This window comes from Tasmannia lanceolata, unplaced genomic scaffold, assembly GCF_043159265.1.
Source record: "Tasmannia lanceolata isolate RefF3 unplaced genomic scaffold, GAP_Taslan_0.1 ptg000018l, whole genome shotgun sequence".
In the NCBI taxonomy this organism is placed as follows: Eukaryota; Viridiplantae; Streptophyta; class Magnoliopsida; order Canellales; family Winteraceae; genus Tasmannia; species Tasmannia lanceolata.
The window spans coordinates 63,306,746-63,367,693 of NW_027518695.1; the positions used below are offsets into that span (position 1 = coordinate 63,306,746).

Here is a 60,948-nt window from a genome sequence, read left to right on the forward strand (position 1 = left end):
CTTTTTACGGAAGCTGGGCTTTCTGATGTTTCTACTTCTGAATTCTTCTGGGTTGATATCTTTGAAATGAAGCTGTTTGACTGGATTCTCGAACTTTTTCAGGTACAATCGCAGGGAGCTGACGAGGCCGGGCCTCCTTCACCGAGACAGTTGCATCATTTGGACATATGGATGACGATTGACTCTTTTTAAATAGAAAACTTAGATAAAAGGCACTACTCAAAGGATTGAGGAGCTCTAAAGGAGTGAACATAGAATAACAACGATTGATTAACTACACTGACAGACACAGTAATGCTTCTGACTTAGTTAACGTTTTATTTGGTAAGTCTATCCTTTCAAGGAATATTTTTTTCAATTGGTAAACACTGGACTTTTTCCTTAAAACAGTAATGCCTCAATGATTTAATTACAACTCCTAGGATTGCTTAGCTCCAATGCCCCCAGTTTTGAGGATGTCACTTGAATTTGTTTGAACTTCAATTGATCTTCAGTCCTGATACCGGCTGTAACCTTCTTATAAATTTGCTTGAACTTCAGTTGATCTTCAGTCTTGATACTGGCTGTAGCCTTCTTATAATGATTCTCTTACCGTGACCAAGTCACCTCTTCAGGGTTTTTAACTTGGCGGACCGTGGTAGCCTTAACTTTTGCCTGAACCGTCTTTCTAGGTTTTCGATTCAGCAGGCTATCCCCTTAGCTTTTGCCTAAGCCGCCCTTTCGGGTTTTCAACTTAACAGGGGAATGATCTTAAATTTTGCCTAAACCGCCCTTTCAGGTTTTCAGTCTAGCAGATCTTCAAACTCCATTTTTTTTTATTCATCATCATTTTTTTTTTGTTTCGGGACCTAGATCATTAGTTCTGAACACCGGAAGGACTTTATAGGTAGGATAGGGCTTTTCAAAGAATGGCTTAAGGTTCAACAAAGATTTCGACCGAACCTGTGAATAGGTTGCCTACATATCCCAAGGTAGGAATCAGGTCGTGTATAGTTCAGGGCGAATGCCCCTAGTTTGAAGATAAATTGTTCGAAAGTTTATTGATTTTTCTTTTTTTTTTCTTCTTTCTGGAATAATTGACTTCTCTTCTTTAGGAACTTGTCCCCTTTTTTTTTTCTGAAAGGATTGAATTTCTTTTTTTTTTTTGGATTGATTGAATTGCTTTTCTTTTTTGAATTGACCGAACTCAGTTTAACCGAGCTGCCTACGTACCCCAGTGTAGGGATCAGGTATCGCGTAGTTCGGGGCGAATGCCCCTAGTTTGACGGGTTTTCAAGAAAATTTTATTCAGGCTCGAAGGGTTTGCAAACAGGTATTTGTTTTGACATTGGGTTCTGATTTTGGGATTTATTCGGCCAAAGGAGGCCTTCCGATGTTCAGATTGGGAATCGATCTAGGTTACTAGAGTCCTTCTGGTGCTGATTATTATTATTATTTTTTTTTTCTTTTTTTTTTTTTTTTTTATGGAGTTTGACGGCATTTCCAGGTAAGAGATAATATATCTTCTTCTTTCAAGATTCTAATACGCGCCTTCGACTTTCATAGAGCAAAACTTGTTCTTCGACATCCTCCATCTATGGATTTGTAACTCTTGATATCTGATGATCACTTTTCAATGCTTGCTCTTGAACTTCTTATCTCGAATTTGATGGCTTCATGTTATGAATTTGAGAACCAAGGTCATCGATTGGAAATATGAAAGTTGTTTCCACTCCATGCCCCTTGCATAGCATATGATATTCACTTCATTCTTTCTTGAACCTTCTATCTGGGTCTTTCTCTTGGCATTAATGGTAACGCTTACCGGACCATCTTTTTATCCTCAAAATGGGTTTACCAATTCTTCACACTCTTCAGAGGGTAATGTATTTTCAATCGGCATTTACTGGATCAAGGTTTTAGTGCCAGTGTTTACCACTTCAATTTCATCTTTGAAAGGCTGAGATTGGCGCTCCTCCTCTTGTTCAAGTAATTGCTGTGACTCAAGTGGAGTTTCGTCAATTTTGTCCTCATTTGAGGAGGGAGTCTTACTTTAAGATCAGAAGCATACTTAAGAAACAGACACAAGTGGACTATTGAAACTTGAAATTTTATTTAAAGGAAAGGCTGTTACATCTGACGACCTATCCTGAACATGCTCAGGATTCACAACTCTGAATAAAGAGAAAAGCAAACGATAACTTGCCTGGACTAGGCATTAACCTTGAACTGTAAAACCGGACTCAACAATTGCACTGACCATGATGACTGACTCAACATAAAATAGTAAACGACTAAAACTTTAACTGCCGCAACTGTCTAGCTCCGGAGGCTCGGCGAAAGCTGGCTCATAAGTGGTACTTTCAACTTCTGATTCTTTTCATGGCAACCGGGCCTGTGCTTCTTTGAACCCTCAGTTATCTAAGCATTGCGATCGGCTGGCGGCAGTACTGCATGATTCGGGTAGGCTAATTTTTTTTTCATCAATCAACTTTTGGATCCTGAGTTTTAAGGCAATGCAATTATCAGTAAGGTGGCCAGGGCCTCTATGGTATTCACAATACTGGTCCATTCTCCAATTTGCTGGTAAAGGATTAGGAGGAGCCCTAATGCCGGGTAGGGTAATGTGACCTGAAGCTAACCCTTGCTGCAAAATGACTGATGGTGGAAATGGGAGAGGGGTAAATTCCTTCTTGAGCGCTTGCTTAGGTGTTGCCGTTAACTGATTGTATTTGAATACCATAGGGTTTTGTAACTCCTTGATTTTTTTCGAAGTAAAATTGCCTCTGTTATAAACCCCATGTATTGTGGCCACTTTGATTTCCTGACCTATGGAGACCGGGCTCATCACTGTACATTGCTGGTCGTGATTATCGTGAGACTTTCTCTTCATTTGCTCAAACCACGGTTTGTGGTCATCAGGAAAGGATGAAGCTTCGCCGCTTGACAAAAGATTTTGAGGGTCGAGGAGCCCCATGTCTATAAGGTCTTGAATATCATATTTCAAGCTGAGGCATTTATCAGTTGCATGACCATGACGTAAATGATAATCACAAAATTCTTTCATTTGGAAGGTCCCAGGACTGGGAAGAGGATTAGGAACAGGCTCTGATTCCAATAGTGTTATCATTCTTTCCTTGAGCAACCATTTCAAAGCATCAGGTCGCGAGATCGGCAAGTCAGTGAATTCTCTTTTAGTAGTCTCAGATGGTGGCTCTTGGTTATATTCAAGAATTAAGGGCCCAATAAAATCCTGCTGGTGCTGAGAGATAGAGTTTCTGGTAACAACACCTTGGACTTTGGTATTTTTGTCAGCGAAATGCTTCGAACTTTGGGACTGACAATACCAGGTTTGCATTTGTTGCTTCATCTGATGAACTTCTTCTGTTAGCGCAGCCATTTGTCTAGAGAGATTCACAATTAGTTCTTCCAAACCCATAACCATGGAGAGGCTCGGATTTTTGCCCTTAGAGACAATAGTGGTTGGACCAAATTTCTCAGTAAGTTGAGCTTTGATGAATTGATTTTCTTCCTTCAATTCCTTCATCAGTTGGACGAGCTGGGCCAGGGTTTCTGTGACATGAAAGAGCTGAAAATTTTCCATAGAATCGGCCATCGGTAGGAAAAAGTGGATAGAGAGACTTCCAAAGAAAATGGGGAATTAGCTTCTTCACTGGCCACGAATAGATTCAAACCCAAGAAGCTTTCCTGGATTTTCAGCAGTGAGCAATCCTGACATAGGAACAATAAACACGAGATGCGAGCTTGAAATTCAGGGAATTTCTCCTTTCTATGATTGACATGATAATTATGATACGACTAGATAAGGAACGAGAGGTAAAATGATGGTTCCTCAAAACAAATACACACAGCAATGATGACATGACAGCACGCGGGGAATGCCCCTCGTTCAAGGATTATGAGAGTAAACTCTGAAGGATTCAGCAGAAATATTCTTAAAAAAGGTATCCCCTAGAGGAGGAAGAGACCAAGGGTACAGGCAAGATTGGATCATCAAGATTGCATGATCAAATGATTGAGACACAATTTCCGCCAATGAAGACACAATCGAATCCCACAAGAGACGAATGATAGACACATGATCAAAATGTGAGATTGCATAGGATTACTTTCAACGGGTAGATCAAGAATAACTAATCCTATGAGATCTTTGGAAATGATGGGATTTATATCCTAACCCCAAAGGAAAAGTTTTTAGTCTTCGCACATTTTAACAGTGTTACCTGAAGGCATCAACCCTAATCCTAATCTAGCGGAGTGGAGAGAGGATCTCGACTCATGACTTTGTTTGTGTACCTAGGACCGATCGTAGCCATTGGAAGATGGACTACGGCCTAATCTAGACACAAATGGGTAAGATATCCTAAACTAGGCTCACACATGTGGTGCACATGTGTTCGTATACTGCATGCATGTGTGGGTTAATCTAGGGGTAAGGCCAAGAGTCCCCTTAGCGCGAATCCATGTTCGATATACTGTACCAGTGTCCGGCGTATCAGTACGTGAACAAGAGATCCGTTTACGCACCATAAAGGTACTAGGCTAAGGGTGGAATGCTTCTCTAGCACAGAGGCACCAGGTGATGAAATCCCAGTCAACCATGCTAGATAACACTCCGGGTTCCTAAAATAGGACGTGTGTGCATGTGAAATGCAAGGGTTTAGATGCAAGTGATGTAAGTGTGTGCAATAAGTTCGCGCAATCTATGATGCCTTCAGGTTTTGTTAAATTAAGTTCGAGTAAAATATGATGAGAAAATAAAACGAGACAAACTAATCTAACAAGTATAGAGTTTTTATGAGCCAGTTAAATTAAATTTAAATGAATTATCTTTTGAAATTTTAATGAAGTTAGGTGGTCCCCAGCAGAGTCGCCAGACTGTGGGACATGATCCCGCGAGAGGGGCGGGGCGCGAGCCGCCGCGCTCTCTCTCTTGGTCTCTCGTACCCACGTGATTGGCGTGTGCATTTTAATTATTGATTTGAATTTGTCTTTCCTGTAAACTTGGGATCACTAAGGCAATCCGAATTCCACACGAAAGAGACTGACAGAGTCGCCACCTAGATGTGGGATCTAGGACCCGTAATTAACCAGAAATCTAGACTCGCTACCTGGTTACGAGAATGGAAGGTATGGGGAGTTATCCACCACATGCACCATTCCTGCCCGATAATCGGTCTTCGATTCCAAAAGCTAACTCTTTTAAATTTATTTTAAATGGCTCATTCAACTCTATGTTAATGTGCGAACTAAGTGACATGCATCCTAGAATCTAATTTCAATGTGAATCCTAGATGTGTATCTTGATTTATTGATTTGTCTGGATTCATTATAAGTGAAAGTTCTCCTAGAATTCTAATTTCATGGAAAACCCTAAGTGATTTGATTAAGCATTTACAAGAAAATTAATATACAAAACACCACAATTTGTTGTGGTGCCGACTCGCGGGTGGTATGCCGTCAGACATCCAAGCTGCCTACGTACCCAAGCCTCACTGGGATCAGAGTCGACGTAGTTCGGTGCACCTAAGCTAAGCTACATATGCCTAACTCAACTAGGACACCGACTTAGACGGATTTGACTGTTTCAACAGTTTTAAGAGAAATTATTTAATTCAAGTTGAGGATTTTATTATCTTAGGATTTCATCTAAGATGCTATATGATTCTTATCTGAATGCAAGTTGTCCCTTAGACTAATGCAGGTTTTGCCTACATCCTAGTTTACTAGGCTTGTCCTAGGGAAAGATCGGGTGACTAGTGTAACTAGACCTATGGTACGGTTGCTATTCATAGCAAGCGTCCGTGATGAGGCTGGACTCCTAACTCTAGGACTCCCTAAAACCTAGGACACGGCACGACACCAGTGTTCCTAAATTGGGCTCTAATGGTTCTTAGATTGGAAACCATAATCCAATGGTTCCGAAAGACACAAGATAAATCGATTTAAGTTCTCGAGGTTAATGAGTTTCAGATTTCGAAGATTTTCAGTTTCTAGACATTTAAGGATTACCAATGGTTCTAGGGTTCACCAATTTCGGCCTTGAATGGCATCCAAAGGAGGGAATCGTGCGCTCTTTCCTTGTGCAATTTAATACTTAGGTTATAGCATCTTATTGCCTGGCAGAATCTCAGGATTTCCGTGGACACTAACCTCGGAGCCAACAACATGCTATAACTTAAATATTCAAATTGTCAAAGATCAAGTTGCAATTGGGATACGATTATGGATGCACGGGCCATTTTTCCAGGAAAATCTAAAGATCCTAAAATTTCTGTTTCAATGGATTAAGGAGTGAACATGTGACAGAATTTTAAAGTTCTTTAGGAATTTTTATATGATTTTCAATTAATTTCGAATTTTCCATGGATTTTATCAATTTTAAGCATATGAGCGGTTTTACAAGTGAAATTGTTGCAAATGAATTCGAAATTATTTGAAAATTCTACAGCAGCAAGATGAAAATGTATGTAGCTTACAGGATGAGTTTTGCATATTTTTACATTAAATTCACATTTAATCTTGATTAAACCATTAAATGTCCAGATTGCACAATTAACACATAAACTAGTAGAAATATAACTCTAAATTCTATGAAATTTCTACAGAAATACTATATGAATCAAAATAGCATGCAGTGAGATTTTCATGAATTTTAGAAATTATTTACTACCAATTCCGGATTTTACAATTTCCAGACCAGATTATAAATTAACACTACATCCCATATTAAAACAGATCCAAATCACACGAAAATTTTACAGTAACAAGTAATATGGAAGATAAGACTACTGTAAAAATATTATGAATTTTAATGATGATCTGATGTTAGTAAAAATTCTCCTAAAATCTGATAAGTTTCAAAGAAAATATTAAATAATATACCAAATAAACTCCAAAAATCTTTACAAATTCATGGTAAAATGAATCAGTAACATATTATTTTCCCACGAAATTTCATTAATTTTAGAATCTGTTTGGTATATAATTTAATTTTTCTTCGTCAAAAGATATTTTTTGAAGAGTTTTCCATTTTTAAAACACAATTTGCGGAAAAAATCAGAAAAATTCGGAAAAATACAGAAATATTTTGAGAACAATGCACCTACCTGTGGTGAAGATCTCCGCCCAATCCAAAAAATATAAAAAAATCCTGCCGCCGCCGTTCCGCTCCGCCGTCTTTCGCTTTCTCTGGAGTGTTTAGAGGGAGTGATTGAGAGAGTGAAGAGATAATGGAAGAAGAATATTAGGGAGAGGGATGGAAGAATATATTGAGGAAAGGGATTGGAGGGAGTGATTAGAAGAGATCATGGAAGAGAAAGAGATAATGGAAGATAAATTTCTTTTTTTTTTCCCTCTCCCTTATGGATGGGAAGGGAGATATATATAGGGAGAGAAAGAGAGAGAGAGAGATATGTTGGTGGAGAGCTCATCATGTTGTCCCTCTTAGTGGAGAATCCATCATTATTGTTCTTAGTGGAGGGCCCATCATGTTTCTTAGTGGAGAGTCCATCATTATTGCTCTTAGTGGAGGGCCCATCATGTTTCTTAGTGGAGAGTCCATCATTATTGCTCTTAGTGGAGGGCCCATCATGTTTCTTAGTGGAGAGTCCATCATTATTGCTCTTAGTGGAGGGCCCATCATGTTTCTTAGTGGAGAGTCCATCATTATTGCTCTTAGTGGAGGGCCCATCATGTTTCTTAGTGGAGAGCTACCATCATTGCTCTTCATAAGAGGCCTCACAAGAGGCCCCACTGAGGCCCCACAACGCGGGCCCCACAATGTGGGCCCTCGGTTGATTCGATTTTAAACAAATGTTCAATGCGGGCCCACCAAACGAGTCCAAATTTAATCAAAATGCATCATGCGGCCCCACCAAATGGGTCCAACTTTCTCGATCCAAATTTAATCGAAGCACCCAATGCGGGCCCACCAAACGGGTCCCAATTCTCTCTGGTTTAGATTTTTCTGAATAATCCTTCTCAACATTTAGCGGGAAAATACGAAACACGACGGAAAAGACCAAAAATATTTAGAAATGTAACAAACGGATGCGGGAAAGAAAGACATTGGAAAACCGACGGAAAACAAACCCTAATTTATTTATCGATTAAGGTAGAGCAAAATGGGGTGTCTACAATATCAAACTACTGACATAGCCTCTTTAAATAGATGTAGCTATCGGTTACAAAAAATCACACGTTACTGTCTCTTTTGTCCTACCTACACATGGACTCTAAATAGATAAACATCTTCCCTGTTAACTAGCTACTTGACCTAATCTTTCAACCTAAGATAAAGACAAAAGATAAATTCTAGAATAACAAGACTCCTTGATGAGAACTACTTTCTCAAGACCAACCCAACTCTAGCTCACGTTCTATTTGAGTGGGGCCACTACACTACGTTTGAATTATGTTTACAACATGCCCCCTTAATTCAAACTAGGTGAATGATTGTACTCCCATCATCTGACAAAAAATTTTTAACTTCTCTTCCGGCAAAGCTTTAGTGAAAATATCTGCCACTTGATCTTCAGTGTTGCAATGCTTTAATTCCACTTCTTCTTTGGCTGTAACTTCTCGAATGAAATGGTGACGAATCTCAATGTGCTTCGTCCTCCCTTGATGAACTGGATTCTTCGTCAAGGCAATTGTGGATTTGTTGTCACAAAACATCCACGTAGGTCCGTTTTGTTCTTCCTTCAAATCACGCAAAATTCTTCATAGCCAAATTGCTTGACAAGCTATAGTTGTAGCAGCAATATACTCGGCTTCCATGCTTGAGAGAGCCGTAGTAAGTTGCTTCTTGGATGCCCAAGCTATGACACCCGATCCAAGACTAAAACAACAGCCAGTTGTGCTTTTCCGATCATTAATAAAACCTGCCAATCACTATCAGAAAAACAAATCAATTTATTGTTAGTGACTTTTGGGTACACAATACCAAAATTGATTGTGCCTTGGATGTATCGCATAATTCTGTTTGCTGCCCCAAAATGATGCTTGCTTGGACTGTGCATAAACCTTGAAATAATGCTAACGGCAAACATAAAATCTGGCCTTGTATGAGTTAGGTAAATCAAACCACCAACAATGCTTCTAAAATTCTTCTCATCTGCTTTTTCAACCCCATCTTGTAAAGTAAGTTTCTCATTAGTATTCATAGGTGTTTTTGTAGGTGCACAATTTGGCATCCCAAACTTTTTCAATAAATCCAAAGCATACCTTTTCTGACATATGAAAATCCCATTAGATCCTTGAATGACTTCAATTCCAAGAAAATAATGTAGTAGATCCAAATCTGACATTTCAAAAATTTTTAACATGCTCTCTTCAAATTCCTTAACCATATCAAGAGAACTTCCAGTGTATATCATATCATCCACATATAAACAAACAACTAGGATATCATGGCCATGAATTTGAACATAAAGAGTTAGTTCACTAGCACTCTTTTGAAATGAGCTTTCAAGGAAATAACTGTTAATTTTACTATACCATGCTCGTGGCACTTGTTTAAACCTATAGAGTGCCTTCTTCGATTTGTACACTTTATGCTCCATGCCTTTGATTTCAAAATCTTGAGGTTGTTCCACATACACTTCTTCCTCAAGTTCTCCATTATGAAAGGTTTATTTCACATCAAGCTGAAAAACTTGCCAATTCTTTTGAACTGTTAAAGCCTAAACAGTTCTAATAGTATCCATTCTAGCAACAGGTGTAAATGTTTCAAAATAATCTAGACCTGACTTTTGTGCATAACCCTTTCCAACTAACCGAGGTTTGCGTCTTTGGAGAGAACCATTTGCATTGAACTTTGACTTGCAGATCCACTTAAGTCCAAGTGCTTCTTTGTTTGGAGGCAAATCCACCTATGTCCAAGTGTTGTTCTTAGTAATTGCATCAATCTCTTCCTTCATTGCATCACACAATTCTTTCTTTTTCATTGCATCAACAAATCTAAAAGGTTCTATTGCAGAATAGGCAAACTCACATGAATCATAAATATCAACAAGACTTCTCATTCTCATGGGAGAGGAATCATCAGATGAACTTGGTGACTGATCAGGATTTGGTAAACAAGCATCAAGAGAAGGAGTTTCAGTTGATGTGTTTTCATTTAGAACACATAAGGGGGCTTCCTCATTATTTTTTGAATTCCAAGCTTCTTTTTCATTAAAAATAACATCACGACTTATGATTAATTTTTTGGAAATAGAATCATAAAGTCGGTACCCTTTTGTCTCCACACTATAGCCAATAAAATACACTTTCTACTTTTATCATCTAACTTTTATCTTTTTTCAGATGGAACAAAAGCATAGGCTATAGAACCAAAAATTTTAAAATGACTCACATTGGGTTTTCTTCCACTCCATGCCTCATGGAGTTTTTCCTCGAACTGCTTTTGTAAGAGCGTGATTATATAAGTATACTGTTGTGGCTACAGCTTTAACCCAATAATCATTAGGCAACCCTTTGTCTTTTAGCATGCTCCTTGCTGCCTCAACAAAGGTTCTATTTTTTCGCTCTGCGACTCCATTCTGTTGTGGGGTATAACTCGTCGTCAATTGTCTTTTTATTCCACTTTCTTTATAGAAATTCTGAAATTCTTTGAAAATAAATTCACCACCACGGTCAGTACGAAGAGTAATAATAGAATGACCACTTTGGTTTTCGACAAGTGCCTTGAACTGTTTGAAGATTGAGAAAGCCTCATCTTTTTGTTTCAGTAAATATACCCATGTCATCCTTGTGTAATCATCAACAATTAAGATAAAATATTTATTCCCACTCAAAGATAAAGTTTGCATAGGGCCACAAATATCGGTATGTATAAGCATCAACGGCTTATATGCCCTCCAAGACTTACCACTTGGAAATTGCTCACGGTGGTGTTTTTCCAAAACACAAGCTTCACAGTCTTTTTCATCATATTTCAAAGAAGGAATACCAACAGTTATATTCAATTTTCACAACAAAGACAATCCACCAAAATTCAAATGTCCATATCTCCTATGTCATAACATAGAGTCATCACATGCACTAAAAGCATTGAATACTAGTTTTGAAAACACTACTGAAAACATCTTGTTTTCTGTCATCTTAATAGACAAAACTAGTTTCGTACTTTTCTTATAATAAAGTTTACATTCTCCTTCATCAAAGATAGCACGGTACCCCTTTTTTATCAATTGACCCAAACCTAGCAAATTTTGAGCCAACCCATGAACATACATAACATCTTGAATTTGTTTCTTGCCAACCAGTGTAGAAACCACGATAGGACCAATATCATGGGCATTAACATGATTGTTATCACCCATTCTTACTTGTGGTTTGATAGTTTCATCTATTTCAAGAAAATAATCTTTGTTCCCGGTCATATGGTTACTACAACCACTATCTAAATACCATATTTCACCATTCAATTCAATATTGGCAGTTAGACATGACAAAAATATGTTATCTTCTTTTTCAACTTTGTCATCACTTTTCTCTTCATGATAGTTTGCTTGTTTCCTAGCCTTTTGATGATAATTTTTTTCAATATGAGCATACTTTTTGCAATAAAAATATTTTGGTGAATTTCTATTTTGATTTCCATATCCTTATACAAACAATCCTTATCACTATGATTTGATCTTTTAAAAATAGAACAAAATAAAGAAGCAGATTCATGGTTATCTACACTTTGATTTCTTTGATAACCACTAAATTGGCCTCTACCTCTTCCTTTGCCGCGGAATCCACCACGTCCACGGCCTCTTCCTCCTTGGAAACCTTTATTTGAATCATCAGTTCTTTTCTTCGAATTCACTTTTGATTGAAACACTTGTTCTAGTGGATTTTTTGTAGTCCTATTCAATCTCTACTCATGTGCTTGCAAAGAACCCATTAATTCATTCATAGAATATTTAGTTAAATCATTAGACTCTTCTATGGCAGCAACTACATGATCAAATTTATTTGGAAGACTCCTTAACACTTTTTCAATAATTTTTTGATCATCTAATTTTTCTCCATAAGTTCTAATTTGATTTACAATAGAACTAACTCTAGAGAAAAACACTTGAATTGATTCAGAATTTTTCATATTCAAATTCTCAAAATCACAACGAAGGGTTTGTAACTTAACAGAAATTACCTTCGTAGTACCTTGGTATTCTTCTTGAAGCAAATCCCATGGTTCTTTCGATGTAGTTGCAGCCATGATCCTTGGAAATATTGGTTCATCCATAGCTTGTTGGATGAGGAAAAGAGCTCATGCATCTTTCTTTTTACTCTCCTTCAATTTGTTCTTTTGTGCCGCGGTCAATCTTTTCACTTCTGCAAAATTTTCATACCCATTCTCCACTAATTCCCATAATTCATAAGACATAAATAATGTCTTCATCTTAATAGACCAAAATTGAAAATTTTCACCTTTAAATAAAGGAACGCTTTGCTGAAAATTTGAAGAATTGGTGTTACCTGCCATGTTGTGAACTTACCGAACCCTTGCTGATGTTTTCTTGAATTCGCCTTGGCTTTTCTGCACTTTGAAAATCCCAAGACCTTCCGCTCTGATACCACTTTGTAGGATTTGATTAACAAGAAGTACACATAAAGAAGACGAATAGAAGAGGAATTACTAACAGAAGAGGAAGAACGTCACTTTTTTATTCCATCTTATTCACATATCAAACTACTGACATAGCCTCTTTAAATAGATGTAGCTATCGGTTACAAAAAATCACACGTTACTGTCTCTTTTGTCCTACCTACACATGGACTCTAAATAGATAAACATCTTCCCTGTTAACTAGCTACTTGACCTAATCTTTGAACCTAAGATAAAGATAAATTCTAGAATAACAAGACTCCTTGACGAGAACTACTTTCTCAAGACCAACCCAACTCTAGCTCACGTTCTATATGGGTGGGGCCACTACACTACGTTTGAATTATGTTTCCAACAAAATACCTATCTTGGGAATCATTAAAGATACTTTATGAACTCAAGCTCTTAATTATTGCAAAATCGTTTTTTTTTCATTGAAATATCCTCCCTTGTGCTTTGACTTGCATGCTCATTGAAGAGGATCTCTTTAGGCTAAGGGTGTCAATTTTGGCTTGGGCTCGGAAGCTCGCTCAAGCTCGGATCGAATCCTTAACGAGCCGAGCCGAGCCGGCTCGCCAGGCTCGTTAAGCTTAACGAGCCGAGCCCGATTTAGGCCAGGCTCGGCTCGGCTCGGCTCGGCTCGTTAAGGCTCGTTAAGAATTTAATATATTTAAATATATATATTATATATTAATATATACACTAAAAGGGTTGTCCAGGGAGTGAAAGGGGGAGGGAAAATATGTCACTTCATTTTAGGAACCCCATTTGTTACTTGGACCACCCCCCATAGTGTAAACAAAGTAGTCAAATTACACTATATAGGGCTGTCCAGGGAAGATGAGGGGTGTGAACTTAATATAACCCAAGCTCGGTAAGGCTCGCGAGCCTGGCCGAGCTCGAGCCTGGTTCGAGCCCGAGCCGAACTTTTGAGCTTAATGAACCGAGCCGAGCCTGGCCAAGCTCGGCTCGTTTACACCCCTACTTTAGGCTATCTTTGTGCTATCAATTGAAGAGGAAGAGCGTACTGAAGCAGTGTATAAGCCTTGGATGAAGGCATCTCGATATTTTCTCATAAACGTTGGTGAACGGGGGACACCAATCTAACCCATAAAATTTTTGAAGCTCTCGGTTAAGCTTGGGGAAGGCATTGTTGAAGCTCTCAGTTGAACCTTAAAAGCATCATTGTCAGAGGAGAATGTCTCTATCCTTGGAGATTCACCAATGCCATTGAAGGAATTATGAGAAGATTTGCCAATAGTGAGGCCTATCGCTTGGTTAGGTGAAAAATGATATTAAGGTCATGTCAGGCAACCATGAAATTTTTTTTCAAGATAAACTAGCTTCTACAAGTGTTGGGAGAAGGGTTGAGAGGGTGGGAGAAGGAGAAACTTGAGAGGGCATTAATGAGTATAGGGTGAGAAGTGGCTAAAAAACAAGGAAAAAGTCTGTCATATTTTGGGTAGAGATTTTTGTTTCTGGTTTTCCACGCTTTTCTTTACCTATCCTCAATCAGCCCCTCTTGTATCTATCCCTCATGAAAATAAATTCTTGGTAGCCAGACATGCCCTTAACGATGGGTAATTTTAACAAAAATAATTGATTGACTTTTGGTTTTTTCTAAAATATTAAAAAATTTCCAAAGAAAAATGATCTGGGAATCGATGTATAACGGGCAGGGTACCCAACAGACAAAGTGTGCCGCCTGTACAAAACAATTCACCGTTGGTTTCATGTAGTGTCATAAAAGAGGCCTGTTCCCCTAATATTGCCCTTTTTCATATAACCCAATATTTAGGGCGGTGATATTTTTCACCCCCTGCAGCACGCATTTGCTGCCTTATAGCGTGAACAGTGGGCAACTTTAACACTTTCCGACTGTCAAATCAGGTTAATAGGGGGCGAATGCGTACTGCAGGGGGGTGAAAATTTCATCGCCCAATATTTATTCTTCATAGTAGGTAAAATATCTGTACCTCCATATTTTGATGAGGGATTTGCTAGCTTCCATCGCAGAAGCCAGAAGGCATTTCGCGAATGTGCTGTTGCATGTGAGAGCAGCTACACAGGCTCAGTTCTCAACAGATTTTGTCTTTATTCATAGGCGGCTGCTCTCACATGCAACAGCCCATCTGCGAAATGCCTCCTTATACTTCTCAAATTAATTGTTTGTAGTCTCTTACAATTCACAAAAGCCATTAACAACTAAATGAACCAATTTAAAAAACACTTAAAAAGTAACGAGGAACATTATGGAAACAAGACAGGGCCGATGATATCATTTTCCTAGTCAAGATATAGTATACATTCTAGAAGAATGCTAAACTGAAGGGCACCCTTTCAAAACCCAACCGCAAGGGACCCCATTGGATCCACATCACCCAGAGCGCCCTTGCAAAAACCCAACCACAAAGGTGCCCCATTGGATCCACATCACCCACCCGCATTACACTCCATTGGACCCACAACACCCGAATGGATTTATCATTCCTTTAATTTTGTATTTCTTAGTGGCATTATAAATGCAGACGGGTGACGTGGATCTAATGGTGCGGCCTTGCATCTGGGTTTTTGCAAGGGTGACCTTCATTTTAGCATTCCTCACTGTTCTAATAAAGGAAATTCTGTAGAGAAGCTGATTTGAAGCTCCCAAATAACAAAGTAACATCTCATATTGCCCTAACAAACACAACTTTATTCATGCATCCACCTCTTCATGAAAGCATACAAATTACAAGCCCAGCTTTATAAACTAGTTCACAACCCTACAATTCTTTCTTATCTCTCCCTCTTGTCCAGTGAGTACACCTATATTGGCCATTTTCACCATAGAAGTCCCAAAGTCCCTCGAGAATAGATAAGGGAACTTGCTATAGTTATTAACCATGGAGGCAGTATCAGAGTCCCCCATTAGGGCTTGATCAGACTGTAGGACAGTTGAATTGCTAATGAGGTTCTTGAAATAAACATTGTCAAACTTGTTAGGTGTGACAGGGTCGAGAGGAGCAATTGCACTGTTCGATCCATCTCCATTGGGGCATAAACTTTGTAAATTTTGGAGGAGCGATGAATCGAGTGTGGGGTCGGGCTTACTGGAGCCATCAAAGTCGAAGAGCCTCTGCTTGAAGGTGCTGCAGGATGCAAAGCCTATGGTGTGCCCCCCTAGAGCATGTGTAAATGGAAATTATTAATATATATATATCATAACAACCATGTTTTGTTATTTGCGCTAATGCATTTTTAACTCAAAAAAATATCAAATAATTTAAAAATCATGCATTTTTCGAGCTAATGCAAATTAATTCTCCAAATCAAAGGTGAATTTCACAAATAATTGATCAATTTTGCATACTTTTTTTGTAAATATCATGAGAAATTCAAAATTATTGAAGAAGTTATTATTGTGGGAACTTAATTTATGTTCTAATCCAGCAAAACATGCCCTTAACCAACCTTCAACACACACACACACATACACACACCTGAGAGCACAACAATATCCTTGGCATTTAGACCCTTGGAAGTGAACTTCGTTGTAATTTTTTGTAGAGACTCCACAGGCGAGGGAAGCTGTTCATTTGCTGCACTTTCACTTGCTGTTTTGCCATCTCTCCTCCCTAAAGGCAATGCCCAATAAGCCCCTCCTGTCTATGAAACACAGACCATTATCATTACAAACATTAAATACATACACATCAATGAAAATTATATTTCCACCCCTTTTTGTTTGTCATTTCTCAAAAATGACTGCGGTTCCACTCCCTCTTGGTTGCCTTTTTCTGAATATAAAGGCATTTTAAAGAAAATACAAATAAAAGGCTGAAAAGGAATAAATTGCATGGATTTTGTTAAACCGTGTGCCATGGCTCGTTCCGCAGTCAATCATATTTACTGAGCAGTCGACAGCGGAATTCAAATTTTCATATTCATAATTGTGCAGAAAGAAGGCCCGGGTCTAAGGGTTTTTTTGTTGTTAAAGGGAATAGATTCTCTATTTTTCTACCACATATCCTTCACGTCAAGAAATGAAAAAGTGGTTTCTACAAAATAAGGAATTTATAGGAATTCATTTGTAACAAGACCGAACTTGCACGGAGTTTCCTGCACTGTAGCGTGTTTATAACGCCCCCCCATTGGTTCGTTTAGCGGGTCCCACTTTGCGGGCCCACAAAGTGACCAATGGGAGATGTTATAACATGCTACAGTGCAAGGAGCTCTCTGCGCTGCAGCGCAGAAACACTTTTCTCATATATATATATATATATATATATATATATATATATATATATATAGAGGAATAAGATTGTGCGGTCGACAGCTTAGGTACGGTCGAGGGCCCAAACACATGGGTCCCACATTTTTTGTGCTGATCAAAACCATTCATTTGCAAGGCCCCATCATAAATTTGGTGTGTACAAAAAATTAGGTCCATTGGATCATCCTAACCCCTCCAAAAATGGAGGGCAAAAATGGGCAGATTTGTGGCAAACGGTGTCTGTCCATTTTGACCTCCACAAATGGATGGGTTAGGATGATCTTAAGGAGCTGATTTTTTGTACATACCCCATCTATGTAAGGGCCTTTGAAATGGATGCTTTGGGTCATCCTAACAAAGTGGGCCCGCATGAGTTTGGGGCTTCGACCACACCTAAGCTTGGTGCGGTCGACCGCACAATCATTTTTCTCATATATATATATATATATATATATATATATATATATATATATATATATATAGAGAGAGAGAGAGAGAGAGAGAGAGAGAGAACATTTCCTACACACTTGTGTAGGTAAGTTACCTACACACTACCATAAAATACAGTGGGGGCCCACATTGTTTGGGTGATCCAAACCATTCATTTGAATGATCCTCACATAGATAGGGTGTCCACAAAAAATCAGATCCAGAGGATCATCCTAACCATTCAAACTATAGAGGCAAAAAATGGACTAATTTGTGAAGGTTTATACACGTCCATTTTACCTCCACAAATCGTAGGGTTGGGATGATCCTATGGATCTGTTTTTTTGTGGACACCCTATCTATGTGAGGACCATTCAAATGAATTGTTTGGATCACCCAAACAATGTGGGCCCCCACTGTATTTTAAGGTAGTGAGTAGGAAATATATATAGGGAAATGATATCTGCGCTAAGATGTTTCGATAAACAAGCGCTCCACTTGTTTGTCGTGTAGTATTTAAAGGGATTTCAGAGGATTTTACGGTTCTCAAAAAGCTCTTTATACGCTTTAAATACTACACAACAAACAAGTGGAGTGCTTGTTTATCGAAACACCTTGGCGTAGATATCATTTCCCTATCGAAACACCTTGGCATGTATATATATATATATATATATATATATATATATATATAGAGAGAGAGAGAGAGAGAGAGAAAACGGTTCCTACACATATGTGTAGATAAGTTATCTACACACTAGCTTAAAATACAGTGGGGGCCACATTATTTGGGTGATCCAAACCATTCATTTTTAAGGCCTTCACATAGAAAGGGTGTCCACAAAAAATCAGATCCATAGGATCATCCTAACCATTCGAGCTGTGGAGGCAAAAAATGGACTAATTTGTGAAGGTTTAAAGACATCCATTTTACCTCCACAAATCGTAGGGTTGGGATGATCCTATGGATCTGATTTTTTGTAGACACCCTATCTATGTGAGGGCCTTTAAAATGGATGGCTTGGATCACCCAAACAATGTGGGCCCCCACTGTATTTTAAGCTAGTGTGTAGAGAACTCTCTACACATATGTGTAGGAACCGTTTTCTCATATATATATATATATATATATATATATATATATATATATATAGAGAGAGAGAGAGAGAGAGAGAGAGAGAGAGAACTGTTGGTGTGCCTCCCATTGGTTTGCTTAAGCGGACCCAGCGAGACTCAAACATTTAAACGAATGGGAGGCGTTATAACAACTTAAGCGCACCAAAAAAAATAAAAATAAAATAAATAAATATATATATATATATATATATATATATATATATATAGGGTTGTATTTATCTAGCATGTCCACCAGAAACAGAGTGGGCCAACATTGTTTGGGTGATCCAAACCATTCATTTGATGGTCCCTGACAAAGATAGGGTGTGCCCAAAAAATCATTTCCATAGGATTATGCTAACACTTGGATTTGTGGAGGTTTAAAATGAACAAATTTGTGGAGGTTTAAAACCGTCCATTTCGTGGCTGGCCGTTGCATGAGAGAGCTGCCACCTCATATGAATTAAATAATAAGACAAAATCTGTTGAAAAGGGAGCCTATGTGATTGCTTTCTCATGCAACAGCCGGTGTCTCGTTTTGAGGCCTCCTGCTCGCTCCAGACTTGCTTCAAGGAAAGATTGGATTGGGCATTCCGTGATTTAAGTTGTTGTTGCCTCTATCAATGAAGGAAGGGCATCATACTAGCTCAAGTCAATCAAATCAATCTCTTATCTAGGGGATACTATAAAAACGTAACTCTACTAATGTGCCCGGTTCACTACCATCATTACTAGTAAAGGGGCTTGAAAGCTTACATTTGCAGCTTGGAAGCTGTAGCTTGCTCCGTAATTTGTTGCTTTCGAGCTGTAGTTTGCCCCAGCTCTCTATTTCATACAATAGGTAACAATCTCGGATATATTCATTAAGTTGCTTATGGTTACCTTTCCTATTGCTTGTCTGGAAGTTATGTGGTTGGAGATGCTTGCTCCTGCATCTACTCCTAAGAAGTAAGAAGAGTTAACGAAAGAATATGAAGGAGGCAAGGGCTTTGATATGTAGGTACAACTTCCTCTTCCATGTCAAAAGGGCGTTTTTTAGCATTTATCAAATTTTATTTCCTGATTTCAAGAGGGTGAGGTTTTCTTTAGAGTGATCTAAATGAATCCTTATTCCAAACATGATCAATCTTTTCTTTTTCTCAAATCTAACCTTTGACATTTTCATACGATTTTTCATGTCTAGTGATCACTCTTTGGGTTTGTGGATTAGGACCAAGCCCTTCTCTTTGCAAGCTGTAGTCCGAATATATATATATATATATATATATATATATATATATATATATATATATATATATAGAGAGAGAGAGAGAGAGAGAGAGAGAGAGAGAGAGAGTTCCTGACCAGATGAACAGCCTCTCTTGCTGCTAGAGTTAGTATATCAGCACAGGAGACCGTCGATGGGCACGCTTTCTCCACGTTGGCCTTTATGTCATCAATAACCTCAAAACCTCTAGCCGAATTACGGTTAGGAGATGCATTTTTCTCTCCCTTAAACACGCTTGAATCATCAAGTAGAACAGACCCTTCACATCCCTATACATCCAAAAGAGAACAAAAAATCATCTTACCACTATTTATATTTTCAAAATATTTATTCTCAAGTGATTAAAAAGTTCTTGAATAGTTGCAATATTTGATCACTGGAGTGAAAAAACATCATCTTACCACTATTTATATATTCAAAATATTTATTCCCATGTGATTAAAAAGTTCTTGAATAGTTGCAATATTTGATCAATGGAGTCCTCTAGAGGGTTTGTTAATAGCGTGGTGCAATTACCAAAACCCAAACACTCAAATGAGAGCTATTCTAATTGAACAAATAAAAAAATCAACAAACACTCAAGCTAACCAACCTTGTAGTGATTCAAGCTCTTCAAGTTCTATAATCATAGTTCATTACAAAAGGTCTTAGTACTATTAGTGATACAAAATCAAATTGTTGAAGTATAAATTATTACATAACACCGATTCTAACAACTTAAGCTTTTAGAGTAATTGGTTGTTTCACATGGTATCAGAGCGTTTGCCTCATGGCGCATGTCTAGAGTTCAAACTCCAGCAACTCCTTGATATGAAAAATCCACGGCCAACCTAAAAGTGAGGCCACATGTGCCACTTGTATAGCCAACCCAAAAAGGAGGGGCCACAAGTGGGGGGAATGTTGTAGTATAAATGATTAAAGAACACCAACTCTAATAGCTTAAGCTTTTTGAGTAATTGGTTGTCTCACACAATCAAATTAGAGATACTTTGGAAATGAGACATTAAAGCCACTTTGGAAGGCATTAAATAATATATAAGACTATTTATAACCATTATTTGCATATAAATTTTATAAAAATAATACCATATGCATATAAGATTATATGCAAATAATTTTTTGGGGAATCATAAGAGGCCCTTACGTTTTCAGTTAGCATTCAAATTATGACCTTCCATTGATTCAATCAATCAAAACTCATCTGAGATTCTTGGATTAGAGTATTTACATTGACGAAACAATCATGGAAATGCAATCGGAGGAGAGACGCTGCCATCCGAGTCTCACTCTGGATAGCCGACCAAACGCCGTACCTGACCATCTGCGTCAAATTGGGACAAGTGTTATCATAGAAATAGTAGTCAAGCTGACAGTATACTGAGGAACATAACAATACAAGGAAGAACAAAGGAAGAATGGAGGGTTTGTGTTCCATGGATGAATTCCAAACTGGGTTTTAGTATGAAATTCTTTAGTATACTGAGAAGTAATAATGGATTATTGGGTATTTATAGGACGGAATGAAGGAAGTAGGAGCTTTCATGGTTGAGATTTTCATTTCAATAGTGGGGGTACCACTAGGGCTGTCATTATCAAAATGGAGTTTGGCCCAACTCCATATTGTTCCCATCAGACTAGGATTTTGCTTATAGGTCAAAAAAGTTATATTTGAGTGGAATTGAAAGCTATGGTTCTGTACTTGGACTGTTTGACGGGGGAGAAAGTGAGAAATCTAACTCTTGATAAATGATGGGTGGCCATATAAAAAATAGCCCATTGAATTGTCTGTCAACAGGTGGGGCATGTCTTGGCTGATTTTATCTCCCCATGTGTTGAAAATAGAGTTGCAATGTGACGTTGGCCATTGTTTTTGCCTAAACACCTTTTAAGGAAGTCCTAAAGCAGAAAAAACCAAAGTCGCCATCATTGTTTTAATGGAGAGGCAAATGATCAATGTTGGAAACAGAAAAGTAAATATAGGCTAAAAATGAAATTAAGAAAGAAAATCAAGATAAGATATGAGAAAATTGGGCAAGGGAAGACAATTAAGGCTCTTTTTAAGACTTATTTTCCCACTTACTCATGACTATTCGGAAATGAAGTCCTGAGTATATAATATCTATATATATAGATTTAGCTTGCACCCCAGGTTCAATAGTGGACTAGTATGCCCTTACTTAAAATGCATGAAACCACCAATTATTCCAAAAGCTTAAGCTGTTAGAGTTTATGGTATTTATTCATTTCTACTTAAACACTCCCCCTCGTACACGAGGCACATGTGGCCTCTCTTTTGGGTTGGCCTTACAGGTGGATTTTTAATATCAAGGAGTTGTTGAGTTAAGAACCCAGGACCTGCCGACAATGGCTGATACCATGTGAAACAACCAATTACTCCAAAAGCTTTAGTTGTTAGACTTGGTGTTATTTAATCATATATACTTAGTGTTGTTAGACTTGGTGTTGTGAAACAACCATTGATATACTTAGTGTTGTGAAACAACCAATTACTCCAAAAGCTTTAGTTGTTAGACTTGGTGTTATTTAATCATATATACTTAGTGTTATTTAATCATTTATACTTTTTGCATATCCTTAGTCTCTTGAATCTCCTCCGTTTATTTGGTCTCTGGCTCTACTAAATCAGACTCAAGAAGTGCCTAAGTCCCCATCGACACTGACTAAGCCAATTGAAGCTCTTCTGTTTGCTTGGTCTCTGGCTCCTAAACTTCAAACAACTAGAACAGAAAGAGAATTAAGGCCCCTCTTAAGGCCCTGTTCGTTTTGGATTTTGAGTCCAAGACTAAGGGAAGTGATATTTACGTCCTTTTTGATCACCAGGAACACCCAACGTCAGTGTATCAATGGCAAAAAGGGAGATGATGTACTTTATGTCAAAAAAATCCAATGGCTTTGATTGCAAAGTACACTGGCAAATGGGTGTCCCTGGTGATGAAAGGGGCGTAAATATCATTTCCCAATACTAATTATTATTTTGGGTTCAATAATCTGTTTCAGACTCAAAATCGGTTCTCAAAATCCAAAATGAACTGGGCCTACGAAGAACACATCTCTAAAACTTCTATAGGAATATTTAAGAGACCCTAATTCCTTCTTTTCATAGAAGTGAAGAGGGGAAAAATACTTTTCACCTGAAAAAAATACTCTTAAAAAGAAAAAAAAAAACTATTTATTGGTCTCAAATTTAGGAATATTTGTCTTTCGGGCTCAAAACTAATTATTGGTCTCAAATTTGCATTTAACTTTTAGTTCAATAATCAATTTTGGACTTCCAAAATTGCCTTTAATTTTGACTCCAATAATCAATTTCCGACAAAATATGGATGGGAATGGTTCTCCGAAATTAAAATTGAAGAGACTTAGTGATGGATTAAAAAAAAAAGAAGTTTTATTGGATATTAGAAATAGGAGAGTCCTAACAACTTCACATTTTCGAAGTAACACATTGAACGTAACTATGTTTCAGCCATTATTTTTGGGAAAGTGTGGCTTTCTCATGCAAAGGCAAAAAGGCGAAAAAAATGTGAAGGTGCTTATACTCGCTAGAAATAATATATTAAATTTCAAAAGTTGGAGGCAGACCAACGATTTTTCAAAGATGCCAATAAAATGGCAAAAATACCAGAAGCCAACAGGCATATGTAGGCAATAGTGAACAGTTAAATTGCAATGGAAAAGGAAGGGAAAACCAAATATTATGAATTCAATAAATACATACCACGTTAGAAGAACAGGGTGAAAGGTTGGATTTACTCGAGGTCTCATACCTACATGATAAGTATGTTGATCGAGAGTACCACGAATGTGTAGAGAAAGATGGATTTCACAACACCGGAATATCTGCTCCTCAAATAGTGCAACCGAAGTTTACACTAGCCCAAGATCAACAACCAAAGTAGAAGAACAATACCCAAAAGAGATGTGCTTCAATATATGAAAGAACATAACATACAAGACTAGCACATAAAAGAAAGAAGAAAGCTTCAAGAAGAAAGCTTCAATACATAGAGAAAATATGAGAAAGCTTCAAACACTAGCTTGCACACAAGAGCTTCAATGGAGCTTCAATGGAGGTCTAGGTAGATAGTGGATAATCTCTACCAAAAGGAGTTAATTAGAATAGGCTTAGTTAATGGAAAGTAAAGAGAAAATAGCTTAGATAAGTGGTAGTGGGTATGGGAAAGTGGAGTCTTTAATGCTTAAAGAAGTGGCGAGTTTAGAGTTTCAAGAACGGTTTGAATTTGAAGTAGGTGGGTAGTGGAAAAAGATGGACCAAACATGTGTGGCTCACACATGTGCAAGCTAGGCCAACAGAAGACCAAAATGCCCATGGACACAAAATACATATTTGTCCTCACTACATTTCTCAAAATAAAAATAAAATAAAAGCTACCCAAGAATACACTTTAAAATTTAACACTTCCCCTTAATGTGAATTTTTGGAAACAAGTCCAAGCTTACCCCTAAGTAGCTCAAATGGTCCTTTGGAAAGTAACTTAGTAAAGATATCGGCAATGTTCTCTTTGCTCCTCACTTCCGCTACACCAATTGTACCATCTGGCACCTTTTCACAAATGAAATAATGTTCGATCTCGATATGTTTTGTTCTTACATGAGAAATCGGATTTGTGGCAAGTTTTAGTGCACTTTGATTGTCACCAAAATAGTCGTCGCCTTGTGAATAGGTAAATGAACATCTTCAATCAACCGCCGCAACCAAACACATTCTTGAGACGCAAGAGCGGCAGCCTTATATTTCGCTTTCGTTGTTGAAAGAGACACCGAGTCTTGTTTCTTACTACACCAAGAAACACCCGCCGATCCACACAAAAACACATAACCGGAAGTAGATCTCCGATCATCCAAGTCCCCTCCATAATCGGCATCGGTAAATCCATTTAACATAAAATCAACTCCTCTCTTGTAAAGCAATCCAAAGTCAAGGGTAGAATTCACATACTTCAAAATTCTATTTGCCGCTTCCAAGTGTGGTTTCCGTGGCGCTTGCATATAGCTACTAACAAGCCCAATGGAAAAAGAAATGTCTGGTCTTGTGATAGTCAAGTAGATGAGACTACCCACAAGAGCACGATATGGCCGCGGATCCGGAAGAAGATTGCCTTCTTCTCGCCTTATCTTTATGTTGGAATCAAGAGGAGTAGAGGATCTTTTACTTTGATTCATCCCAAATCTTCCAACTAATTTCTCCGCATAACCTTTTTGAAAAACTAGCACGCAATCCTTCAAGGTCTCCACCTCCAAGCCAAGAATGTGACTTAGCTCTCTCAAGTCCTTCATCTCAAAACGAATAGATAGCTCCTCCTTTAGCTTTGCAACCTCAACATCATTGTTGACGGTAACTATTATGTCGTCGACATAAAGAAGCACGATAAGAAGTAATCCTTTGTCTTTCTTCACAAATAAACTAGAATCGGAGTTAGATGCAAAATAACCATAAAATTGCAAGTATTCGACAATCTTACCATACCATGCCCTTGGAGCTTGCTTCAACCCATAAAGAGCTTTCTTGAGCTTGCAAACATGAATCGGATGATGACTTGAATTGTAACCCAACGGTTGCTTCATGTAGATGTCTTTGTCAATCTCACCATACAAAAATGCATTCTTAACATCAAGTTGAAACAATTTCCAACCATGACAATCGGCCAATGAAATTACAACTCAAACAGAAGTCATTTTAACAACTCGACTAAAGGTCTCATAATCCTCTCCATACTTTTGAGAGAACCCTCTAGCCTCCAACCTTTCTTTGAATCTATCCACACTCCCATCCGCTTTCCACTTCAATTTGTACACCCATTTACATGTAACCGGGTTCACATCATTAGGCTTAGGAACAAGATCCCAAGTCTCATTTTTTAGAAGTGTATTCATTTCTTCATCCATGGCATCCTTCCATTCTCTTATGCCTTTTGCTTCATCAAAGCAAGAAGGCTCATTGTCATCAAATGGACCGGAAAGGAAACAAGAAGAAGTGCTCACCATGTTTTCATCCTGATACCGTGCCGGCTTGACAATCTTTCTTTTTGATCTTCTAAGATGTGATGCACTGCACTCCTCTTCATTAGTTTCTTCATTTTGCTCATCTTCTTGAACATGACGTGCAAGATCACTCCCCCTATCACCTTGCTCCCCCATCAGCAAATAAGAGGAAGACCCAAATTCCATTGGAACTTTAGTGTCACCGACAAGTTCATTGTTGCTTGAGGCTCAAACTCAACAAGGATGTCCTCACCTACCCCCACGCCATTTGTGGAACCACCATCCAAACCATAATAAGAAGAGACTTCATCAAACACAACATCTCTTGAAACAATGGACTTGTGAGTTGTAGGATCCATGCACTTCTAACATTTCTTCCTTTCATCATACCCAATGAAAATACACTTCTTCGCCTTAACATCCAACTTGGTTCTCCTTTTATCCAGCACATGCACATAGCAAATTGAACAAATACCTTGAAATGCTTGACACTAATCTTCACCCCAAACATCAATTCATAAGGAGACTTCATATTAATTGAACTAAGAGGCATCCGATTAATCACATAAGTTAAACATGCCATATGTTCCGCCTATAAGGCCTTGGGTAAGTTCTTTGCATCCAACCAACTTTTACAAGTTTCCACAAGATGCCTAATCTTCCTCTCCGGAACTCCGTTTTGTTTAGGCGTATAGGCACAAGTTAGATCCCTTTGGATACCATGCTCACGACAAAATGCAAAAAATTCATCAAAAGTAAACTCCCCACCATTATTGGTTCTCAACCACTTGATCTTCTTGTGAAGTACACCTTCAACGATCTTCTTGAACTCAACAAACTTAGACAATGCATCGAATTTCTTCCTTATAAAATATACCCAAGTGAATCTAGTAAAATATCAACAAATAACAACATATAGTGGAAGCCGAAAAATGAAGGTGTCATACAAGGTCCCATTACATCACTATGGATAAGCTCCGATGGGGCCTTACACCTTGAAAGAGACTTATCAAATGGAAGACGATGTGCCTTACCATATTGACAACCCTCACACACCTTTCCACTACCAAAGGAATTCAAATTTGGTAGCCCATTTACTAGATTCTTTATCACCATGACCTTCAATTTATCCATGCTGAAATGACCCAATCTAGCATGCCGAATTGAAGCACATTTGTACTCATTTTATCAACATATAAAGTTGAAGCCGATAAAGCAAACAAATCTTTAACTCTCTTACCGGTATAAACAACATCCGCCTTCAAGCTTGAAATATTCCGAAGAAATTTCACCTCCTTATGCCCGAACAAAACATAATTTCCTGCATCAACCGCCGAGAAAAGATTCTTCTTCATGCCAGGAACTTGAAACACACTCTTAAGTGTAATGGGATCCTCATTCGTTCCACCAATGGTGATGACCACTTCTTTCTCTACCGGATGTATGGTGTTGTTCGCCGTGATGATAGCATCACGGCGGACAACATCTACCCGTGATGCTTGGAGAACTTAGATTTGTCGGCGGTTAGATGATGCCCACAACCAGAATCGACGATGCAATTATCCTCAAAATTGATTGATGCCAAAGCACCCACCGTAGTAGTTTCGGCCACGAAACATCTGTCCCGATCTTCTTCATGTTTTGGACCATCAAATTTTTCGGCTACATTACTATCATTCAATTTCACATGACAATTCTTTTGTATATGCCCAAGTTTACAACATCGGTAACACTTGATACCCTTTCGGTTTCCATTACCCATAACGGATGATCCTCCTTCATCTTCACCTTTATTTGGAAAAATTTTCTTCTCTTTGTATTTCTTGAAGGGCTTCTTTTTACTTAATACTAATGCTTTTCCTTCACTCCCGAATAATGAACAGCCCGCCATTTGTCTAGCTAAAGACTCTTGTGAAGCAAGAAGATTTTCAAACTCGACCAAAGATGGTTGCCGATGCCATCCTTGAATCGATGTGACATAAGGGATATACTCACTCTTCAACCCACGAATAATATGCCGCTTCATTCTTGCCTCCGAAATAGGCTCTTCCAGATCCAATAGAGAAATCTCCGAACAAAGATTCTTAATCTTCAAAAGGAATTGAGAAATAGAGAGACTACCTTGTGAAGTATTTGCCAACTCATTCTCCAACATTTGTAGACGAGCCATATTTTTCTTGTTGAGCAATCCATCAAGGGTAATCCAAATCTCACTCGCCAATGATGTGCTCAAACAAGTCAAGCGAAATAGACAGCTTCAAAAGAAATTCGGCCTTAGCATTCTTCATCCTCCACGCCTTCAACACATCGCCATTTTCTTATGTATCTTCCGGAGCTACAACGGCATTTCCACAAACAACCTCTCATAAATCTTCTCCCACAAGATACTCCATACATGTTCTCCATATCTTGTAATTTGATTGATTTAGTAACTCAACGCCGAGTCCACTAACTCTTCCACTCATATCCATCTTCAAAGCACCGATTGAACTTCTTCACCAAGAAAATCTATATAAGCACCAACTACCACCCTTGTGTCTTTGATACCATATAGAGAAAGACTGATTTCATAACACCGGAATATCCGCTCCTCAAATAGTGCAACCGAAGTTTACACTAGCCCAAGATCAACAACCTAAGTAGAAGAAGAACAATACCCAAAAGAGATGTGCTTCAATATATGAAAGAACACAACAAACAAGACAAGCACAAAAAAGAGAGAAGAAAGCTTCAATACATAGAGAAAATATGAGAAAGCTTCAAACACTAGCTTGCACACAAGAGCTTCAATGGAGCTTCAATGGAGGTCTAGGTAGATAGTGGAGAATCTCTACCAAAATGAGTTAATTAGAATAAGCTAAGTCAATGGAAAGTAAAGAGAAAATAGCTTAGGTAAGTGGTAGTGGGTATGAGAACGTGGAGTTTTTAATGCTTAGGTAAGTGGTGGGTTCAGAGTTTCAAGTAGGGTTTGAATTTGAAATAAGTGGGTAGTGGGAAAATATGGACCAAACATGTGTGGCTCACACATGTGCAAACTAGGCGAACAAAAGACCAAAATGCCCATGGACACAAAATACATATTTGTCCTCACTACATTTCTCAAAATAAAAATAAAATAAAAGCTACCCAAAAATACACTTTAAATTTTAATAGAATGGTCACCTGAATGGTCGATATAATGCATTAAAATAACTATTTCTTTTTTGTGAAACAGTTACAATATCACAGTTAATAATATAAGATGAGAAACAGGCTATTACCATGTGATGGTCTTCGAGGACATGAATAAAAATGCCAGCTGGTACTTCCAGAAATACTTTTTGATGTATATCATATATTCTTTCACAACATGGACGGGTGTCAATATCAATGCAATTTTCTTTGAAACTATGAACATCCATTATGTCTCCGTATAGTTATATCAAAATTTCCTCAGGCAACCTGCATTTGATATCAACAACCAACATGGCCTGAATGTATGTGGATACACTAACAGCCTCTCCTAATCTAGCAAAGGGCTCGACAAAAAACATCTTCCAAAACCCCACCATTATCCTTCAAGAGTATTGTTGTTTCCGCAGTGATATGTAGATGCGCATCTGAAAGAGTTTCAGGCATTTGGTTAAGAAATCCATGGAAGGATAGTTAGTTCAGTTTGGGTAAATTTAAAAAAAAAAACTACATCATTTCTAACAGAAGAAACTTCCAATGGATGACCTTGAAGTGGCTCGCTTTAAGGAACAACTTGACCAGAAGAAAACGAAAGACTCTACAACAATTGATAAGAGCTTTTCCACAATCACCATATTCAATATGGTCATTTAGATTACATAGATACTGCTCTTCCCGGTCGCACCTCATCAGATAAAACATGCCTGTATGAAGCAACTGGAATGTAGATGAGGACATACAATTCAGTCAGCTATAACTAATAGTTATAACTATTACTTCTTCTTTTTTTTAAATTGACAATTTTATTGAATGAAGGGCGGGACAAGTTGTCCCTAGCCATGTACAGAAGTGGATTGAATCCGAGTACATTTAAGATTGGGGTTATATTTGAGAACCTCTTACAATCTTTACTAAAAAGTTAACTACATAGATGTGAAAGTTGTAGTGTCCTCCTTTAGCACTCCCGCTTTAGCAAGAACATCCGCCTCTTCATTGGCTGATCTTCTCCTATGCTCAATTCTTGGTCACAGAATCGTCATAAGATCAAGGACTTCTGCTATTGTATTCTGTAGGTGCCAAGGTCCTGGTGAACTGCCCGAAGCCCATCCTACCACGTATGTTGAATCTCCTTCCACAATCAAAGACCCCAAGTTCTTCTCAAAAGGCCATCGTGAACCGAAGAGTAAAGCCTTAATTTCTGCCTCATTCGCATCGCACTGTCCTGCTGGACCTGAGAAGGACATGATGATTATTTGGTTGTTGTCTTTAATTAGGCCTCCAATTCCTCCCTTGGCCGGATTCCCTACCGAGCTTCCATCAAAATTGAATTTGAACCATCCTTCCGGCGGAGCCATCATTTTGGTTTGGGTTTAGTTCGAATAGTTCTTTCCCAAATGATTGCCCACCAATTTCTTATCAAATCACTCGCCCCATACGATATCTTTCTTTTGTTCCTTGTCCACGCAATCAGCTCCATTTTGGTATCCGTAGCCACTCGCCCTATCGATCTTTGCTGATCTTTGAATATTCGCCTATTCCGTTCCTTCCAGATATTCCAGACAATGGCATAAGGGATAGTGTCCCATAGTATTCTGCCGATCTCTCCGAAAGGGCCTCCCCTCCAGTTGATGAGCAGCAAACTGATAGAGTTCGGACAGACCTAGCACATTCTGAAATCTCCAATAGCCCGAGCGCAGATCTGATAAGTGAAACCACAATGCAACATTAGATGATCCAATATTTCCTCGTGCCGATGGCAGAGAACACAAACACTAGCAAGACTAAAATGTCTCTTTTTCAGACGATCGCAAGTACTAATTTTCCTGTGAACAAGTGTCCACCCAAAAGCTACCACACGCAGAGGGGCCAAGGATTTCCAAACACGCCTTTTGTCTGAGCAAATCCCTGAGTTCAAGTCAGCGAAGAAAGATCTGGCTGTGAAAATCCCCCTTGATTCAGGATCCCATACGAGTTGAATCTAAAAAGATTTGCCACTTGATTAATTGGGATACTGTAACCAAATCCAAAAAAGATGGTGGCTTGGGTATTGGAAAAATTTGATTGCGCAACAAATCTCTGCTTGGAAAATGGCTGTGGAGATATGGCAAAGAAAGAAAGGCTCTTTGGCGGTCCGTGGTTGACTCTAAATATGGTATGTTGGAAGAAGATTGGACTATCATGAGTCTATATCCTGGAAAGGGATCGGGTCCATGGCGGTCGATATCTTCGGCTAGTGAAGATTTCAACCAGCGGATCAGATACAAAGTAAGGGAACAAAGTAAGATTCTGGAAAGACTTATAGTGTGGAAATATGCCACTTCGCTGCCATCCCAAAGGAAATCTCTTTGAAGCCTTTTCAATTCTTAAGGCCACCTTTTCTGAAATATTAAACAGCGACATGAAGTATACTGGCATGTTTCTTAAGGCCGCCTTATTTAATGTTATTCTCCCTCCCAAGGACATATAGTTTTTCTTCCAAGATGCCACCTTTCGTTCTATTCTTTCAGTAACAGGATCCCACTGAGATGCCGACGGAATTCCAAACCCCAAAGGTAGTCCTAAATATGACGTCGGAAAGGTCCCTACCTTCCAGCCCACAGATTCCGCCAAACTTTGTACCTGCCTCTGTTCCATATTGATTCCCAGTAACATGCTTTTCGCCAGGTTGATTTTGAGATCCGAAATGGCCTTAGACCACTTATAAACTCCTATGACATTAGGAATAGCCTGAGGTGAGAATTGCAAGAAAATCAGAGTATCATCTGCAAATTGCAGATGGGAAATCGAGTTACCCTGTGGTTCAACTGATAAGCCATGAAAGAGTCCAGATGCCTCCGCTTTTGTTAGCATAAAACTAAGAGCCTCCATCACCATGATAAAAAGATAGGGGGCAAGCGGATCGCCTTGTCGCAACCCCCTAGAGATTTGGAAAAAACCTTCTGCTAAGCCATTAATAAGGATAGAAAAGATGTTATTTGATATTAACAATATCGTCCACATGCGCCATTTATTTTCAAATCCCATTCGATCTTGGATAGCATCAACGGCCTCCCAATCAATGTGGTCATAAGCCTTCTCAATGCAACCTTAAACAATAGACCAGCTTCGCCTCTCCTTCTCATTGAATCAATGATCTCATTTGCAATGAGGATTCCATCCAAAATTTGCCTTGACTCGATGAAAGCTCCTTGGAAATGAGAAATTATATTATCCATACAGGTTTTAACCGTTCGAGCAAGTAGTTTGGAGACAATTTTCAGTATGCTATGGATCAGGCTAGTAGGTCTGAAGTCCTTTGTTCCTAGGATCCCTTCTTTCTTGGGAATTAAGGCTATAAATGTTGCTCGAGCTACTTCACTGATGATTCCTTTCTCCTGAAAGTCGAGAAAGAAAGCCATAATATCCTCCTTCAGAATGGCCCAAAATCTTTGGAAAAAAACCATAGGAAAACTATCCGGCCCCTGTGCTTTGTTGCCTGCCATTGAAAATATCGCCCTTTCCACCTCTGCCTCTGTGAAGTCCCCATCCAAGGAGATCCTTTGCCTAAGATTTATAGTCTTGAAAGGAATTCCTTTAATTTTCGGGCGCCACTGTACAGGTTTAGAATACAGAGACTGCTAAAATTCAACAATCGTCTTCTTGATTAAGCCCATGTCCTCAATCAACGAGTTCCCCTCCTTCAAGCTTGATATAGTATTAATACGCCGTCTTGAACTTGCCATTTTGTGGAAAAATTTTGTGTTTCGATCCCCTTCCTTGAGCCAATTAATCCTTGATTTCTGGCGCCATCTATTCTCTTCCCTTCGTAGGATTTCCTCATATTTTTCTAGAAGTAATAATTTTTCTATTTTCTCCACAGACGACAATGAGCGGTATCCTCTTTACTATCCAGAAGTTCCAAAGCAGTCAACGTTTCCACCTTGACTTGCTTAGTTTCCTCATCAACTAATTTCTGCCATTCTTTGATTTTGACTTTCAGAGCCTTGGTTTTCTTGCAAAGAATATACCCTTTCCAACCCTGAATCGAGATCTCCCCCCACCAATGCCGGATTAGATCCTCTATTCCAGGAATTTCCAGAATATTTAAACTAAAGCGGAAGGGACGGGGACAACCAGAATATTCCGAAATGTTCAGAATGATTGAATTGTGATCAGACAACAATTTTGGATAAGACTTATGAGTGATCAAAGGGAAGCGATCCTCCCATGATGAGGTTAAGAGCACACGATCTAATCGACACATAACCAATCGTTCTTGGTTATTTGTCCAAGTAAAAAGTGACTCCTCCAGGGGTAAGTCGACCAGTTCCGTATTCTGTATAAACTGTGAGAATTTCCTCATACTAGTGGAAATCGTCGTAGGGGAACTCTTTTCCTATGGAAATCGGACTATATTGGATTCCCCTCCAATGATCCATTCTCCCTGATAATCATCACGGATGAAACACAACTCTTTCCATAAATTCTTCCTTTCACGTGCTCGTACTGGTCCATATACGGCCGTAAATAGCCATTGTTCATCCCATTTTACTAAAGCAAAAACAATTGTAATTGAATACTTACCAATCCTAGTTCCCTTGTTCACAAATCTTCCTTCCTTCCATATCACTATAATTCCTCCGGCAGTCCCCACTGACGGCAATGCAACCCATTCCCTATGATTCCGGCCCTATAGTTTGTTAATTAACTGATCTGTAACCCCCATTATCTTCGACTCCATGACGGCCACCAAATCTAGATTTTGCTGATATACAAAATCTTTGACAAGGCGAATCTTTTTATCTTCCCCCAATCCCCTTATATCCCATCCTCATTGGGAATGAGGATCAGACTCCCAATTGGGGAAAGATTTGGTTATTTAGATGACGTAACCGTTCACAGAGAGGGTTTCAATGGATGAACCCTTTCCGCAGCCCAAGAAGAGACTTGAACAAAGGAGTTTAGGGTTTTTTTATTTTTGGATCGTACGCCTTTAATTGGACAGGCGAGGATGACACACCTTTTTGTATCCATTCACGTCGAATTTGTGATCTTTCTTTAAATGCCCCTTTCTTGAAGTCGAACCCACCAGCACTACTTTGAAGGATTCGTAGCGCCCGCGTCACTTTTTCTGCTAACCTTTTTGAGATTTTGCCTTGCCTATGTTTCTCTCCAGTTGTCATCTCATTAGAATACCTGATTGAGGGGGATTTTGAATTTGAAATTTGAAATTTGAAATTAGATAAGGCCACCCCACTGTCAATACCGAGGACCGTGTCCCTGACAGTGGACCTGTCTCTCCCTTTTCCCATCCCAATGCTTGGGCCCGCCTTGACACCTGTCGGTGAGAAAGTAACCATTGGATCGGGAAAATGACCCCTCTGAGAGTCATCTCGGCGAATTTCTAGCGCCACCACCGGGCAAACCGGTGAATCTCCATAGCACCTCTCTGCTGGCCACAATGGTTCTTCCTGAAAATCCACTCCTATCATAAAGAAAGAATCTTCAACTGGAGGCAAAGAAAAGGTGTTTGCAACTTCCATTTTGGAGCTAGAATTTTCGCCGATGCGTATTCCATGCTCTGGCCATCGCTTTGTTCCATTTTTATTTCCAACACCAATCCTGGACATCTCCCCAGAGCTTCTACAGTAGAAATTGCAAACACATGAAGAGGAATACTGCTAAACTTTACCAGACCTCCTCCACACCCTGAAGATAATTCGAGTCCCAATGGTTGAGAGAAGATAGGTGATCCCCACAAGCATCAGTCCCCATTTTTAGGACTTTTTGGGCTAGTTCTGCACTTTCAAAGATAAAAAGAAATTCATTCTTGGCCAAAATACTAGGATTCACTAAAGACGGAATGGCCCAGTGTTGTCTAGCCCAATTACAAAGTTCTCCAACACACCATCCTTCCTCCATCGTTCTGGCTATCAGACATGCTTTCAAGAGGACTCTCATGTCCTCTATTTCCTTACCGGAAATTGTTAACAGAGGTAGTCCACTCTCCATGCTAGTAAAAGTCATCCCCGAGTCCGGGCAGAAGCCCTCTTCCTTTGTTGAATCATCACTAGGTGTAGGAACCGCGAAAGAGGGAATCCGATTGCCATCCCCACACCATCTACATTTTATCCTCCATTTGAAGTTACGATATCTACAATTCTTACATCTCCAATCTTTCCTGGCATTCCTCCCCAGATTTCGGTTCCTAAAATCTTGAACTCGAGATTGACTGTTTTCGCTCCTATTTGCCCTTTTCCCCAGAGCTCCAATGAGCTGTGAATCTTGCGGAAAACCTCCAAAACCTATCTATTTAGTTCCGAGCGGCACCCGATTTTCTCCGGTTGCATTCATTCTTGCGTGGGTCCAGATTATAGTGAGGCTGAATCACCAACCAACTTCAACCTAGAAGCCAAAATCTTTGCCAGATAACTATTACTTATAGCTTTATAAGTAACAGTTATAAAGCTATATAAGAATATCATACATTCACAATGATGAAGTGCGGGGAAACCAACATACCTGATACTTGTTCAAGGTTTCAGACTTAAATTCCAGCATATTTTTTCCAGCACTTGGTTTTTCAACTATGTTGTGTAGTACACTACCGTTTGCACAAAACAATATGCCTGGAATAACTGACACATCATTATTGATACTTTTGACAGTGGGCGAACATGGACTTTCAAGAGATGAGCACAATTTGCCCGGTTTTTCTGCTTAGTATTAGATTCCCATTGGGTAATATGAAAATCCTTTTGAATTTTATACTGTCCATTGCCAACCTCTCCTGATTCAGCCTTTGAGCCTAACTTGAGGGCCCCATTTGATGCATGTGCAATTTTTGGTCTCTTGGACAATAGGTTTTCTGCATAATTTTTGCTATCAATATATTCAAAATGTGCTCCTAATTTTTTCCTCAAATTCAGCCAATTAAATGCCTCCATTTTTTCCCCGAAGTAACAAGGTATAAGGTAAGATTATGGCCTCGGCAAATAAGCTTGACCCATGTGAAATAAAGGGAGCATCTTGAAACTGTAACAGCAAATAAACTATACAATGAACGACAAGGAAACACAAACGTTATACAGCAAACAAATTATACAATGAAGACATATGTAACAAATAAATTATACAATAAAGGCATACGTACGTCAAGTAGAACATACTCTGGTTGGAAGGAAACTTGTGTGTCTGGTTGGAAGGAAACTTGTGTGTTACCATCAGCATGTGAAACATTCCACCTCCACTTCCCTTGATATTGCCACTCCTACCCGTACAAGGAAGATGCAAGAGATCATTAAGACATGTTGCATTGCTCAGATAAAAGTCGACATAAATTGTTAGCTGATTGAGCTCACTCTTGGGGATCATGAGGCTAATGATTCTTCTGCACGAAACTGCCACATTCTTAAACATTCCTAAAGAACCTACTTGTACAGGTAAGCCTTCAACAACAAGTTCATAGTCTTTAACCAGGAAAGCCAACAAGAAGATAAGAAACTTCAATTTTTTAGAGAAACTATCCATAGTCAAAAATACTTTATAACATGTATGTATGCCTAGCAGTGCACCATATGCGCTAATAATAATAAAACAGCTCACTTATCCCAGGATTCAGTCAATAGTACACTGGCATTAAGCATAAGTCAGAAAACACCTAGCACAACACATGGCTAGCACTTATTGGAGAGATACAACTCTGTAACATAAGAAAATCTATGATATATTCAAGATGCATGCATGTGTAGCTCTGTGACCAGGGTATGACTTTAAAGATGTAATATGCCCGTAACAAAGAGTGGCATACAAGGCCTTAGAGTCACAATGACAACCAAAAATGCCCTTGGCCAAACCCAAAAAACAAAGCATCTGAAGTTGTATCTTTCTCCAAGGGATAGGTACATTCCCGAGAGGTGAAGCATGTCTGGTCTTAGGAAAGCACCTTTAACTTGTAGCATTATCAGCATGTGACACAGAACCTTTTATTTGTTGTTTCCTAAGTATCTCTCACCGTCATCACCTCCCCACTCCTTTTTTGATACATATCAGCCAGGAGATGTTATGTTATTTAGTGCAAATGTTTATGCATATCAAAATTAAAATGACTACCCAAATTCGTAACAAAGCAAAATATGGAGCATTAGAACTGGTAAACAACTAATAGTTATCGGCTTGCATCATGATACCATCACGTAAAAAAAAAGGGATAACAGAGAAATACATCAGATGATATTTATGGAAGAAAATAGGAACAGGATCTAGACTAAACCACTGTTTAAAAACTCCCCAAGTCAAGCATTGACCTGCCCAAGTCGACTCAGTTTCTGTCCTTCCTAGTCGATCTAATTCTTCAGACTCACCCAATGTAATGAAAAACCGACTGCATCAATCATCGAATCACCCAAGTTGACTCGGTTTTACCTAGTCGAGTTCGAGCTTTAAACACTAGTGGCATGCCTTTGAGCAAGCAAGACATATCCACAGTGTCTGTTATATCCGTATAAACAACTGACTTTGCAGTCAGCAAACAAAATAGATATAGCTATATCACTAGAGGGAAGCACGTATGCATAAATAATAGGTTCAGCATTAAAAATCACCTCGTAGATGTTGTTGGTGACACCATCCGATAGCAAATCTGGTATCACAACATCAATGCTGCCAGTTGCATCAACCAATTGCAACCTCCCTGAAGATAGATTAATCTGAAAACACAAAGAGAAGTCATAAAGGAGGGATTACATAGGGAAATGATTTCTGCGCTCAAGTGTTTTGATAAACATGCGCTCGTCATGTAGTATTTAAAGGGATGTCGGACGATATTACGGTTCTCAAAAAGCTCTTAAAACACTTTAAATACTACACGACAAACAAGTGAGCGCATGTTTATCAAAACATTGGAGCGCTGAAATCATTTCCCATTACATTATGTTGATGCCTACAATAATTTAAAAGGTCAACCATGTTAATGGGCCCTAATTCTTGTCAAAGATAAAAGGGAAAGAAAGGGTATCATATGACAACAATTTAATGATGTCTAGGGTTTGCATTGTCTTTGTTGGCTAATTATGGTCAAAAGCCTATTATCCTCTACCTCAATGTAAGCTGTCTGATGTGCTGATGATGTGCGCTAAACCAAGGGAGAGATTCATTGAATGAAGACAAAACCAGAAATCCCTACAATGGCCAAATATTGCTACTTCAAATTGGATCTAGGGGTCAATAGAGGCCTCAGGAATCCTAACAGCTTAGTTGATGCTATTGTTCTGATAAAGCTTTAAGCGGAATTGCCAATAAATATAAATTATAGTTGATATTTAAAATTGTTGGACTTAGCAAAGCTGGATTTATCTTTTTACTTGTCGGTTCATGCAGACATGTTTAGAATGTAATGTCATGATACTAAGGGGTGTTGGAAATTAATATTGACCACTTGATCGTGATCATCTATCAACTTGACTTTCTTGGGACTCAAGTTACTTACTTTCTTGGGACTCAAGTAACTTGACTTTCTTGGGACTTAAGTTACTTATTTTCTTGGGACTTAAGTTACTTACTTTCTTGGGACTCAAGTTTCTTACTTTCTTGGAAGCTTGGTAGACAAGTCTGGACCACTTTTTGGAATTATGTAATGCTTTTATTTTTCATGTGATAGTGTGTTAGTTGTGCTTAGGAAAGCTAATAGTAATTAAGAAAAGTTAATTCCGGATTTGGAATGTAGGCCATATTTTAGGCCATGTATCTTCTTCATATGTAAGTGTTTTTAGTGAAATTTGAGGGGTTTTGAATAGTACATCAACTTGGGTTACTTTCTTTGTGTTTTTGGCATCAAGAGAACAATCTTCTTCTCTTGAAACTCATCTTCTCCCTCCAACCTCGTTGGTTTCATTCCAACAAAGGGCCATTTTGATACGCGGATTTTAGAATTCGGAATTTCTTCAAAATTGTAGATAAGAGACAAGAGAAGAAGCGGACCAACCATGCGTCGTCTCTGACTTCTCGTCCTTCTTTCTGTCAACAAGAGAGTACCAGATCATCCCATGTTTCTAGGTTTTAGAAATCTCAGGATACGGGAGAGTTTTCTAAAACCTGGATTTCTTTCTTAAAATCCAAGAAACGCTGTCAGGACATCATACAGTAGCTTGATCATGAACCCTCTTTTAAACTGTTTTCAAACTAAAAACGTGGATACTAAAATCCGCGTGTCCAAACAGCCCCTAAATGTTTTGGAACTTAGGATGTTATTTTTTACTCTGTTGTGAATTTGTGTTGTTCATGGTAACACCACATCCACTCTCTCTTCTTTAGGTATCCATCCTCCTAAATTATTGAATTTGTTTTAGCCTCAAGAAAGACCCCAATAAAAGAGAGGGTGGAAAAGCAGATCCAGAAATAGATTGAAGTGTACCCAATAGCCAAAATATTTCCTTCAACATACACCCATTCCCATCCCCTCAACGCAGCATAAAGCAGCATCTCTTCTGATCTTTGAACCAAAACCACAAGTATGCCCCAGTTTTCCCAAATCCCAAGTTCCCAGCTACTCCAGTAGAATTTGAGTAGCTAGAGATCACCGTCATCATCATCTTCTGAAGTAGGTTTACCTGCATCATTATGATCCCTAAGTTTTCTTGGTTTATGAGAGAAAACTTCAGCAGTCACTAAACTTCCTAACTTGTCATACGAGGTTCAAAAATATTACTGAATTAATTTCTAGTCAGAAAGATGTGTAGATGATCCAAGTCAAGTTTGCGACAAGTCTATTTTATCGCAAATACAAAACTCCAACAGAATTTATCTAATAATGTATGGGAGTATATAGAGTTCAAGTTTCTAAATAATAAAATTCAGATGTGTACTTCATAAGATATATTACATAGAGTCTATCCCATCTCTCTCTTCCATCAAAGAATTCCAAAAATTGTAGAATTTTAGGAACAAGAATAAATAAAACTAGAAGAATAGAACATACTTTTCTTGAATGAACAACCAAAAACTAATGGACATTTCTTTTCTTTTCTACATTCATCAAAATAACCTCAACTGCCTCTTTAATAGAACGTTACTATACGTGTGTAACACCAACAAAAAAAATCACATGTTTCTCTTTCCATCCTAGTTGAACTCTACCACCTATAAACTACTCTTATTCAATCAAGATAAGAACTTTGAACCGACTCAGATACTAGCTTCAAGAATACCAAAGATGGATAAGAAGAAACAAATAACTCATTCACGTTGGAAACTCAAGTTTGACTCAAACTCAAACAACTCTAAAGAGAAACCTCACTCACTCATCTAACTATGATGGGGCCCACAAAGTTTGAATTATAATTCCAACATGCCCCCTTAATTCAAACTAGGTGAATGATTGTACTCCCATCATATGACGAAAATTTTTGAACTTCTCTTCTGACAAAGCTTTGGTGAAAATATCCGCTACTTGATCTTCAGTGTTGCAATGCTTCAAATCAACTTCTCCGTTGGCTGTGACTTCTCTAATGAAATGATGGCGAATCTCAATGTGCTTCGTCCTTCCTTGATGAACTGGATTCTTTGTTAAGGCAATTGTAGATTTATTGTTTCAAAATATTCACGTAGGTCCGCTTTGTTCGTCCTTCAAATCACGCAAAATCCTTCGTAGCCAAATTGCTTGACAAGCTGTAGTTGTAGCAGCAATATACTTGGCTTCCGTGCTTGAGAGCACCATAGTAAGTTTTAAATGCAAGTGTGACAACCCAAGAGGGGGGTGAATTGGCAAATTAAAAATTTTAGGCTTAATTAGTAGGATTATTAAATTAAATTTAATAATTAAGCACTTAATAGTCTAACCCTTATTCACTAACCCTTGTTCAATTAAGCACTTAATTAGTAGGATTTAGATCTTACTTTAACATGCATTCACTAACCCTTGTTCAATTTAAAAATACAAATGCAAGTTAGGTTAGAGATTACCAATCACCACAAGTGCAAGAGAAGGAGAGAGAGCACACCACAAGAACACACAAGTTTTATAGTAGTTTGGTCTATCACAAGCCGTACAAACCCAACTCCTTCTCCAACTCCAAAGGCAACAAACCCTTTCTGCACAAAGCTTTGCCGAGAGGTCACACCCTCTTACAACTATTCACCTTTGTTACCGGGCTGAATCGGAGCCCATCAAGAACAATGAAGAAATAAAAGAAAAGAACTCTCAATGCCTCTTAATAGGTGGATTACAATTTTGAAAGCTCACAAATTCTCCAAGGAATAGATACAAATGTAAAGCTTATGGAGATCCTCTTGATAGAATGTAAAAATACAAGTTCAAAGAGGTAAAACCTTTGTTATGAAAGTTTGGGTTCAAGAAGATAGGATTTAATCTTGCATAAGGTTGTTTATAAAGGTTTTTGATAGTGTATATATAACCCACAAGGAAATATGACCGTTTGGGGGTAAAACTGTAAAAAACAGGGTTAAAAAGTTAATTTGCGCAAGCCCCAACAGCTAGTTTTCCAAGCCGAGGCGGTCGACCGAGGCACGGCGGTCGCCCGCCCTTATCGGGCTCTCTATTATAAATTCAAATTTCATATTGGCGCGGTCGACCGGCCCTATGGTGGTCGCCCGGCAAGGACAATCTGTTTGAATTAAATTTCGGCTTAAAAACACTATCGCGGTGGACCGGACAATCGAGGTTGACCGGCCAACCATGCTGGATTGTTTTTGTTTGAAACATAAACATATCCGCGGCCGCCCGGCTTGACTCGGTCGACCAGCCCGCTATTTTCCTGCAAGTGCTGGATTTCCAGCAAGCTTGCCACGGTCGCCTGGGATACCCCGGTCGACCAGCCCTGTGTAAAATTCCATTTTAATTTTAAAATTTATGGGCTTTGGGCCATGGTCTTTGGGCTTTAGTCCTAGGTTTTCAAACACATTTTTGGGTGTGTGTGTGTGTATGGTTTTCAAAGATATAAAAACTTAAGTATGAAAACTATTTGAAAACCTTTTGAAAGTGCATTTAAACATAAAATCAAGAGGACTCCAAATACATTCTAATAATGTATACCATTGAGTCTTCTTGGAATGTCTTTGCTCCTTTGCACTTTCTTGGACTTCTTCAGCCTGTGAGTGAACTTCTTGAACATATTTGGCTCTTGTGACTTCCTCCAATCTTCAATGCATGCTGAAAGGTGCATGAGGTGTCAGCAATGGCTAGTTCAACTCCAAGTTTCTTCTTGACACTTGCTAGGCAACTTGTGGAATCTTGATCTTGAGCTTCTTGACTTTGAACATCCTCCAAATCTTGATGTATCCAATGTGAGTGCAAGCTCCTTGATCATTGTGTGTGGATCCACAAGCCATGTGTTGGGATGAGTTGTATAATGGCGATATGACATATCAAATTCCTGTATAGAACACAACACCTCAAATCAACACATTTGTCCATAAATGCTAATCAATTTGGATTTGCTAGCATCAAAATAAGAAGGTAAGGTGAATGATTGAACCCATGGGAACCCTTGGGCTTACAAAGTTGCTTCTTGGATGCCCAAGCTATGACACCCGATCCAAGGCTAAAACAATAGCCCGTTGTGTTATTCCGTTCATCAATGAAATCTACCCAATCACTATCAGAAAAACAAATCAATTCGTTGTTAGTGACTTTTGAGTACACAACATCAAAATTGATTGTGCCTTGGATGTATCTCATAATTCTCTTTGCTGCCCCAAGACGATGCTTGCTTGGACTATGCATAAACCTGGAAATAATGCTAACTGCAAACATAATATCTGGCCTTGTATGAGTTAGATAAATCAAACCACCAACAATGCTTCTAAAATTCTTCTCATCTACTTTTTCAACCCCATCTTGTAAAGTAAGTAAGTTTCTCATTAGTATTCATAGGTGTTTTTGCAGGTGCACAATTTGTCATTCCAATTTTTTTCAATAAATCTAAAGCATACTTTTTTTGACATATGAAAATCCCCATTGGATCCTTGAATAACTTCAATTCCAAGGAAATAATGCAATGACCCAAATCTGATATTTTAAAAAATTTCAACATGCTCTCTTTAAATTCCTTAACCATGTCAAGAGAACTCCCAGTGTATATCATATCGTCAACATATAAACAAACAACTAGGATATCATCACCATCAATTTTAACATAAAGAGTTGGTTCACTAGTACTCTTTTGAAATGAGCTATCAAAAAAAAAACCTGTCAATTTTATTATACCATGCTCTTGGCGCTTGTTTAAGCCCATAGAGTGCCTTCTTCAATTTGTACACTTTATTCTCCATGCCTTTGATTTCAAAATTACCTTGAGGTTGATCTACATACACTTCTTCCTCAAGTTCTCCATTTAGAAAAGCTGATTTCACATCAAGCTGAAAAATTTGCCAATTCTTTTGAGCTGCTAAAGCCAAAATAGTTCTAATATTATCCATTCTAGCAACAGGTACAAATGTTTCAAAGTAATCAATACCTGGCTTTTGGGCATAAGCTTTTGCAACTAACAGAGCTTTTTGTCTTTGGAGGGAACCGTCGGCATTGAACTTGGATTTGTAGATCCACTTAAGTCCAATTGCTTATTTGTTTGGAGGCAAATCCACCAATGTCCAAGTGTTGTTCTTCGCAACTGCATCAATCTCTTCTTTCCACACAAATCACACCATTCTTTCTTTTTCACTGCATCAACAAAACTAAAAGCTTCCATTGCAAAACAAGCAAACTCACATGAATCATATATGCAGCAAGACTTCTCATTCTCATGGGAGTGGAATCACCAAATGAACTTGGTGACTCATCAGGATTTGGTAAACAAATCTCAAGAGAAGGTGTCTCACATGATATGTTTTCATTTAAAACACATGAGGGGGCTTCCACATTATTTTTCCAATTCCAAGCTTCTTTTTCACTAAAACTAACATCACGACTTATGATTATTTTTTTAGAAATAGGATCATAAAGTCGATATCCTTTTGTCTCCACACTATAGCCAACAAAAATACACTTTCTACTTTTATCATCTAACTTCTGTCTTTTTTCAGATGGAACAAAAGCATAGGCTATAGAACCAAAATTTTTAAAATGACTCACATTGGGTTTTCTTCCACTCCAAGCCTCATATAGAGTTTTTCCTCGAACTGCTTTTGTAGAAGCGCAATTGCATAGGTATATCGATATTGCCACTGCTTCATCCCAATAATCATTAGGTAACCCCTTGTCTTTTAGCCTGCTCCTTGCCGCCTCAACAAAGGTTCTATTTTTCCGCTCTGCGATTCCATTATGTTGTAGGGTATAGCTCGCTGTCAACTGTCTTTTGATTCCACTTACTTTATAGAAATTCTGAAATTCTTTAAAAATAAATTCACCACGGTCAGGACGAAGAGTAATAATAGAATGACCACTTTGGTTTTCAACACGTGCCTTGAATTGTTTGAAGATATAGAAAGCCTCATATTTTTGTTTCAGAAAATAAACCAATGCCATCCTTGTGTAATCATCAACAAATAAAAAAAAATTATTTCCGCTCAAAGATAAAGTTTGCTTAGGACCACAAATATCGGCATGTATAAGCATCAAAGGCTTATATGCCCTCCAAGACTTACATCTTGAAAATTGCTCATGGTGATGTTTTTCCAAAACGCAAGCCTCACACACTTTTCCATCATATTTCAAGGAATGAATACCAACAATCATATTCAATTCAAGAAACAAATTCAAGATGTTATGTATGTTCCTGGGGTCACTCAAAATTTGCTAAGTTTGGGCCAATTGATAAAAAATGGGTACCGTGCTATCTTTGATGAAGGAGAATGTAAACTTTAAGTTAAGAAAAGTATGAAACTAGTTTTGTCTATTAAGATGACAGAAAACAAGATGTTTCCACTAGTGTTTTCAAAACTAGTATTCAATGCTTTTAGTGCATATAATGATGACTCTATGTTATGGCATAGAAGATATGGAGAATTGAATTTTGGTGGATTGTCCTTATTGCAAAAATTGAATATGACTGTTGGTTTTTCTTCCTTGAAATATGATGGAAAATTGTGTGAGGCTTTGCAAAAATTAATTTCTTGCCAACCAGTGTAGAAACCATGATGGGACCAGTACCATGGCCATTAACATGATTGTTATCACCCCTTCTTACTCGTGGTTTGACAGTTTCATCTATTTCTAGAAAATAATCCTTGTTCTCGGTCATGTGGTTACTACAACCACTATCTAAATGCCATATTTCATCATTCAATTCAACATTGGCAGTTAGACATGACAAAAATACATTATCTTTTTTTTCAACTTTTCATCACTTTTCTCTTCATGATAGTTTGCTTGCTCCCTAGCCTTTTGATGACAATTTTTTTCAATATGACCATACTTTTTGCAATAAAAACATTGTGGTGAATTTCTATTTTGATTTCCACTATCCTTATACCAACAATCCTTATCAGCGTGGTTTAATTTCTTGCAAAAAGAATAAAATAATGAAGTAGATTCATGGTTACCTCCACTTTAATTTCTTTGATAACCACTGAATTGGCCTCTACCTCTTCCTCTGCCGCGGAATCCACCACGTCCACGGCCTCTTCCTCCTCGGAAACCTTTATTTGAATCATCAAATCTTTTCTTCGAATCCACTTTTGATTGAAAAATTTGTTCTAGTGGATTTTCTGTAGTCCTATTCAATCTCTGCTCATGTGCTTGCAAAGAACCTATTAATTCATTCATAGAATATTTAGTTAAATCTTTAGATTCTTCTATGGCTGCAACTACATGATCAAATTTATTTGGAAGACTCCTTAACACTTTTTCAACAATATTTTGATCATCTAATTTTTTCCCATAAGTTCTTATTTGGTTTATAATAGAACTAACTATAGAGAAAAACACTTGAATTGATTCAGAATTTTTCATATTTAAATTCTCAAAATAAGGATGAAGGGTTTGTAACATAACAGAAATTACCTTCGTTGTATCTTGGTATTCTTCTTGAAGCAAATCCCATGCTTCTTTTGACGTAGTTGTAGCCATGATCGTTGGAAATATTGGTTCATCCATGGCTTGTTCGATGAGGAAAAGAGCCTGTGCATCTTTCTTTTTACTCTCCTTGAATTCGTTCTTCTGTGCCGCGGTCAATCTTTCCACTTCTACAAAATTCTCATACCCATTCTCCACCAATTCCCATAATTCATAAGACATAAATAACATCTTCATCTTAATAGACCAAAATTGAAAATTATCACCTTTAAATAAAGGAACACTCTGAAAATTTGAAGAATTGGTGTTACCTGCCATGTTGCGAACTTACCGAACCCTTGCCGGTGTTTTCTTGAATTCGCCATAGCTTTTCTGGTCTCTAGTTGATTGAGAAATCCCAAGACCTTTTGCTTTTATACCACTTTGTAGAATTTTAGGAACAAGAATAAATAAAACTAGAAGAATAGGACATACTTTTCTTGAATGAACAACCAAAAACTAATCGACGCTTCTTTTCTTTTCTACATTCATCAAAATAACCTCAATTGCCTCTTTAATAGAATTATTGTACATGTGTAACACCAACAAAAAAAATCACATGTTTCTCTTTCAATCCTAGTTGAACTCTACCACCTATAAACTACTCTTATTCAAATATGATAAGAACTTTGAACCAACTCAAATACTAGCTTCAAGAATACCAAAGATAAGGATACGAATAAACAAATAACTTATTCACGTTGGAAAGTCAAGTTTGACTCAAACTCAAACAACTCTAGAGAGAAACCTCACTCACTCGTCTAACTATGATGGGGCCCACAAAGTTTGAATTATAATTCCAACAAAAATCTAGGTCAAAATTTAACATTTGTCCCCCTTCCCTCCCATGCACTAATTTTATTTGGTGTGCATTTTTGGATATTATATATTTGGATATTATATATATATATATATATATATATAGAGAGAGAGAGAGAGAGAGGGGTCTGTAAAAGTCCTTTTTGAAACATAAAGAGAATACAGAGAGAGAGAGAGAATACAATAACTAATACTAACATGTAGAGTACCCATCAAAGTGATGCCAAGATCTTCACTTGAAATACTTCGTCCGATCAGCCGGTCATACGACTTCCCTTCAAATCATAAAAGTCCAACATGGTTGTTCATCCAAGTTGTATCATTCTTGATTTGTGACAGTACATGGGTACTACCTGAAAGCATGATAAACTCCAGTCAAAAAAGAACTTCATCAGAATAAACTCTACAACAGTCTTTCAGGTAAGTGATAATAAGATTATAAATATATTATGACAACTTCTACTCAAGATTGGCAAGTTTTGTTGAAAATTGAAGGTTAATTCATGCAAATAGTTCAAAAACTATTCACAATCATACCAACTTCAGGTGACCAAGATTTGGTTCGTTACAGCATCCACACAATTCATGCTTACAGAATTCCATAAATTCTCCATGCCGCCAACAGAAACTCACTTTGAGACAGAGAATATGCAAACATGAATAGAAAAAAAAGACTGCACATCATGTAATTGAGAACATTTTTTGAACAAGAACCATAAAAATATGAAGCGCATATTAGGAACATTGTTTCCAAAGCATCCATAAATTTACCAATTTACCCGAGGTAGAAACACACATGGAAGGTAAGCATGAACTAGCAAAGATATCCACCAATCCTTCCTTCTGATGACACCTTACAAATAATTACTGTCAGTTTAAGTTAAATTAGAAAGAGCTACACACAGGGGCGATGCCAGAAATTTTGCACAAGGGGGGCAAAAATTATAGTAATTTTTTCTCTAAACAAATGAAAGCAATATTATAGTTTCCAAAAAAAAAAACTCATATATATTCCATCACCAACATACATTGAGGTAAACAAAAATGACATCTTATAATTTTAGAGCGCAAAACCTAATAACATGACCCATAAGAAAATTTTATAGGCTTCCTCGACGTGGTCTCATTTTTTGGAAACGACACATGATTGTCTCATCATCGATGTTACCAAAAATATCCTTCTCAACATATGGAATCAAACAATCAGCCATAAATTGATCCTACATTCTATTGCGTAATCGATTCTTCAAGATCTTCATGGCAGAAAAGACCCTCTCAACGGTTGCAGTTGCGAGTGGTAAAATTAGTCCCAATGTAATGAGCTTGTAAACAAGTGGATACAAGGCATGCTTTCCCTTCTCAATCATTTTTTCAGCAAGATCTCCAATTCCTTTCAAATTCACAAAGTGAGTATTAGACCTCATATCAAGAATATATGTTTCAAGTTGGTTGTCTAATTCTTTTGTAGAATTCTGAACTTCTGAAATTCTTTTAGATAAAACTTAGAGAATTGAATCAACTTCTCTTTATCAAATGCATAAAATGAATCACTTGGATTCAAACATGCCACACATAGAAGCAACTCTATATTTGCATCATTGAAACGACTATTGAGCTCTTGAAGTTGCAAGTCTATAACTTGAAAAAATAACTCAACATAAAAATGGTGCAAGACCGTTCTTTTCTCTACATGCCGTCGCACTCTTTCGGGAACAACGTAAGTATCAACCTTGTTAGGGACTTCTATGTCATGTTTGGCATAAAATGAAGAAATATCATCTAACAAAGAATTTCATCCATGGTCTCGCATCAATTGTAGCTGTTGTTTTGATATTCTCACTAATGTCATGGCATTCACAATATCTTGATCCTTTCTTTGCAATGCTTGCGACAATTCATTTGTTATTCTCAATAAACTTATCATCAAATGAAGGGAAATGCAAATTCAAAAGTTTGCAATGATTTCAAGAGATTATGTGCTTCATGTCTTTGACCTAAACTTAACTTCATATCCTTGACAATAAGATCAAGCACATCAAGAATAGAGGAAAACATATATTCCAAACTAACCAGTTGTGGACCCCGATCCGAAGATGATGAGAAAACGAGTCCCTACATCCTCTGAATCATCCACGTGTGAAGGAGAACTCTACCAAGGAACTCTCGAAATAGTGCCACCCTCATAGCATAGCACAAATGACAATATATGGGAGATACCTCTCGATTCGGGAACAAGTTCGGATTTGAGACGTACCGAAACAAACTCAGAGTCGCCATCCATGGTATACAGCCATGGATCCTTAAACAAATATGCTCTGTATACCATGGATAACCAGAAATGAATGGGTTCGTGCCTGATTACGAATGGAGAAGGTCCGAAGAGCACCCCCAATTTGCCTGAGTGCGAACACTTGTCTCTTATGCTATTTTTATTAACTCCAAAGAATTTTGGGCAAAATCATGTGAAATGGGAATAATCCTCAGGAGTCGTCTATGTAAGCATGCATTTCCTGAGTATAGAAATAATAAGTACACAGAAAATAAATGAAAGAAGTGTCACCTAAGCACTGCTAGATTTTTGAGTGACATACCTAACAAGTGTCTAAGTTTTGATGTACAAACACATGCATGCTACAGCTAAAGGTATAAGGTATGAACAAGATATAACAAATATGATAGCTAGACTTAGCAGGACGATAAAATAAAGGGATAAATACATTTACCTCCCCTCTAGTTTCTGACACATCCACTTCAACCCCTATGGTTTAAAAATTGACAAAGACATCCCCTCTAGTTTCGTTGGGTTTTTTTCACTGGACGGTGCAAACAGCGCGCGTGAAATGACCCATTTGCCCTCTGTTTTAAGTTGACTGGAAATGAAGAAAACAACAGTTGGGTTTTTTATCTTTGGGTTTTTACTTGACGGAACTGGATTTGGTGCGGGTGGTGGAGTCGGTGGTGGTGCTGGCGGTGGTTTGGGAGGTGGTGGTGGTGGTGGAGTTGGTGGTGGGTCAGGACACGGTGGTGGATTCGGTGCGGGTGGTGGTGTAGGAGGTGGCGTCGGGGGTGGTGTGGGTGGTGGTGGAGGATTTGGAGGGGGTGGAGGAGGTGGTGTTGGTGGTGGATCCGGGCAGGGTGGAGGATTTGGTGCGGGTGGTGGTGTAGGAGGTGGTGCAGGAGGAGGCATTGGGGGTGGCGGTGGAGGGGCAGTGGTGGAGGTGGTGGAGTTGGTGGTGGGTCCGGACAGGGTGGCGGATTCGGTGCAGGTGGTGGTGTAGGAGGTGGTGCCGGGGGTGGTGGAGGATTTGGAGGGGGTGGTGTTTCAAAGAACACAGATACAGGGGTATTTTGGTCCATAAAATATTAACCATGGTTACTTTCTACGGTTCCATCGGGTTAACGTAACGACCAGTTGACGGAAAGGATATACTTATAACAAAACGAAACTAGAGGGGATGTCTTTGTCAATTTTTAAACCATAGGGGTTGAAGTGGATGTGTCAGAAACTAGAGGGGAGGTAATGTATTTATCCCTAAAATAAATAAGTAAATGAGATATAATAAGCAGTAAAAGCGATAAAGCAGTAAAAGAAATACAGCTAAGCATATAAGCAAGAAGTAATAGACTGGTAAGCAATAAAGAGTTACATCTGAGCATGTGAGTGATCAAATAAGGAAATAATCTCAATCTGAAAGAAAACAAACAATAAAAATTATAACCACAAACACAAAACTCTAAAAAAAAACATTAACAACAAATCCTAAGGCTCTAAAATTGTCCTCGACTCTTAGATGGTCTGATATTCATCCAAGCAGCCTACGTATCCCCGCCTCCACAATAATCAGAGGGACGTAGTTCTTCGCACCTATTATAAACTATGATGCGTAAGACATCTAGACCTCTATCCTAGACTCGACCTAAAAGACCAGACTAGTTATTAAAGCTTTTTGTGCGATTATTTAAATTCCAATGGATTGTGGATTTTAGGACACCCTATATGCCCTAACTAAAGGCAGGTTAACCTTAAGCTAATGCAGGTGATTCCTATATCCTATGTGTAACTAGGCTGTGTGTCCTAAGAAAAATAATGGGATCTAACTCATCCTATTCTAGTCATCTATCAGCAATGTGAATCGCCAACTGACCAGACGGAGGCATTCCTATAACTCTAAAACAAACTCCTAACTCTAAAGCGAACACACAACCACCAAAACACTCTACCTAGGACATACTCCTAACTCTAGAGGAAGAGCTTTTTGAAAACAAGTTTTTAAAAGATTTACAAAGTTTATTTACAAAAGTTTGGCTGGACTTGGGATAAAGATCCCAAGCTGCACTACGTACCTCGTGGAAGAGGATCAAGCCAACGTAGTTCGAAACATATTCTGAGATAAATATGCTAAACAAGTGTGATTTACAAACAAGTAAACTAGTGTGCTCACAAACAGGTACACCATCGTGGTCACAATCAAGTAAACTAGCATGATCACAAACATGTGAAATGCCAATCAGATAAAACATGTCTAAAGGAGGTAACATCCCTAAAACAAATGAGACAAAACATTTCTCCAAAAGAAGAAGGCAAGCAAGATAATGAGACTGAGAGAGAGACCTATACTATGATAGAGGGTTGTCTAAAAGACTTAGAGAATCTTCTAAAAGAAAAGAAAATAGAGGAAAACGCTATATGGACTAAGCTAGTCCCCTAATGATGGGCTTGGGATGACTCCTTCATCGCCTCTGCAATGAAAGAATCTATAGGTGTTTTCATTATTTCCTCTTATGTACCGTTATACAACTACACAGTGAACACATATATATAAGCGCACAATGATGTTCATAACCAGGTCATTCAATGGTTTGAATCAATTATATGAGAACAACCAAATGGAGTTGCTATTAGCTTATTACCTCACAAATATCAACTGTTTGCATTACTTAACAAAGGGAACATCCCTACAACTATGCTCCTATGAAACAAATAATAATACGCCATTTAAAACTTATTTAAATCAGCCTATCTGAAGTTTGGCAGGCATCAACCTTATTATGTAACTGATGGTATAGGTACAAATCAAGAACCATTAACGATAACTCAGATTTTTAAACACTTGGGCATGATGATCAAAAGGAAAGACAAGAAAAGAGGACCTCAAAATGCCAAGACTTGTGAAATTCAAGCTAGAAACCCACAATATTTCTAACGAAACTCTTTTCTTTCACTATAAAAAAATTCAAATAGCAATTATAATCTTCCTGGAAAGTTACCATGAACCTAACAAGCCAAACCCGTCTAATGGTAATGCCTATTTTCAAATATAAATAACAAGAAATTAGCACTATTTCTTCTTTGCTCTAATAGTTGCATATTAAACAAATGCAAATGCTATAGTCGTCATTTTATTTCACTCATTACTCAATAGACAAGCAAGCTTAGAGCCAACCAACCATATTTAACCATAGCAAAACATTAGCCTGGGAGTTCTATGTATGGGTTAGCACTAACTATATAAAAAAAAAATATTGATTGGAATCCCCAATTCATATGCTAACTGAATCAACTATACCCAAGCTGAACATGATATGGAAGCATGATGATGTTGTTCAGCAATGTAAAAAAAAAATTGTCAATTATTGAGTTAGAGTAGGATAAGGATAACGTAGTTAATTGAACCGATCTACAATCCAAAGGTTTTGTGCATTAGAGCTGCATCCAATTTATAACATAAGGCACTATCAAATCAGTCTCTAACCATGGATGTATTAATGTGCTTTCTTACAGATCATTAAAAAGGAATTTTTATCCATTAACAAAGGGAAAGCAGACACCCTGAATAAGGATGGATTATAATTTGGAAATACATAAGATGGAGCTACAAGGAACAGGTAGACAAATGAATTTGAATATGTAAAGCCCAGTAGTGAGAAATAAATGAATTGCACAGGTTTCATGACAACTAAAATAAAATTCCAAGGTTTAAATTATCATCATGAGTTAACAAGAAATGTAAATAAGAACAATGAAATCATGAAACTAAAATGTAGTGAAATATAGTCTTGGCAGTGAGAACAAATGGGAAGGAAATTAAACCAAAACAACATGCTTCAAAATATCAACAGAATAAAAAAAACATAAACTCTGACAAGCCTATAAAAACTTTATTAAGTACCTTACAAAAGTTATCTAATATATTGGCTGCATCAAACACTGACTATTGCTAGGCCATAAAAATTGGATTTATATTCTTTCTTTATTAGCTCATTTCAAAGATATTAAGCATTCCAACTAATGTATCTACTGATGTGCTTTCCTGATTTAAACCTTGATAAACTACATGATTATAATTCATTACTATGGAAGGGAATTTATAGGGCACACCATATCTAATTCAAGGATATAACGAATAACCTTGATTTTCCAAATAACATAACTCTATCCCTGTACGACCATGCCTTATATAAAAAAAAAAGCTCTTGTGATTATACAATGTGCACTCCATACAGGTTTGGGTTTGCAATACCAGATAACTAAACAGGGTATACCTTACTATGCCAATTTTAAAAATAATCATGATTATCATATTAGGCCATCATTTTCAAACAGAAATGAAATGGAAACATTGAGAATAGCAAAACCATTCATGTAAATAGATCATACAAAAGGGAAACATAAGGCTACGAAATCACCTTTTTCTTTAAAAAAAAATGTACGGAATAAAGGCCCACCATTGGAATGATAAGGGTGAACTGTACAGATATTAGGGAAAAATAGAACAAGGTAAAGCCAACATTAATATTCGAATCTTTTCAACAAAACATGTTGTTGCCATTTGGAATACAACTTTAGAAACCCTAGTATATAAAAACATAAGAAACAAAACCGACTTTTCTGCACTATCATAATCCACTTAACAGGCAACTACACTCACACGTGCATATTTACTTATGCACATAGACATACACATACACACATGCACACACCATGTTATTGCCCTATTCGGACACACAGAAAGCATTACGTTGATGTTGCATTTGGGCAAAAAAACTATTCACACACACAACACTAAATTGTTGTCCCACTTAGGGCGGAAAAATGTTCATACACTCATATACACACACATTTATGCCACGACTGTCATGCTCAACTAAAATAATATGAGAGCCTCTCAGTATATTACACTCGCATTACTACAGCTCTCACCTCTCATGAACCAATACAGAGAACAAAAACAAAGGAATATTTTCAAATATCAGCACACCAACATACTATCAAAATGATGAAAATTTGACTTAACTTCCATTTCAACTCATTTTCCAATTAAAGCAAGAGAAGAACCCTACCAAAATCACTATGCTTTAGAGAGCAATGATAAGTCAAAAGAGACATACACAAAGCAGACATAATCATATTCGCTCCGAAACAATACACATTCCTCATGATTCAAGTACTATGTAAAAGATACAATCAAACCTGGAGAAATGTTCATGCTAATCTAATACACTAATAGGACATTATCTTAAAGCATGAAAATAATTAACTACTCCAAATTGGAAAAAAGTATACTTACCATATAAAAACTTTGAAAAATCTACAAACAAAACAGTTCAACAGGTTTTAAATCGATCAACTACTTAAGTTAACAATTAAATGAAAAATACATATGACATATTATATAACAAAAATATAGAATATCTAATGAGATTTAACATAAACTCAAATGTTTCTTTAGATTTTTATAACAAGCTCTAAAACCTAGAACATACTCACATCCAGATATCTCAAAACAGGAAATCACAAAAACAAATGAAATTATTACTGACCCTAACCGAAGCAGGTTAGCCTTATCATAATCAATGATCAACAATAGATTAGGTAATTAGAATGAAAGCGTACTCAAAAGAAATACATGAAACCTTTAAGTTCTTCTTTCGAATTGCAAGGAAACAAAAAAACAAAATCCTTGTAGCGAAATCCTTGTAGAATAAACTCAATCCATGATATTAAGGCCAAATTTTCAACTCTTCTACACTTTTCCTTTGAAATTGCAGCTCAAACCTTGGTAAATTCCTCTGTAATTGCAGAGCATATAGCCAACGAAACTGGAAATTTGGATCAATTTCGAGGTCTGATAGACAATAATTGGTGAATCTAAGGTTCAGGTTAAGCTAAGGAGCAAACTAGGGTTTGTAGTTAGGGGTTTTTGAGGTAAAAAATAGGTTTTGATCTAAAGCTAATAAGGATCGATGATGAGAAGAAGAAGAAAATAGTAATCAGAGCAAGAGAATAGGCTATGTAAATTGATTAGATAAGAAGATCTCGCGAGAAAAACTAGGGTTTAAATGGTTAGATCTATAATTATGATGAGGATAAAATCAGCAAATGAGGAAGAAAAGGAAGTTTATAAGAGAGACTAGCTGACCGGAGCGTGGTCGGAGCATGTCGCAATCTTGCAAGGAGAAGATGATCGGAAAAATTTTGCAAATTTTTGGGATTTTCCTCTAAACTCTCTCTCGTTATCTCTCAGAAAAATGATTTAGAAAAACCTAATAATTTTAACAAATGAAGGGTTAAATGATATTTATAGAAAAACTGGGAATTGATATTAACACTACCGCTTTGATAAGGCGCGCGGAATTTTGACTGATTTGTTTGATAATCGGGCGAAATTTTGTGTCTTATTTCCCCCAGCTCGGCATCTTCCAGGATAATTCACCCCCCACCACAACACCATCTCAGCTCGTTCGCTAGGCAAACGCGCTCGGATTTTGACAAAATTTTACGGGGACCTAATTGGGATCCTAAACTACCCTAAGGCACAATTTGGGACACTAGATCATTGATTTACTTGGGTTTTATTTAAAACAAAATGCAAAAGGGTTCGGTCAAAATGGGGTGTCTACACCAGTGTTCTATAGTGTGAGCTCCAACGTGTATCCCACGCACGTTTGAGTGTGGTCTCTTGATTAAGTCCTTGTCCATTTGAAAGCTCACCATTTTCAAGTGCTTCCTTAATTTTGGCAAGTTGAATCTCCTGAAAAATATCATGGCGGTTACAAGAACCCCCAACCACATTTACTACATTTGTAACTTAAAAAAAAGAGATATGAGATGTTCATATTTTTCTTTGCAGCATCAACTAATGCCAACTGTAATTGATTAGCAAAACAATGCACACAGTAAGCATATTCATTCTCTTTCAAGATTAGTGCTTTAAGACCATTAAACTCCCCTTGCATGTTACTTGCCCCATCATATCCTTGACGACGAAGTCTCGATATCCTCAATTTATGCTTAGCCAATAATGCTTCAATTTCTTCCTTAAGGGATGTAGCAGTGGTGTTGGGAACGTGAGTAATACCTAACAAATGCTCAACCACATGCCCAAGCTTATCTACATAACGTAGAACTACGGCCATTTGCTCCTTGTTAGAAACATCATGAGTCATCAACCAAAATAGAAAACAATGAATCCCCGAGATCTTTAATTATGAGTTAGTGGTTTCAATTGCACAAGTACTCACTATATCCTTTTGGATATCTGAAGTCACTAGTTTGAGATTCCCAGGACACTTCTCCACACAAACCCTCTTTATATCTTCATTAATCATGGTCATGAACTTCAAATGCTGACGAAAGTTTTCTTGGTTAAGCGAGTCACAAGATTCATCATGCCCGCGAAAAGGTAAACCTTGTTCTAAAAGGAATCGAGCATTCACAACTGAAGCATGCAAGCGAATTCGATAGTCACTTTGTTGTTGCTATGTTTGCTTATTTACCATCGCTTCAATATGTTGCTCTTAATTCCTAAAAGCTTCACATTTACTCGAAGCATGATTATGAGCACTATTAGGACCCCCTATATGTTTTCCAAATCTTTCTACTTTCTTCCAATTAGAGAAGCCCTCAACAACAAAAGCATCACAACTTCCCACTTGCGCCTTACTATCCGATTTAAAAAGATAGCAACACAAGCAATAAGCCGCTTCTTTTGCAATGCTATACTCTAACCAAGTAGGATAATCATCAAACCACTTTGGATTAAACCGCCTATTCTCCTTTCCTTGCATAACCTAAGGGAAATCATGATTACGTGGTTGAATTGGACCCATTCCTAAGTATATCATTAGAACTTTTGCCCTACCATTAGGATGATAATCAGTTATTGACCTTTGTAATCCGGGATCAGCAGGAGGATTTGTAGGATCAAGTTCTAATTGAATTCTTTTAAAATTTTCTCGTTCTTTGGTAGGGACACTTGAACTATTAGGAGGGGTTATCAACTTTAATGACGGTACTCTCGAAAAATATTTTTCCATACCTAAAAAAAAAGACAAAACTTTTATCACTATGTCACAAAAATATTTAATTATCAATCATTATATCAATGTAAAAGAATGCTAAAAAAAACTATTCAATAACTATTTATTCAATAACAATTAGTAATGACTTACCCTAAAGAAGGCCTAATTTGTGATGATTTTTTTTGTGATTTATCTCAATCTATTTCGCCTTAATTTTGCTGATTTTGTTGATTTTTTGTTGATTCCAGTCCTCGTTTTGGTGATTTTGGTGATTTTTTTGTGATTCTAGGCCTTGTTTCAATCTACTACCAAAGCCTATGTTTTTGCGGAACATCAGCATAGACGTGGCCCATCAGCATAATTAGAAATGGTTAAATATTTTGCTATGTTATGGAATAACTGATTATTAAGGAGCCAAAGACTAGCAACCCAAATGAATTTTATTAGACCAAATGCCTGATAAAGGGAAAAAAATTTAAGACATCAAGAGAAAAATGACAAAACGTAAGATAAACATTAACCACTGTCAGGGCAAGTAGAGAGTGATGATGATTGTTTGTTAAGTATGTAACTGAATTTCATAATAGGAAAGTAAGAACCCAACTGAAATATGTCGTTGTAATTCCAAGGGTTCCCATGGGTTAATCATTCACCTTACCTTCTTGTTTTGATGCTAGCAAACCAAATTAATTAGCATTTATGGACTGATGTGTTACTTTGAGGTGTTGTGTTGTATACAAGAATTTCATGTCATAATCGCCATTACACAACTCTTCACAACACATGGCTTGTGGATCAAGGAGCAAAGGAACCAAGAGCTTACACCTATAGTGAAGACATCCTCATTTGAAGATGTTCAAATCAAGAAGCTCATCATGAAGATTCCACAAGTTCCTAGCAAGTGTCAAGAAGGAGCTTGGAGTTGAACATGCCATGGTGACACCTCATGTACCTCAACATGCATTGAAGATTGGAGGAGAAGTCACATGAGCCATATCAAGTTGAAGATGTTCACTGAAGCTGAAGAAATCCAAGAAAGTGCAAAGGAGCCGACATATTCCAAGAAGACTCATGGTATTCATTTTTAGAATATATTCAGAGTCCTCCTGATTTTATGTTTAAATGCACTTTCAAAAGGTTTTCAAATGGCTCTCATACTTAAATTTTTACATCTTTGAAAATCATACACACACCCAAAAATATGTTTGAAAACCTAAGACTTAAGCCCAAGACCATGGCCCAAAAGCTCCTGATTTTTAAAGTTAAAAATAGAATTTCGCACAGGCCGGGTCGACCGGGCTTTGCCTGGCGACCGCGAGATAGAACCTGGAAGTCTAGGACATCTTGAAATTTATCGGGCCGGTTGACAGGGCCAATCCGGTCGACCACGGATTGATTTTCTGGAAATCTAAAAAACATCCAGGTTGGGCTTGGCGGACGACCGCAATGGGACGGTCAACCGCGGGATAGGTTTTTTTAGTCGAATTTTTGAGCGAACAGGTAGCCCTCACCGGACGACCGCCATGGGCCGGTCGACTGCGACAGTAAGGAATTTCAAAATATAAAAGGGCGCCCGATAGGGGCGGGCGACCGCTGTAGCTCGGTCGACCGCCGCGGTCGAGCAAACTAGCCGTTGGAGCATTTTCTGCTTGACTTTTTCAAGCCAGTTATTTACAGTTTTACCCCAAACGGTCATATTTTCAAATATACTATATATACATGATTAAAACCTATCTCTAGAAGCTTTTGAACATTTGAGAAAGATAAAATCTCATTTATCTTTGTGCTTCATTTTGAAAATCAAAAGCAAAATCTCTTTGAGCTTTCATTTCTACATTCTTTCAAGAGGCACTCCATAGGGCTTTTCTTTGCTTATTCTTTTGGAGTGAATGTGAGCTTACAAAGTTGTAATCCGCCTATTTAAGAGGCATTGAGTGTTTTTTCATCTTTATCTGTTCTTCATTGAGGGTCTTCTCTTCAGCCCGGTAAGAATTGTGAGGAAAAGGGTCTTCTCTTCGTCCCGGTAAGAATTGTGAAGAAGAGGGTCTTCTCTTCGGCCCATTAAGAAAGGTGAAGACGAGGGTCTCCTCTTCGGCCCGTTAAGAAAGGTGAAGACGGCGTATGAGGTATGAGGATGTGTCCTCTCGCCGAAGGCTTCGTGCAGATGGGCTTCGCTTTGGGCCATGAGAATGAAAAAACTTGGTCATGTAATGGTTCATTGATCCGGCCTTGAAGGAGGATCGAGATAGTGAAACTCACGCGTGGATGTGAAAAGTGGAGTAGGTATTGTGATAGACCGAACCACTATAAATCTTGTGTTCATTGTCTCTTTCTCTCTTCCTTTCCTTCTCTTGCATGTGTGGTGATTGGTAATCTCTAACCTTACTTATATTTATGCTTTAATTGAACAAGGGTTTAGTAAATGCACTTAAGTTGAATGTTTAAACCCTAAATTGCATTATAATATTTATTTGAACAAGAGTTAGCAAATATGCATGATTAGAATGTCTAATCCCTAGATTTCGCTAATATGATTATTTGAACAAGGGTTAGATTAATTAGTACTTAATTAAAGGATTAATTTTTAATCTTCTCTTAATTAAGCCTAAATCTTCTAATTGACCAATGCACCCCCCTCTTGGATTGTCACACCTGTATTTCATTTGGTATCAGAGCTTAGGCTCTTAAAGAGATTTTTAACTTTAAAAATCTACAAGAGAAAAGACCTGTGACAATCCCTGTGGATTTTGAGAAAGGCCAATCCACCCTAATTCCTCCATTCTTTGATGGAACGAATTATGGAGTTTGGAAAGTGCAAATGCAAGCCTAAGTTAGATCCATAGATCGTGACATTTTAGATGTTATTAAAGAGGGAATTGTATTTTCAAGAAAATGCACTGAAAGTTATTTAAAATTGTTTTCCTTGAACTCAAATGTAATGATCTTATTGTGTTGTGGTTTAACTCCTAACATTTTAACAATATTTCAAATTGCATCAATGCAAAAGATATTTGGATTTCATTAGAAAACACTTTTGAGAAAATTGTCTGTCTCTTTTCAAATGATAAAATTTCTAGACAAAAAGAGACTTCAGAAAAATCTTTTGCAAAAGAAAGTTCTTTCAAACATTCTATTTCCGATTTAGAAATTCAAATTGAAAATTTAAAATTGGAAATAAATGAAAGTTTGAAAAGAAATGAAAAATCAAGTTAATTGAGCATATTTTTTATAAATAAAAATGTTGACTTATTTCAAAGATGCACAGCATTTGAGAAAGAAATTAAAAGCCTTGAGATCATAAACATTGATCTTGTTGAAAAATATAAAGATGTTTTTGAAAATGAAGAACAAATAAATGAAAACTCTCTAATAAGAATAAAAGACTTCAAGAAGCAAAAGATAAACATACTTCTAAGTCTTGTGATTCTATTTTTTCCTTATCTACCAATTATTACTATTGTAATCATTGTGGGAGATATGGACATCACAATTCTGAGTGTAAGAATAGTGAAATCTAATAAGTTCGTTTTGATAAGAAAATGTATACTCCTACAAACAAACTTGGATGGAACCAAAGGGATTTGGGTTCCAAAAAAGTCCCTCTAATCTGATTTGTGAATGTGTTAGTTTAGGAGCTATGCTAAATGTTCATTTCATTCACATTCTTACTAGATACTTTAATTCACTGAATACTCTTTATATCTAGTTTTCATGAGCTTAATGATATATCTTTTTTAATTTTTATGAGCATAGATACTCATCATTGTACATGTTTTTAATAGTTTGTATCTTTGCTCATTGTGCTTAAATGATCACATCTTTTTTAGTTTTTGTACTTTATTGAATATCTTTACTTGAAAAGCATATCTATGTGCAAATCACATCACTTGTGCACTTAGCATCCACATAGCAAATCCACAATAGAAAATTCAATGTGAAAACCATATATGTGCTTTCATGAAAATTAACCTCCC

At 37.7% G+C, this 60,948-nt stretch overlaps 3 protein-coding genes across 7 annotated transcripts; all 3 read right to left on the minus strand.

Moving 5' to 3' along the window:
* Positions 1–15,263: 15,263 nt before the first annotated feature.
* Positions 15,264–21,159, minus strand: LOC143850839 (peroxidase 10-like). The gene is made up of 4 exons (XM_077360102.1): positions 20,903–21,159; positions 19,752–19,943; positions 16,090–16,255; positions 15,264–15,769 (listed from the first exon to the last, which is right to left on the minus strand). The coding sequence occupies exons 1-4, from the start codon at positions 21,107–21,109 to the stop codon at positions 15,360–15,362; spliced, it is 975 nt and encodes a 324-aa protein (XP_077216217.1). The 5' UTR covers positions 21,110–21,159; the 3' UTR covers positions 15,264–15,359.
* Positions 21,160–28,861: 7,702 nt separating this feature from the next.
* On the minus strand, positions 28,862–55,207 carry LOC143850840 (uncharacterized). Of its 5 annotated transcripts, none has more exons than XR_013236074.1 (6): positions 54,587–55,198; positions 45,803–47,025; positions 37,452–37,556; positions 36,002–36,118; positions 29,416–30,568; positions 28,862–29,297 (listed from the first exon to the last, which is right to left on the minus strand). XR_013236074.1 is itself a non-coding variant. In XM_077360108.1 (6 exons), the coding sequence occupies exons 3-6, from the start codon at positions 45,451–45,453 to the stop codon at positions 29,256–29,258; spliced, it is 375 nt and encodes a 124-aa protein (XP_077216223.1). In that variant the 5' UTR covers positions 45,454–45,549; positions 45,803–47,025; positions 54,587–55,198; the 3' UTR covers positions 28,862–29,255. The 5 variants fall into 5 exon arrangements, 4 of the variants coding, with proteins under 4 accessions (XP_077216223.1, XP_077216221.1, XP_077216222.1 ...); XM_077360108.1 differs by lacking the exon at positions 29,416–30,568 and adding an exon at positions 45,343–45,549; XM_077360106.1 differs by lacking the exon at positions 29,416–30,568 and having other exon boundaries at positions 55,093–55,207.
* Positions 55,208–55,569: 362 nt separating this feature from the next.
* On the minus strand, positions 55,570–56,740 carry LOC143850597 (uncharacterized). Its single transcript, XM_077359827.1, has 4 exons — positions 56,497–56,740; positions 56,195–56,391; positions 55,849–56,095; positions 55,570–55,748 (listed from the first exon to the last, which is right to left on the minus strand). The coding sequence occupies exons 1-4, from the start codon at positions 56,738–56,740 to the stop codon at positions 55,570–55,572; spliced, it is 867 nt and encodes a 288-aa protein (XP_077215942.1).
* Between the last annotated feature and the right edge of the window lie 4,208 nt (positions 56,741–60,948).

Coding starts and splice junctions, on each gene's coding strand:
- LOC143850839 (XM_077360102.1), bottom strand. CDS start 21,109: ATGGAACACAAACCCTCCATTCTTCCTTTGTTCTTCCTTGTATTGTTA. Junction 16,256..19,751: donor CAAGAGAGGCTGTTCATCTG/GTCAGGAACTCT, acceptor TGTGTTTCATAG/ACAGGAGGGGCTTATTGGGC. Junction 15,770..16,089: donor GGATATTGTTGTGCTCTCAG/GTGTGTGTATGT, acceptor CACATGCTCTAG/GGGGGCACACCATAGGCTTT.
- LOC143850840 (XM_077360106.1), bottom strand. CDS start 46,132: ATGGCAGGTAACACCAATTCTTCAAATTTTCAGAGTGTTCCTTTATTT. Junction 37,557..45,802: donor AATACCAAGATACAACGAAG/GTAATTTCTGTT, acceptor TTGTGTTTTCAG/ATTAATCTATCTTCAGGGAG. Junction 36,119..37,451: donor TCACCAACAACATCTACGAG/GTGATTTTTAAT, acceptor TTGTACGGGTAG/GAGTGGCAATATCAAGGGAA.
- LOC143850597 (XM_077359827.1), bottom strand. CDS start 56,740: ATGCAAGGAAAGGAGAATAGGCGGTTTAATCCAAAGTGGTTTGATGAT. Junction 56,096..56,194: donor CAGATATCCAAAAGGATATA/GTGAGTACTTGT, acceptor GTTTCTAACAAG/GAGCAAATGGCCGTAGTTCT. Junction 55,749..55,848: donor AGAGAATGAATATGCTTACT/GTGTGCATTGTT, acceptor TTACAAATGTAG/TAAATGTGGTTGGGGGTTCT.